Source organism: Diaphorina citri, unplaced genomic scaffold, assembly GCF_000475195.1.
Source record: "Diaphorina citri unplaced genomic scaffold, Diaci psyllid genome assembly version 1.1 scaffold887, whole genome shotgun sequence".
NCBI lineage: Eukaryota > Metazoa > Arthropoda > Insecta > Hemiptera > Psyllidae > Diaphorina > Diaphorina citri.
The window spans coordinates 14755-79098 of record NW_007378319.1 but is presented as its reverse complement, the minus strand read 5'-3'; the positions used below and the strand labels follow the sequence as shown (position 1 = coordinate 79098).

At 36.4% G+C, this 64344-nt stretch overlaps 1 protein-coding gene and 1 long non-coding RNA gene across 2 annotated transcripts; both read left to right on the top strand.

The window, feature by feature from the left end:
* Positions 1–8448: 8448 nt before the first annotated feature.
* On the top strand, positions 8449–42385 carry LOC103512813 (cAMP-specific 3',5'-cyclic phosphodiesterase). The gene is made up of 10 exons (XM_026826193.1): positions 8449–8487; positions 19743–19855; positions 29857–29950; positions 32767–33002; positions 33568–33750; positions 37144–37243; positions 37871–37957; positions 38113–38486; positions 39194–39308; positions 41001–42385. Exons 2-10 carry the CDS (start codon positions 19775–19777, stop codon positions 41177–41179), a joined length of 1449 nt encoding a protein of 482 aa, XP_026681994.1. The 5' UTR covers positions 8449–8487; positions 19743–19774; the 3' UTR covers positions 41180–42385.
* Positions 42386–46056: 3671 nt separating this feature from the next.
* On the top strand, positions 46057–55087 carry LOC113468906. The gene is made up of 2 exons (XR_003392492.1): positions 46057–47299; positions 54757–55087. It is a non-coding gene; the product is annotated as an uncharacterized LOC113468906 (long non-coding RNA).
* The last annotated feature ends 9257 nt before the right edge of the window (positions 55088–64344 follow it).

Here is a 64344-nt window from a genome sequence, read left to right as displayed (position 1 = left end):
ATAATTTACCTATTTACGGAACTTTCAAACTCCATTATAATGTCTCTCCTCTACAATTGTTTGGATAAAAACCCTTCATTTCACTCAAAAAGTCCCTGCCTGGTTCCATCAAACTAGTGGTAAAAAATATTGGGGTTTAGTTGGTGAAAATTTTTGACAGAATCTCATACAAGCGAAATTTTAAATTCCTCAGGCCAAATGTAAAATTATTGTTCCAAAAATTTTAACCTCCAAAAGTCCAAAATAAACGATTTGGAATTTTCAGATAGTTTGCGGCGTTATTTACAGGCCCAATAGAAAATTTATTAGGTACATACCCAACAGTACCGAGAACATAATTTATAAACCATCCCCAACAGCAGAAAATACTCGTAATTTATCCTTCACAGAGTAATGTGACTTATGGACATGACTCTCTTAAACAACACCTAAACTTTTAGGAGGAGACGTCAACAAATTCATGGGTAGGTATTATATCCAGGACAAAGTCTACATAAGTACCCAAAGAAACAAGAAGGAGGAGAAAAACGACTTGTACGTACAAACGTACATATTGTTTAAACGTTGCTTCATAGTATGGTTACATGTTAGCTTCCAGATAATTTGTTCACAGGTACAGGGTACACAGGTATGCTCATTGCTCATGTACCAATTGATGAGCAAACTTGTATACGTGACATGTAGAACACGAAAAACTTTTGTTTCCAAACAAAATCTATCGGGAAAGTAAACAGCTTTGAAGTCCAATCAATCATTTTTGTGGAAAAATCCCCCCATAGTAGAACGAGATTGGAAGCGTTTTACACTACATTGTAGCACTACTTGCTGATAATATTTTCAACCCCTAGTCTTGCAACATTTGATCACTTAACATCACACTGACTTAATTAAAATCTATCAGCACATGCAATAATTCCCATATTATCATCATGTGAATAGGATCTAGGATGTCATTATTAATATTGTGAGTAACATGTCAGTGATTATTATTATTATCCACTTGATCTTTGTATTGGTGTGGATGTTAGTGTTTATAACTTCTAGCACTTACATCATTGTCCACATTTTATCAAAATAATGAACAGAATGAACACTGAACAGATGTACACATCTCCCTGTCTTGATATCACAGTCACTTATCCTAGTGTTCACTCTCCAAGTCGCCACACAAATCACACAATACTAAAATTATTACATGGGCTCATGGGCAAACTGCTTGTTGAATCCAAGGAATTTTTCATAATATCGAGTTCTCTCATCTTTAAAATGATCAAAGTTATCAAGAATTTTGTTGTCCAAATTCTCTTCAATATTATGGTTATTTTTATGGCAGTTAATAACATTGTTGTTGTTTTCGGAATATTTCCGAGTTTATCATCGTTATAGCTATCATAGTTGTTTTGTACGCGTATATCGTACATTCTTGAAACGTCTCATTGTATCATTTGTACAAAAGAACTCTTTGTGAGAATTCCTCGGATGTAAGGTTTCATTAATAATGGAGGTGTTTCAAATATTTCATTTGTATTTGTTGTGACGTGATTTTTCACTAACCGTTTTGTGCTTTAGACCTATAAAAATCTCACTAGAAATAGATGGTAATCTTTTTTTTATTTTTTTCATCTTACTTATCTTTGAAAGAATATTGCTTCATGTTCTGGGAACTTTTCATTATTCTCATATTATCCTTCGTACAAGAGGGAGTTTGCTTTTTGACTTACCTTGTTTAGAAGGGAGATGTTCTTATTTAGGATCTCGAAGGATAGGGTTCCTTTAATTGAATTTTCTTTCTATCCTCTACCATTTTGTCAAACATAAAGCACACCTTTTCCCTTTACTTCTAGCCTTTACCCTTTCATCAATCCCTTTTACCTTCATTGTGCACAATGTTCTTCAAAGTTTATTCGTATACGAAATTTCCTTTTGTCCCCTTTCCCTTTTGTTCAGTAAATAATATAGAAATACCCATAAAATAATCCTCTTATACATTTTGGCCCAAGATTGTTTTTCAACAATCTGTACAATTTGTTCCTTTTGTTTTTCTCAATTCCGCACACCTACACATCGCTTACCACCAGTGTAGTAGATGATGTTGTCAATAATTATTATTTCCCTGAGTTTCATAGGTACCGTCCTTCCTCCCCAACTCCCTCATCCCATTTGCACGTCAGTGAACAATGGAAAGAAATTTATTGAACAAAATCAATTCTGTTTTTTTCTTCCTCTTACCCGCCCGTAATTTAGAAAGCAATATTTTCTCCCCGTTCCATTCAAGGGATTTGTCTGTGTGATAAATTGGAGGTAAATTTCAAAACGATGTACTGATGCGTTCTTCCTCCAGCATTTTGTTCGAAACTCCATTTTGTACTTTGAAAATATCCATTAAACTTTTTTTTTTTCATCCCCATTTTTTTAATGTTGGGAGTTTTAAAATGGACTCGTTGAGTAGGTAGGTAGGTATTTGTTTATCTAGGGTTCTGGTTTGGAATATAAGGGTACATTCTAATATGTTGTGTTGGTGATACTTGAGAGAGGAGGGGAGTTGTCTGTTATAGTTTTCTCATATTGACGGTTTTGTAATTTGCGGGTTTTCCTAGCAAACATGTTCATTCAAAAAGTAAAAAGGGATGTTCCATTTATTCAAGCAAAATGTACATTTTATATGGTTGTTTTCTGCCTGTGGCATTTTCTTTGACGCTTGGTATCCGATGCTATGGGGTGAGGTTGTGGATCATACTTCCCTGAAACATTGATGTTAAATTTCAAGGAATCGAGGGCTCTGGTATCATCTCCTTTATTTTTCCTATCTTTTTGTCTCGTCTCACATGCATTCAAAGAATATCTTGTATATTAGCATTATCTCCTTTGTAGCAGTTGCTTTTTTAAATGCATTTAAAATAACCCGACTGAAAACGTTTCTAATGGGGTTTCTGTTCTTTTGTTCAAGCCAACCCCACGCCCTTGATTATAAAATAAATGCTAAAAGAACCTCTTCTCGCGCGTGCAATAACGGCAAAATGGTATTTGTTCAGAAAATTGCTCAGTCTATCCTGAGCTTTATTAGCTTTTCGAGTCTTTGAAGTTGGAGCGCTGTATTCAAATTTTCCACGGCATATCGAAAGCTCTGTCTAAATCTTCATGTTCCATTCATTGTTCCCTATAATTCCCTTTATTCCTCTTTTGTGAATCGTGCTTCGTGTTGGCTGTACTGGTACAGCTGACCGCCTGGTATGCATACCACGTGTTACTGACATATTGTGCTTAGGCTCGTGAGGACAAAGGGCAGTGTTGGGACATCTCTGATTATTGATAACGACTTGTGACAGGTGAAAATGACATGAAATAGTAGGATGCAAGGCAAGGTGCAAGGCTTGGTACGCCAATGTGGACGCCTATTAAGGCTCACATTAGACAACTCTGAGGAAATTAGGGATAGGCCATGTTTCTACTAGTACAGGTACAGCTGGTACACCTTGCCAATTTTCGCCTTGTACCGCGATAATGAGGGCCTTACTCCCGCATTCTTAGCGTGCCGAATTGGAGATAGATTTTCTGCCTCAAGGCGTCAAGGCCAAGCTTCGAACAACGAGCACATACGTCAGTAGTTAGTTCGAGCAAAGCCGGGTTCACACGAGTCTAGTGAGAACTCAACAGAGAAGTGAAGAAAGGTGTGTAGATGTCTTATTTTTGCTTTATAGCGAACTCCTCAGGAGTAGTACGAGTATCTCGGTCTACTGAGGACCTACCTGTGGAGCTGTGGACGCACCTTAAAGTATACTCTCTTGAGCTGTGTCCAAACATAGTCGACGCCGTCGATCGACGTTGACTGAAACCGACAACACAGATTCACCTCGTTGATCGACCATCGATGGACGGTTTCAACTATGTGTGGACAGTTGGACACAGCTTTAGGATAAGAGTAGGTGGAAAGGAAATAGTAGAATCGAAGTACATACGTATAGCTTGTATAGTAAGTAATAAGTACTTATATAAAAATAATTATTCTGTGCCAAATTTCCCGTTTTGGGCTTCAGTATAAGCATTAGTCGTTTCTACAGTTTTCAGCAGAGTAATACATTTGATACAGTTTGGATCTAACCTATAGTAAAGCAACTGTGTAAGAAAGACACTCCACATTCTACCAACTCTACATCCGTGTAAATCCGGCTTGCGAATACATAATTAGATACGTAAGACAAAATGCTAATAGCAAAAACAATAGGTCACTAATAAAACAATATAACGCTGCCCGTTCGTACCTAACTCGTACATAAATGGTAGGTAATTGATAAATAATGACATTAGCTGTTAACTAAGGGGAGAGAGGAGGAGGAGGAGGAGGAAACTTGGCATTAGAGGAGGTGCCAAAAATTTGCACTATGTGAGGAAGTTGGAAACGAGAACACAGAGGAAGAGGGAGGGAGAGAGTGGGAGAGGGAGAGTGGGAAAGAGCGAGAGAGAAAGAGAGGAAGATATAGATAAAGAGAGAGACGAAGGGAGGGATAGAGATATATAAAGAGAGAAAAAGGGAGATAGAGAGGGAGAGAGAATGGGATTTCCACATTTTCTGCTTAGGCAAACCAGGGGTTCACAACCTGGGGGCAAAAACCACGTTAATGTCAATTCCAACGTTTTTATTGATTCCCACCAGTGTCACTACTGAGTATTGAAAATTTTCCTACCTGGATTTCGAGCAAATTTCATTGAATAAGAATCTCCAAGTTCTTGTATAACTTAAACAATGTCTTTCTGATGTTCCTATATAAGTACACCTATATACGTATAAAACTAAAAATTCAGGTTTCCAATGTAATTGATTGATTGATACCCACTTGACAGACCTCGTAAGATCCTAACGTACCTACAACGCAACGTTTCGGTAGTAAATTGTTTCCCCCTCTAGTTCTTCCCATATTTACCGACGTTCATGATAATAAATGAGAGTGGCTTTCCACACTCATTATCACGGCGCGGTGGGGAACCGTCTGGTACTGAAATACTGACGCTAGCCCAACATAACAAAACACCACCATTGTTGAACACGAAGAAAATTAATGAAAAGAAAAGTGATTGCCGAGGAAGAACGAGATGAAACTTTCTGTAATAAAATTTCTACCTGGGAAAAATTCACATTACTCTCGTATATTTCGAGCAGTACATAACTATAAATCTAACCTACTTTCCTCCGTGTTCATTTTTAATGTCGAAAATGACGAACGTAGTTTACCTCGCTTGCTGAACATTACATGATGTTTAAGTGCTTAAGAAAAGTGATTGCCGAGGAAGAACGAGATGAAACTTTCTGTAATAAAATTTCTACCTGGGAAAAATTCACATTACTCTCGTATATTACAAGCAGTACATAACTATAAATCTAACCTACTTTTCTCCGTGTTCATTTTTAATGTCGAAAATGACGAACGTAGTTTACCTCGCTTGCTGAACATTACAAACATGATGTTTAAGTGCTTTGAAAATTTTACACACGACCAAATGATGATTGTGCAGGGCCGTATTTAAGGGGGGGCGAGGGGGCCCGGGCCCTCCTCCTCCTCGAGCTTAATTTTTCTCCTTTACTGCAGGCTAGACTCCGAAAATTTGGAGCATTCACCCCCCTCGACAAAATCCTAGATACAGCCCTGCAAATGTGAGAACTACAGGAGAAGATAGGTAGTTCATTTCATTCTGCCACTAAAGTTTCAGTCATCCACATCTTAAACTCTATTGAGTCTATTGTTAACACTCAGTACGTTCATGCACGCAATTCGTCCAATATTCCAGTGTTCTCACACGCTGATTTTCTGCAAAAGAAATTATTCCAGTGTTCCCACAAGCTGATTTTCTGAAATTAGACACGCGAACAGAATTGGTTGTGCTTCATTAGCTGAGTTCCAAATAGTTATCTATATGAAGAACGTATTCCAATGATAAGATAGGGTGGAGGGAGAAAATTTGCATACAAATGACTTTCTTGCTGGCGTTCATTAACTTTTTGGAAAAAAAGAAAATTATGGAAAACACCGAGGAAAATCTCTTGGTATTTATAAATGGGTATTTGGGGCAGGTATAGGAGGGGTGAATGGACCTTTTATACTATCAAATTTTTGAATGCAATATAGAGTGAGAGAGAGAGGGGGGGGGAGAGAGAGGGGGAGAGGGAGAGAGGGAGAGAGAGAGAGGGAGAGAGGGAGAGAGAGAGGGGGAGAGGAAGGGAGGAAGGGAGAGAGCGAGAGAGCTTACATTTTTAGTGGATGTGCCAAAAGTACCAATATCATTAGATATAGCTAATTAGTTACTACTACAGTATGCCTGGTTTTATATTGAATACTCGTATACAAAATGTTGACTATCTCTACGAGACACATCCCTCTTATAATTTTGTGTGCTTCAACAGGAAGACACTATTAATATGGCATGTGCCCGGCTTGAAACAGGCTTGTAGTCTATGTATTGAAAACGGTGAAAATGACATCTCCACTAATTTTGTCACGAGTGAATAAGAAGACATCATTCTGATGGCACTTTTACTTTTCGTATTTATTATTTTGCTATTTCTCAAAGCAACCTTCGTTTGTTTTCTTCCCCTCTAACTCAATCACCTTCATTAAAGTGTTGTATTCATATCGTATTAGACTGCTTTTAATTATCTACCTGTATGACGTATACGAAACTGTTTTTAAATAAAGGGATTGCTTCTGTGTCTTGACGAACTAAATAAAGCATAGTAGGTACTCTATTCAGGGCTCGAGATTCATTCACATACTCTCAGTTCAGCAACACAACTGTTCGTATTACAACTCATTTCACCTTCATTAAAGTGTTGTATTCATATAGTATTAGACTGCTTTTAATTACCTACCTGGTATGACGTATACGAAACTGTTTTTAAATAAAGGGATTGCTTCTGTGTCTTGACGAACTAAATAAAGCACAGTAGGTACTCTATATTCAGGGCTCGAGACTATTCAGGGCTCGAGATTCATTCACATACTCTCAGTTCAGCAACACAACTGTTTGTATTACAACTCATTTAGTACGTAGATGACTCGTACGGAGATACAAAAAGTTGTTAACAAGGAAAATGAATACAACTCATTTACTACGTAGATGACTCGTACGGAGATACAAAAAGTTGTTAACAAGGAAAATGAATTGTCAACAAGAGCCCTGCTCGTATATTTGTTTTTGAATTGAATTACTGAAAATGAATTGTCAACAAGAGCCCTGTTCGTATATTTGTTTTTGAATTGAATTACATCTCAGCATTGAGCCGCTGCAAAGTTTTCTCATGGAAAGAAAAGAAAACAACTCCCATTATTTACATGTAGAGTACTAACAAATACAACAATGCCACATTATCTGCATGGAAATTTTACAGGCGTATATTCCGTGTTAGTAGAAGCGTATAGGTATTCTGTACTTTTTCCTGACAAAACTTGGCTTGTTGTGTAGATACTCTTGTACCTATGTGTTCAAACTTGTGTCTTGTAGCAGTTATACTCGCCAACCCCCATCAGATCCATAGGAAGAAAATTTTGTACCTTATGAGGTAGAAAAAATGTACCTCAGCTCCGGCTCTATATTGGGTCGTTCGCGCCGTTCTTTGAGCTTTGAACTCCTAATTAGGGAACTGTTTTGAGAATTACCTTTTCTGAAGTGTTGCGCCATTTATTTTCCTCAGTTATCTCTTTTCCAGAGGTGGTTTCTTTCTCTTTTTCAAAGATTTTTTTTTCTGATCTGAAGTTCTCAGGTCTTTATTTGTTTCTTTATTTCTCAATTCAACAACCATTTCTTTACTTCTCAATGCATTAACTGTTTCTTTATTTCTCAGTTTATTAACTGTTTTGTTATTTTTCAGTCTATGAACTGTTTCTTTATTCTTTATTTCTCAGTTTATTTTTATTGACAATTTTTTTATTTCTCAGTCCATTAAAAGAATTTCTTTTCTGATCTGACGTTCTCAGGTCTTTATTTGTTTCTTTATTTCTCAATTCAACAACCATTTCTTTACTTCTCAATGCATTAACCGTTTCTTTATTTCTCAGTTTATTAACTGTTTTGTTATTTCTCAGTCTATGAACCGTTTCTTTATTTCTCAGTTTATTAACTGTTTTGTTATTTCTCAGTCTATGAACTGTTTCTTTATTTCTCAGTTTATTGACAATTTATTTACATCTGTTTCTTTATTTCTCAGTTCACTAACAATGTCTTTATTTCCGTGTCTTTATTCCTCAGTTCATTAACTGTTTCTTTATTTGTTTTTAGGTCGCGAAGATCTTCCGGAGCTGCTGGTAGTGGAACCCCACAGAACCGCAACCTAACTCCAGGAGGTAAGTTCCCTCCTTGTCTCTTTTTATTAGCTAAATCCCCTTTGGGGATGATCATTTAATCATTCCTAAACGAAAATCGCAACTTTGGGTCCGGGTTTCTTCTCTCTCTCTCCTGCTGGTAGTGGAACCCCACAGAACCGCAACCTAACTCCAGGAGGTAAGTTCCCTCCTTGTCTCTTTTTATTAGCTAAATCCCCTTTAGGGATGATCATTTAATCATTCCTAAACGAAAATCGCAACTTTGGGTCGGGGTTTCTTCTCTCTCTCTTATCTGCATGGAAATTTTACAGGCGTATATTCCGTGTTAGTAGAAGCGTATAGGTATTCTGTACTTTTTCCTGACAAAACTTGGCTTGTGTGCTCTTGTACCTATGTGTTCAAACTTGTGTCTTGTAGCAGTTGTAGCTTCGAATAGAAATACAATTCAATTTTCATTTTCAATGAAGTTTGGCAATACAAAGCTCTTTGGCAGAGGCAACACCAACCTCTTATTTCTGCGTTCCTCCGAATTTTATAAAAGAAACTTTAGGGTTTTCCTTTTTCTTCTTTTTATTTTCGTGACATGAAAGTGTTCCTCTCTTCTCCTCCTCCTCTTTCTGCTTTCTCCTCCTCTCTCCTCTAACCTGTCTCGATAGATTACATAGTCCTAGACAGAATCTTCTCTTTCTCTTTCCCTCTCCTCCTCTTTCTACTCTCTCCTTCGTCGTTTTCTCCTAATCTGTCTCGATAGATTACCTAGAGAGAATCCTTAATACTCGCCAAAGTCTAAACAGTTTGACATAGAATTTATATATTTTTACAATTTACGATTTGCGGAAATGAAAAATAATAAGATGAGAACTCGATTGGAGACTTTTATTGTGTAGGTGTTATAACCCTGACCTTACTCTTACCTCAGTAGATAATGTACTTTACTATCGTACCTTGGTATTTATTACCTTACTCGTAATACCTATAGATTAGGTATGTACCTACCTAATGATTTATTAGATGTCTATTGTCTGTTATGAAAATAATGTTTCCAAGTAAACCTAACTCGGTTGTAATCGGGTTTTACTTTTACAAATTTCCTAGGAATCCATAAAGTTCCCCAAGGATCCTACACAAGCAGATATTAGTTACCTTGTGTTCTCTAGCCTCCATCTTCCCACAAGACTTTGAAAAGATTTTCTCAAAGTTGCTTTACCGACTTGAAGTCTCTAAAAGCAAGAGCTCTTATCCGTTTGCAATGTGGTTGTGAAAATCCCCGATACCAAAAGAAGATTAAATATCACAAGATATCTTTTTAGAAAGCTTAAAAAGTTGAAGGAAAAATATGATTTGAAAAAAGCTTTGAACAGAAAGTTATAAAAGAAATGTGATAGGTTTTCCCTGAACATCTTTTTAGCTTAAGGTAGGTAGGTACCTAACGTCAGAATAAAAAGACGGAGGAGGGGGTCCAGAAAATGTTAATTTCTAACAAGATTTATAGATTTTTTTTTTCCTTAATGAAAAAAAGAAGGAAAGTTCAATATCCGTTTGCAATGTGGTTGTGAAAATCCCCGATACTAAGAGAAGATTAAATATCACAAGATATCTTTTTAGAAAGCTTAAAAAGTTAAAGGAAAAATATGATTTGAAAAAAGCTTTGAACAGAAAGTTATAAAAGCAATGTGATCTAGGTTTTCCCTGAACATCTTTTTAGTTTAAGGTAGGTAGGTAGGTACCTAACGTCAGAATAAAAGACGGAGGAGCGGGTCCAGAAAATACTAATTTCTAACAAGATTATTTATAGATTTTTTTCCCCTTAATGAAAAAAAGAAGGAAAGTTCATCGTTGTGGAAAATTAAACGTGACTTTGTTTTGTATTCTAACCTTCTTGTTTTCTCTTACGAGGCGAACAGATATTCAAATTTAAAACAATGTTTGTTTAAAATGTAGGCAGTTTGCCAATCAAACAAAAATGAGATGAGATAAGAGAATGAAATAAAGTTACAATGGGATTATTCTGTATCTTATGCTGCTGGGAGGCTTAACATAAACTTATCTACAGCTCTAGGTGTGAGGTAAAACATGTATTGCAGTCTCTTGGGCCAAGTTTTAGATGCTGTTATAGTCGAGTTAGGTCTGATTAATCCAATTACCAATTACATCCCCCAAAGGCAAAACCATAAGACTGTGGCTTCCCTAGTAACATTAAAGTGATTAAAATTAAAACAGTTATAGCTTGGTGAGCATATTACGTATTGCTCCTTTTCTCTTTCTTCTACTTCTCCTGTCCCTCCATTTTCTTCTCTTTCTCATCTCTCTCACCTTCCTTCTTCTTCTTCCTCCCCTTTTCTCTCCTCCTTCGCGTCCTTGTCTCTTCATTTCTAGCCCTTCATTTCATTTCCTTCTTTCCCTTCTCTCCATTTCCTCCTATTCTTCCTCCTTTTCCTCGTCCTCCTCCTCCTCTATTCTCTTCCTCCTCTTCCTCCTCCTCCTCCTCTTCCTCCTTGTCATCCGGTGTGATTTGAGTTCACTGGAGCGGCAATTCCAAGTTCACCATCAAATTTGTAGGTATAATGCTCATCGTACACCACTCAAGTGTAAAGATTTACCGTATTGTTTCACTGACAACGAGAAGAGAAACCCCTTCTTTCTCTGAATTATCTGACAGGAAGAAGAAACTGTTTTTTTCCTCTTAATTTTTTTCGGCATTTTCTGTTCCCCGTGTATTTCTTATGGGGGGATTAAAAAATGTCAATATCTCGGGAACGGTTTGGAATTTCGGGATTTTCCGATTTTTCCCAGTACCTACAAAAAATAAGGGATCCAATGGTGAAAACCGCATCTTCCTAGCACGTCTAGAAGTGGGTTAGAATTAGTATGAGTGAGTCAGTTACACAAGGGGCTGTATATATTTAGGATTATGCTAACCCATGTTATGTTGCTGAAAGAGACGGAAATCTTTGTATTGACTTCACACTGAGACCATCATCCATCCTGCCACTTTTGTCCTGTCCACCGTTGCGTTGAGTTTCAAACTAGCCAGATAGTTTTGGATTTCGGAATCACTAATCATGATTCGAAAAGTAACGAGCAGAGTACCTGCCAAAAATCTTGTAACCCAATTTATCAGTGACAGTCGTCTTACCATCAACAATATGGTCCATATTGAAGACTACTTATGGCAAAGTATTCTTGTGTTTTCCATGGTGACATTTATGTTATTGTGTCAATTGGTTTGATAGATATTCATTGAACCTCGTCATGAAATATGTATGACATGCCTCATTAGGAGAACGCAAGCTCCTTTCAGATAGTTTGCGGCGTTATTTACAGGCCCAATAGAAAATTTATTAGGTACATACCCAACAGTACCGAGAACATAATTTATAAACTATCCCCAACAGCAGAAAATACTCGTAATTTTATCCTTCACAGAGTGATGTGACTTATGGACATGACTCTCTAAAACAACACCTAAACTTTTAGGAGGAGACGTCAACAAATTCATGGGTAGGTATTATATCCAGCACAAAGTCTACATAAGTACCCAAAGAAACAAGAAGGAGGAGAAAAACGACTTGTACGTACAAACGTACATATTGTTTAAACGTTGCTTCATAGTATGGTTACATGTTAGCTTCCAGATAATATGTTCACAGAGGAGGAGAAAAACGACTTGTACGTACAAACGTACATATTGTTTAAACGTTGCTTCATAGTATGGTTACATGTTAGCTTCCAGATAATTTGTTCACAGGTACAGGGTACACAGGTATGCTCATTGCTCATGTACCAATTGATGAGCAAACTTGTATACGTGACATGTAGAACACGAAAAACTTTTGTTTCCAAACAAAATCTATCGGGAAAGTAAACAGCTTTGAAGTCCAATCAATCATTTTTGTGGAAAAATCCCCCCATAGTAGAACGAGATTGGACTACGAGTAAATAATATAGTGCCAAATGAAATAGACAAATGCATATAAAATATTGTTTAAAGCTTACATACAAAATTTCATTTAGAAAAAAATTGAACTTAAAAAGTTATTAACTTACTAAGTCAAAAAGAACGTCACTCACTTAGAAAAAAAAAATTCAAAATTTAAAACCAATATTGGCGTAGTTCACTGTAACTACAGGAGAAGATAGGTAGTTCATTTCATTCTGCCACTAAAGTTTCAGTCGTCCACATCTTAAACTCTATTGAGTCTATTGTTAATACTCACTACGTTCATGCACGCAATTCGTACAATATTCTCATACGCTGATTTTCTGCAAAAGAAATTATTCCAGTGTTCCCATAAACTGATTTCCATTCTGCCACTAAAGTTTCAGTCGTCCACATCTTAAACTCTATTGAGTCTATTGTTAACACTCACTACGTTCATGCACGCAATTCGTACAATATTCCAGTGTTCTCACACGCTGATTTTCTGCAAAAGAAATTATTCCAGTGTTCCCATAAACTGATTTCCTGAAATTAGACACGCGAACAGAATTGGTTGTGCTTCATTAGCTGAGTTCCAAATAGTTATCTATATGAAGAACGTATTCCAATGATAAGATAGGGTGGAGGGAGAAAATTTGCATACAAATGACGTTCTTGCTGGCGTTCATTAACTTTTTTGGAAAAAAAGAAAATTATGGAAAACACCGAGGAAAATCTCTTGGTATTTATAAATGGGTATTTGGGGCAGGTTATAAGGTATAGGAGGGGTGAACAAGGGACTTTTTTATACTATCAAATTTTTGAATGCAATATAGAGTGAGAGAGAGAGAGGGGGAGAGAGAGAGAGAGGGAGAGAGAGAGGAAGGGAGGGAGCGAGGGAGGGAGCGAGAGAGCTTACATTTTTAGTGGATGTGCCAAAAGTACCAATATCATTAGATATAGCTAATTAGTTACTGCTACAGTATGCCTGATTTTATATTGAATACTCGTATACAGAATGTTGACTATCTCTACGAGACACATCCCTCTTATAATTTTGTATCCTTCAACAGGAACACACTATTAATATGGCATGTGCCCGGCTTGAAACAGGCTTGTAGTCTATGTATTGAAAACGGTGAAAATGACATCTCCACTAATTTTGTCATGAGTGAATAAGAAGACATCATTCTGATGGCACTTTTACTTTTCGTATTTATTATTTTTTTTTTATTATTTTTCTATTTCTCAAAGCAACCTTCGTTTGTTTTCTTCCCCTCTAACTCAATCACCTTCATTAAAGTGTTGTATTCATATATAGTATTAGACTGCTTTTAATTACCTACCTGTATGACGTATACGAAACTGTTTTAAAATAAAGGGATTGCTTCTGTGTCTTGACGAACTAAATAAAGCATAGTAGGTACTCTATATTCAGGGCTCGTGAGTTCCAGTCTAGCCAGATAGTTTCGGAATCACCAACCATGATTTGAAAAGTAACGAGCAGAGTACCTACCATAAATCTTGTAACCAATTTATCAGTGACAGTCTTACCATCAACAATGATATAACCAGCTTTTTCCATCCCTTTAACATGGTCCATACCGAAGACTACCTACTTATGGCAAAGTATTCTTGTGTTTTCAATGGTGACATTTATGGTATTGTGTCAATTGGTTTGATAAATATTCATTGAACCTCGCCATGAAATATTTATGACATGCCTCATTAGGAGAACTCAAGCTCTGTCTCATTACACATTTCCCCCAATTTTCCTGTTCCCCAATTGAAGATAAGTAGAAAGTTGGAAAGTCATCCAGATAATTATGCTAACCCATGTTATGTTGCTGAAAGAGACTGAAAGCTTAGACTTCACACTGACACCATCATCCGTCCTGCCACTTTTGTTCTGTCCACCGTTGCGTTGAGTTCCAGTCTAGCCAGATAGTTTCGGAATCACTAATCATGATTCGAAAAGTAACGAGCAGAGTACCTGCCATAAATCTTGTAACCCAATTTATCAGTGACAGTCTTACCATCAACAATGATATAACCAGCTCTTTCCATCCCTTTAACATGGTCCATATTGAAGACTACTTATGGCAAAGTATTCTTGTGTTTTCTATGTGTGACATTTATGTAGGGATTGTGTCAATTGGTTTGATAGATATTCATTGAACTTCGTCATGAAATATGTATGACATGCCTCATTAGAAGAACGCAAGCTCTGTCTCATTATACATTTTCCCCAATTTTCCTATTCTCCAATTGAAGATAAGTAGAAAAAGTCATCTTTCCTGTGATATATTACTATGGCATCATTAGTAGGGTGTGTACCTTCAGTGTCTTAATCAGTAGTCATATCAATGATCGGAAACATGATCTACTGACGCGACGTTTTTCCACGTTTTTAAAGTTGGCCCGCTCCCGAACACGCTTAAATGAACGAGTCTACAGTTCAGTTCCTCAGGCCGGGCACTCACTATCAGGCAGACCTGAGAGGTGAACTTGTTCAGGCGTATCTGTCTGGTCTACCTGATAGTGAGTGGCCGGCCTTAAGGATTCACTACACATACCTAACTTTTTCCCTTAAGGTAAGACTGAGTATGTAAAAGGCCCTGTGCGATTTTCTACTACAAAATGAAGTGTCCACAGTTGTAATAATTGAATTGATTTTTTTGATCTACTGACGCGACGTTTTTCCACGTTTTTAAAGTTGGCCCGCTCCCGAACACGCTTAAATGAACGAGTCTACAGTTCAGTTCCTTAGGCCGGGCACTCACTATCAGGCAGACCTGAGAGGTGAACCTGTTCAGGCGTATCTGTCTGGTCTACCTGATAGTGAGTGGCCAGCCTTAAGGATTCACTACACATACCTAACTTTTTCCCTTAAGGTAAGACTGAGTATGTAAAAGGCCCTGTGCAATTTTCTACTCCAAAATGAAGTGTCTACAGTTGTAATAATTGAATTGATTTTATTTCTGTTTCAGTCATGGAGAAGATCTCATTGTCACACCTTTCGCCCAAATTCTGGCTAGTTTGCGTAGTGTCCGCAACAACTTCCTTAGTCTTACCAATGTCCCCACCGCAAAGTAAGTAAATTATAGCATATAACCTTATAATAACCAGAAGAAGAAAATGAAAATACTATACATCATAAATCATAATATACGTATAACCATACAATTTCAAATACGAGTACAGATTGCCAATTTGCGTAGTGTCCGCAACAACTTCCTTAGTCTTACCAATGTCCCCACCGCAAAGTAAGTAAATTATAGCATAGAACCTTATAATAACCAGAAGAAGAAAATGAAAATACTATACATCATAAATCATAATACACGTATAACCATACAATTTCAAATACAGATTGCTAAACTCAATAATAAACTGATGGGGTTTATAAAAATCATTTTTTACCAAGCATTAGACTTTGCGTAGTGTCCGCAACAACTTCCTTAGTCTTACCAATGTCCCCACCGCAAAGTAAGTAAATTATAGCATAGAACCTTATAATAACTAGAAGAAGAAAATAAAAATACTATTAAGTCTATAAATCACAATATACCGTATAACCATACAATTTCAAATACAGATTGTTAACTCAATAATAAACTGATGGGGTTTAAAAATCATTTTTTACCAAGCTGATTGTATTATCCAATTTACGAGTAAAACGTTCACAAAATTAGTTCCTTCCTTTGTCTTTTTCATTCCCTAGTCAATATGAATGTTTTTAAAAGTTTTCCCATAATTTAATCGAGGGACTTGGAGCCTGGACGTAGCTTTAACGAAACAGCTTCACGATGGAAAAGTTCCCATTTGCTCCAGATTTTTTTTTTTTTTTTTTTTTTTTTTTTTTTTTTTTTTTTTTTTACCAAGCATTAGACGCTGATTGTATTATCCAATTTACGAGTAAAACGTTCACAAAATTACTTCCTTCCTTTGTCTTTTTCATTCCCCAGTCAACATGAATGTTTTTAAAAGTTTTCCCATAATTTAATCGAGGGACTTGGAGCCTGAACGTATAGCTTTAACGAAACAGCTTCACGATGGAAAAGTCCAGAATGTACTCCCCCACGATTTACCCCCCTCTACAAGTCAGCAGAATCCCCTTTCCTTTGTCTTTTTCATTCCCTAGTCAATATGAATGTTTTTAAAAGTTTTCCCATAATTTAATCGAGGGACTTGGAGCCTGGACGTATAGCTTTAACGAAACAGCTTCACGATGGAAAAGTTCCCATTTGCTCCAGAATGTACTCCCCCACGATTTATCCCCCTCTACAAGTCAGCATAATCCCCCAAAACGTTCACAAAATTAGTTCCTTCCTTTGTCTTTTTCATTCCCTAGTCAATATGAATGTTTTTAAAAGTTTTCCCATAATTTAATCAAGGGACTTGGAGCCTGGACGTAGCTTTAACGAAACAGCTTCACGATGGAAAAGTTCCCATTGCTCCAGAATGTACTCCCCCACGATTTACCCCCCTCTACAAGTCAGCATAATCCCCTCTTATTTCATTTGATTAAATTCAGAGGAAATATTATTTTTCGATCCTTTTTAGAGGAAATGAAGGGAAAATATTATTTTTCTTTCTATTGGAAATTAAGTGGAAATTTTCCATGAAGTCATTTACAAAGATGGTGGTCAGGAAATTGGCCTGCAATTTGAAATTCTTATGTAGGTACTCTAGGTAGTAGGTATTTTTGAGCTTTTTTTCCCCATTAGGCGCTTTAACCCTTTTACAAAGATGGTGGTCAGGAAATTGGCCTGCAATTTGAAATTCTTATGTAGGTACTCTAGGTAGTAGGTATTTTTGAGCTTTTTTTTCCCCCATTAGGCGCTTTAACCGCTTTGAACTCCTAATTAGGGAACTGTTTTGAGAATTACCTTTTCTGAAGTGTTGCGCCATTTATTTTCCTCAGATATCTCTTTTCCAAAGAATTTCTAGGTGTGAGGTAAAACATGTATTGCAGTCTCTTGGGCCAAGTTTTAGATGCTGTTATAGTCGAGTTAGGTCTGATTAATCCAATTACTAATTACATCTCCCAAAGGCAAAATCATAAGACTGTGGCTTCCCTAGTAACATTAAAGTGATTAAAATTAAAACAGTTATAGCTTGGTGAACATATTACATGTAGGTATGTATTTACATAATAATTATGCTAACCCATGTTATGTTGCTGAAAGAGACTGAAAGCTTAGACTTCACACTGACACCATCATCCGTCCTGCCACTTTTGTCCTGTCCACCGTTGCGTTGAGTTCCAGTCTAGCCAGATAGTTTCGGAATCACCAACCATGATTTGAAAAGTAACGAGCAGAGTACCTACCATAAATCTTGTAACCCAATTTATCAGTGACAATCTTACCATCAACAATGATATAACCAGCTTTTTCCATCCCTTTAACATGGTCCATATTGAAGAATACTTATGGCAAAGTATTCTCGTGTTTTCTATGTGTGACATTTATGTAGGGATTGTGTCAATTGGTTTGATAGTATTGCTCCTTTTCTCTTTCTTCTACTTCTCCTGTCCCTCCATTTTCTTCTCTTTCTCATCTCTCTCACCTTCCTTCTTCTTCTTCCCCTTTTCTCTCCTCCTTCTTCGCGTCTTGTCTCTTCATTCCTAGCCCTTCATTTCATTTCCTTCTTTCCCTTCTCTCCATTTCCTCCTATTCTTCCTCCTCTTCGTCCTCTTCCTCCTTCTTAATTCTCTTCCTCCTCTTCCTCCTCCTCCTCCTCTTCCTCCTTGTCATCCGGTGTGATTTGAGTTCACTGGAGCGGCAATTCCAAGTTCACCATCAAATTTGTAGGTATAATGCTCATCGTACACCACTCAAGTGTAAAGATTTACCGTATTATTTCACTGACAACAAGAAGAAACCCCTTCGTTCTCTGAATTATCTGACAGGAAGAAGAAACTGTTTTTTCCTCTTTTTTTTTCGGCATTTTCTTTGATTTAAGGATTTTTTTCGTCTCAAATTTGATATATCCTATACGTTTTCTGAAAATATACACCTGGATAGGTACTCGTAGGTATTTTCTGAAATTTGTTAGAAATAATTAGGATTAGGTTAGTACAATGAAAATTAGGTTATAAATAATAATTGTAATGAAAAATGAAAGTTAAGGTTATTTCATTTCTAACTAAATAATACCCACTTTTGTGTTCAATAAAACCGAGGTATTTTTTTCCTCTTTTTTTTTTTTTTTTTTTTTTTTTTTGGCATTTTCTTTGATTTAAGGATTTTTTCGTCTCAAATTTGATATATCCTATACGTTTTCTGAAAATATACACTTGGATAGGTACTCGTAGGTATTTTCTGAAATTTGTTAGAAATAATTAGGATTAGGTTAGTAGGTACAATGAAAATTAGGTTATAAATAATAATTGTAATGAAGAATGAAAGTTAAGGTTATTTCATTTCTAACTAAATAATACCCACTTTTGTGTTCAATAAAACCGAAGTCCCTTTTCACTTACTTTCACAACAAAAGCACTCCCTCTCCAAAATTCAATAAATAGAACTTGTGTAGATACCTGCGTATTAGAATGTGGAGTGTTGATTTAATTAAAAAATCTGCGGGGAAAAAAACTGAAAATGAAGGAAAAAACGATTGCAAAATTTAAATTTTTGTAAGTAGAGGGTGCTTGGAGAGCTTAAAAAATGAATTAAAAAAAATAGGTAGGTACGTACCTACCTACTGGGAAAAATAAGTAGGTTAGGTACTTCCATCGGAAGCTTATTTCTTTATCTCGTACGAATTTAATTTATTCTGGATTTTGCTTGGATGGGGTGACGTGTGAGGAAAATTGCATGAAAGGATGTAGGTAAGGTATAGGTATGTAATAATTGTGAGGGAGGATGAGTTTGTGTGTCCCGCGGGTGATAGGTAAATACATAGCTAGGTACTTCTTAGCTTAGATACTTGCATATATCTCGTACGAATTTAATTTATTCTGGATTTTGCTTGGATGGGGTGACGTGTGAGGAAAATTGCATGAAAGGATGTAGGTAAGGTATAGTATGTAATAATTGTGAGGGAGGATGAGTTTGTGTGTCCCGCGATACTTGCATATAAGTTGTATTTCCATTTTATGCGAAAGAGCTTTTTTTCCACCTCAAAAAGAAGTAAAATTAATCCCATAATTTAATGCTATGGAACGGAAGCTTGTTGTAGACACAAAGTTTTTTTTTCTATTTTAAATGATAATAAAAAAAAAATTGTGTTTAACAGCCTACAATGAGGGCATTTACCCTCAGCCTCTCTGTAAATTATTAAACATTAACCCTGTCTGATGGTCTGCTGCCTCAAAAAGAAGTAAAATTAATCCCATAATTTAATGCTATGGAACGGAAGCTTGTTGTAGACACAAAGTTTTTTTTTTTATTTTAAATGATAATAAAAACAAAGAATATTGTGTTTAACGGCCTACAATGAGGGCATTTACCCTCAGCCTCTCTGTAAATTATTAAACATTAACCCTGTCTGGTCTGCTGTTCCAGATGATGCGTACCTGAAACTATCAATAGAAACTATGGAGGAGTTGGACTGGTGCTTGGATCAGCTGGAAACGATCCAGACTCATCGCTCTGTGTCCGACATGGCCTCACTAAAGGTAAGTCAGCATAATCAGCACTCTCACTAAAGATCAGCTGGAAACGATCCAGACTCATCGCTCTGTGTCCGACATGGCCTCACTAAAGGTAAGTCAGCATAATCAGCACTCTCACTAAAGGGAAGTCAGCATAACTAGCACGCTCACTGAGAAAAAGCAGGGTATCGGAAGCTTAATCCAGTGACTGACTGGTGTTCGAAACTCTGAAATACAAGGCAATTCAGCAAAATCAGAACTCTCACTGAGAAATAAACAGGGGATCGGAACCTTAATAGAATGACTGGGTTCCGAACTCTACTATATGAGAGGAAGCTTGACACTTTAATATAGCGTTCCAACATCTTAAATCAGGGAAATTAGGTGTATTGTGGGGGGTTCTCTTCTTATATCATTTATAAACAAGGTACCTACGTATTGGGTTCTAGAATTCTAGATACTTTTAGAATGACTGGGTTCCGAACTCTACTATATGAGAGGAAGCTTGACACTTTAATATAGCGTTCCAACATCTTAAATCAGGGAAATTAGTTATATTGTGGGGGGTTCTCTTTTTATATCATTTATAAACAAGGTACCTAGGTATTGGGTTCTAGAATTCTAGATACTTTCTTTCTATTGTTTGTTTCGAGAAGTCCTCCCCCCTTTTCTGCAATGACGAAAAAACCTCCTTATTTTACAAAGTGAGTGTAAAATTTAGAGAACAAATACATAGAACATGTAGGTCGTAGGTAGCTATACATACCATTCTACTCGAAGTTTTGCTTTAAATTAGCAAAATACTAGCACGCTCACTGAGAAAAAGCAGGGTATCGGAAGCTTAATCCAGTGACTGACTGGGGTTCGAAACTCTGAAATACAAGGCAATTTCAGCAAAATCAGAACTCTCACTGAGAAATAAACAGGGGATCGGAACCCTATTCCAGTGCTGACTGGGGTTCGAACTCTACTATATGAGAGGAAGCTTGACACTTTAATATAGCGTTCCAACATCTTACATCAGGGAAATTAGTTATATTGTGGGGGGTTCTCTTCTTATATCATTTATAAACAAGGTACCTAGGTATTGGGTTCTAGAATTCTAGATATTTTCTTTCTATTGTTTGTTTCGAGAAGCCCTCCCTCCTTTTCTGCAATGACGAAAAAACCTCCTTATTTTACAAAGTGAGTGTAAAATTTAAAGAACAAATACATCGAACATGTAGATCGTAGGTAGCTATACATACCATTCTACTCGAAGTTTTGCTTTAAATTAGCAAAACTTCTACGGTAACCAAACAAACCTCCTTACTTACTGTGTAGGTACTGTATACCCACTGTGTACCTTAAGTATTGAAATATTATGTTGATGTTGGTAAACTATGGCTTTGAACTTTTGAAGTGTTTCCTCTGCCTCGATATAAAACGCTTTCGTGGTTTTTGAGAAGCTTATAACACCCCTAATTCAGAAAGTTCGAAGCAGGAACAAGGTTTTGAATTGAAATCTATGTATGTACTATGTAGTGAAATAAAAGGTAGGCGGGTAGGTAGGTACCAGAAAGTTCGAAGCAGGAACAAGGTTTTGAATTGAAATCTATGTATGTACTATGTAGTGAAATAAAAGGTAGGCGGGTAGGTAGGTACTTATAATAGTTTTTTCTAAAAAATCTGAAGAGCGCATTTAGAGACTGTGCCGTTGAGCAGCTAGAATCTAAAAACGAATTATAGGTACCTACCTACTTGAAAATGAAAATAATCTCACATAATTCTAAAGCTCGTTTTTCTGTCTTGTCAGTCAGGGATATTCGCGTAATAGCTACGCGACAGTCAAAGATTGAGTCCTTGTAGAATGTGCAGAGAAAAGAGAAACATTGTGTTATGGGGAATAGAGCTAAGCTGAAAATGTCAAAGCACAAGTTAATTAATTAAGGAGGAAGCTACTCGATTCAATTGCTCTTAATGGACACAATAACAACAACATTTAGCAGAACATGTTAGCTTCTGATAGTCTGTGTAGTCTGAGATCCTATTTAAGTCTATTAACTCCAGCCAGATCAAGCTTGTGCTGCTGACAAAAGACTGATCGCTTTGTCAATGTGTAACCAAAATAACCCACTCATCCAAATATAGGTAATTGAGAACCATTAAAAGAAGAAATAAAATCCCGAGCCCAACAAGTTAGCTCAAAATAATCCAGGGTCCTAACTGCAGGGAAAGGGGAGGGGGAGATACGAGTAGAGCCCGAAAATAAACTCTGCCTTTACCGGCAAAGGGAGAGTTACAGTAACAGTTATAATATACTTGCTAGTAACAGTTATGGTTGCTCTTCCGGCATACACAGTTATAATATTTCCTTCTAGGACAAATTAGTTCCCTCCCAAATTATAATAATTTCCAGTGTCTCATTATAACGGATTTGGCTTCAAGCGACGGATTTTCCCTTGGTTTCAAAGTTGTGGTAAGAGTTTTGACAGAAAACAGCCTTGTCATGAGAAGAGGGAAATGGGAGGTAGACACTGGCTACTAATATACTGTAGGTATTTCTTCAACTAAAATAGCGGGCCCCCCCTTAGGCATAATCCTGGTTACGCCCATGGAAAACAGCCTTGTCATGAGAAGAGGGAAATGGGAGGGAGATGGAGGAGGGGAGGTCCATGAAATATGATCTTGTTTTCTACTGACTTTGTAAAGCTTCCTTCCTTCTTCTCTTCCTCCTTTTCTCTTCATATTTACATCCTCCCCTCATCTTCGCCTTCTCTTCCCCTTCTCCCTCCTCCTTACTTGTCTCTTTCGCTTTGGATGATAAACTACAAAGTGTGGGTGTAAATGGGAGGGAGATGGAGGAGGGGAGGTCCATGAAATATGATCTTGTTTTCTACTGACTTTGTAAAGCTTCCTTCCTTCTTCTCTTCCTCCTTTTCTCTTCATATTTACATCCTCCCCTCATCTTCGCCTTCTCTTCCCCTTCTCCCTCCTCCTACTTACTTGTCTCTTTCGCTTTGGATGATAAACTACAAAGTGTGGGTGTTTTTTTCCCCAAGTTACTTGTTTTGCTTTTGTGATCCATCTATCTTCTCCTATTACCGGTATTAAAATTCTGGTAATATCGATGTTATCTTTTTTTTTGTAGGTGACATGATGTTGTTAATTTTGTAGACAAGTATTGATGACAATCTTTTTATTCTTTCTAGTTTATATGAAGGCTTCCAAGTGTGTGGGAAACTCTTTGAATTGAATTGAAATTAACTTTATTTAAACACAGAACAAGTTACTTGTTTTGCTTTTGTGATCCATCTATCTTCTCCTATTACCGGTATTAAAATTCTGGTAATATCGATGTTATCTTTTTTTTGTAGGTGACATGATGTTGTTAATTTTGTAGACAAGTATTGATGACAATCTTTTTATTCTTTCTAGTATATATGAAGACTTCCAAGTGTGTGGGAAACTCTTTGAATTGAATTAAAATGAACTTTATTTAAACACAGAATAATGGGTTACAATCATTTTTATACACTTTTTTTCCTTTGGATTCAGATGTGGAAAATGTCTTTTATCCCAGCAATAAGGGACTTTAGCAGTGTCACCTGATTTTAGACCTCAATAAATTTTAGATTTTCCGGAATATGGATTTAGGGAACAGGTCAACGGGCCCATTCTCATCAATTTCCTCTATCACAATTTTCTCCAAACAGTACCTACAACACAGACAAACGAGCAAACTGACCTATTAAATCCACATTACCCTTCTAGAGAGGGAGAGAGAGGGAGAGGGAGAGAGAGGAAGAGGGAGAGAGAGGGAGAGGGGGAGAGAGAGGGAGAGGGGGGGAGGGAGAGAGAGAGAAGGAGAGAGAATTTAAGTTCAAAGGAAAGGAATAAAGAGGGGGAAGAGAAAAAGAAGAAGACAATATTAAAAGAATAAATATAAATGGGTAGGTAAGAAAAGGAGAAATAAATGGTAAAAAAAAAAAAAAAAAAAAAAAAGAGGACCCTTAAAAAGGGAAAAATTAAAAAAAAAAAAATGAAAAGGCGATAATTGGACACCCTGTATACATTTTAATGAGCTATTGTGCACTCGACTCATTTAATAAAACAAAAAAATAATAAGTAATAAAAAAGTAACAATAAAAAAACATGAAATACTTTTTTACCTAATCACTTTTATATCGACGCACCACCGTGCTTATTATCAAACCAAAATCAGTCGTGTGTCGTACTTGGAAGCTAGGGGGAACATAGTTTTCCTTTCCCTCTTCTGTTCCTTCCTAACAATCTTTTTTTTTTTTTTTTAAGAGGTTTGACAGAGGGAACTGTAACTGCTATGGTCTTATCGTCCCGAAATCGAAGAGAGAAGGAAGACAGGATAGGAGAAAGCCAGCTTTTCCGAGAACGAACATTATCCCATCAGGATAAAATCCGCCCCGGGTGGGAATCGAACCCACGGCCTAGCGCTTACAAGGCAGACGCACTATCAACTAAGCTAACTAGGCTGGCAGACTTTCTGTTTGTATCCCTGAGAGGCCAATATTTTTTCCGTTTGTGAAATCAACTAGAATCGAACTAGACGTCTACGTTTCTATTGAAAAAGTACAAAATCCCTGTGCAGCTGAATGAAAAGTCTCCCTCTTCATCTTTGTCCTGAAGGAGAAAATGTTTCCCGCCTAGCGCTTACAAGGCAGACGCACTACCAACTAAGCTAACTAGGCTGGCAGACTTTCTGTTTGTATCCCTGAGAGGCCAATATTTTTTCCGTTTGTAAAATCTACTAAAATCGAACTAGACGTCTACGTTTCTATTGAAAAAGTACAAAATCCCTGTGCAGCTGAATGAAAAGTCTCCGTCTTCATCTTTGTCCTGAAGGAGAAAATGTTTCCCTTTTTTTCGTTCACGTTTTCCTTCCCACACATCTTTAAAGTGTCGAGCAGAAAATGTTTCCCTTTTTTTCGTTCACGTTTTCCTTCCCACACATCTTTAAGTGTCGAGCAGAGCATTAAGTGTCAAAGCAATGTTTTCTGAATAGAAAAAGGTCTTGGAAAGTTGCAGACTCTTTTCACTGATAAAAAGTAGTCTAGAGGTATTTTGAGATGAAGCTACAAATTCAAAAGCTATGTACAAAATGGCTTTTTTCAATCCATATACATTAGGTACACAAATATGTAGGTATATGTATAGCTAATCCAAGGGTTTGTGTAGGTACTTTCAATCCATGTACATAGGTACACAAATATGTAGGCATATGTATAGCTAATCCAAGTGTTTGTGTAGGTACTTTTTCACTGATAAAAAGTAGTCTAGAGGTATTTTGAGATGAAGCTACAAATTCAAAAGCTATGTACAAAATGGCTTTTTTCAATCCATGTACATAGGTACACAAATATGTAGGCATATGTATAGCTAATCCAAGTGTTTGTGTAGGTACTAATAAATAAATAAATAAATACATAAAGAAATGAACTAAAATGAGAAAAATACACCTGATTTTTTGCTCAACAGTGTAGTAAAGAATAAATACAAAGACCCCTTTCTCTGAAACAAAGGGATTATGTCAGGGATTGTAAATTTTATTGAAAGACATCTCTAAAAGTTTAGTTTATATTTCGCATTTTTCCAGAAGAATTTCGTTCTTCTTCTCTCTACCTTCACTCCCCCAAGCTCTATTTCGTTTCCATTTCTCTTCTTTTTATTTTGCCTGATGTCTATTTTGAGATGAAGCTACAAATTCAAAAGCGATGTACAAAATGGCTTTTTTCAATCCATATACATTAGGTACACAAATATGTAGGTATATATGTATAGCTAATCCAAGTGTTTGTGTAGGTACTAATAAATACACAAAGAAATGAAATAAAATGAGAAAAATACACCTGATTTTTTGCTCAACAGTGTAGTAAAGAATACAAAGACCCCTTTCTCAGAAACAAAGGGATTATGTCAGGGATTGTAAATTTTATTGAAAGACATCTCTAAAAGTTTAGTTTATATTTCGCGTTTTTCCAGAAGAATTTCGTTCTTCATCTCTCCCTTCACTCCGCCAAGCTCTATTTCGTTTCCATTTCTCTTCTTTTTATTTTGCCTGATGTCTAACTCGTTCCTCCGCTTTGGCAGGCCTGGCTGTCATGGATCAATTCCTACGAACCTAAATATCAGAAAACGTCAGTCTAAGCTTGTAGGTGTAGGAATGATTTACAGGGGAATTTGTTTACCTATTTTACTCGTATAAGAGCTAGTTTGAACTCAAACGTATTAGAGGTATGTTTATGAGTAAATTTTTCAGTATTGGATACATAAAGAAATGAACTAAAATGAGAAAAATACACCTGATTTTTTGCTCAACAGTGTAGTAAAGAATAAATACAAAGACCCCTTTCTCAGAAACAAAGGGATTATGTCAGGGATTGTAAATTTTATTGAAAGACATCTCTAAAAGTTTAGTTTATATTTCGCATTTTTCCAGAAGAATTTCGTTCTTCTTCTCTCTACCTTCACTCCGCCAAGCTCTATTTCGTTTCCATTTCTCTTCTTTTTATTTTGCCTGATGTCTAACTCGTTCCTTCGCTTTGGCAGGCCTGGCTGTCATGGATCAATTCCTACGAACCTAAATATCAGAAAACGTCAGTCTAAGCTTGTAGGTGTAGGAATGATTTACACGGGAATTTTTTCACCTATTTTACTCGCATAAGAGCTAGTTTGAACTCAAACGTATTAGAGGTATGTTTATATGAGTAAATTTAACAGTATTGGATATTGGATTTATATAGGCACAACCTTCGCTTTGGCAGGCCTGGCTGTCATGGATCAATTCCTACGAACCTAAATATCAGAAAACGTCAGTCTAAGCTTGTAGGTGTAGGAGTGATTTACACGGGAATTTTTTTACCTATTTTACTCGTATAAGAGCTAGTTTGAACTCAAACGTATTAGAGGTATGTTTATATGAGTAAATTTAACAGTATTGGATTTATATAGGTACAATTTACATGCTCATATACGTAGGAAGTTGACCAAAATTCTTCAAAGTAGATATTTCTGTGAAAAACAGAGAAAGAAAGGCTCAGCAAACGTTTCGTCTCGATTTAATTATTTGATTACCTATTTGCTAATGGAAAGGTTTTATTTGACCTTTCCTTGAGGGAATTCCACGTAAAAGCATAGAAGGTAAATAGATGGGTGGGTACATATATAGAAGGAAAATAGACAGGTACCTACTTTTCCTGCTAAATGTTTCCAGTAAAAAAAAAAAAAATTGAAAGCCCGGGTTTTACGAGTTGCAAGCCTGAGCCTGTGACGTTTTTCAAATCCTGCGCCTCTGTGCCCCTTCGTGCTGAAATAATTTCGTCACAAGCTTGTATTTTTCATTTGAAAAATACAAAATCTCCTCCTTCTTGTTATATTAAAACAAGACGAGATTTTTTTCTCACCCCCTCCCCTTGATTCCCCCTAACACCTAACACCTCCTAAACATTTCGATCTATTCTGCACACTAACTTTCCCTTCTAGGTAGGTAGGTACATATAGGTAGCTAGGTGCCTGTTTTACTTATTTTTTCCTTCCTTGAAACACGATATTCTAATCTCTCTTTCTCTTCTCTCGTCCCTCTGTCTGCCATATTCTCTCATCCCTTTTCTCTTCCTCACTCACTCTCGCTCCTTTCTTTTCTTCTCTCTCCTCTCTTCTCTTCTTCTTTCCCTCACTCCCGTAACATTTCGATCTATTCTGCACACTAACATTCCCGTCTAGATAGGTAGGTAGGTAGGTACATATAGGTAGCTAGGTGCCTGTTTTACTTATTTTTTCTTTCCTTGAAACACGATATTCTAATCTCTCTTTATCTTCTCTCGTCCCTCTGTCTGCCTTATTCTCTCATCCCTTTTCTCTTCCTCACTCACTCTCGCTCCTCGCTCCTTTCTTTTCTTCTCTACCTTTCTCACTATTCTTCTTCCTTCCTCTCTCCTCTTCTTCTTCTTTCCCACACTCTCGTATAATACCTACCTAGTTCACCCTTTCGTTCAGTCTCTGGAAAATCTGGAAAATCCTTAAAACGAAATGCAGGGTGCAAAGATTCGGACCATCCCTACTCTCTTTCCTAATGCTGTCCTTTGCTTGCTTTGCTTTATTTCTTTAGTTAAGTACTTCTCGGAATATTCAATACCTATACTTCCCGATAACTAGGTATCAGGTATCAGGATAAGGTATTGGGATTATAGGAATATGAAAAGTAGGAGGATTTAGAAGTAGTATACAGATATGGGGGAGGATTCTTGGAAAACCATAGAGTAGCTCTACCTAGATATATCTCTCATTAACCCAAGCTGTGTCCACACATAGTCGACCCCGTCGATCGACGAGGTGAAGAGATGAATCTATGGGTCCACTATGTGTGGACACAGCTTTAGAGTCACTAGAGCTCCACCACTGTCATTGCACTAGTGGGGACAGAATTTATTCAATATATTTTTCGTATTCTCCAAGTCCGGACTTACAGCAAGGATTTATCTTCACACTTTCCGTTTTAATTTTCGCCATTGCTGGAGAAGAGAGAGGAGAGGGGTAGAGGGATATAGAGTTGAAATGAGAAGAGGGGATAAACGAGGGGAAATGAAAATTGTAGAGAAGAGGAGTGAAAAGAGAAATAAGAGAGGTAGGGAACATTATGGAATGAGATAGAGGGGAGATGGGTAGGTGAGAGGGATGGAGAAATGACGAAATAGAGAGAGAGAGAGAGAGAGAACGGGGCGATAAAGGTAGAAGAGAGGTAAGGGAAGAGAGAGTCATAATGTAATGTATAGGTGTGTAGGTATACAGAATACAGGTTGTAATAATAGGGACTGTTTTTCAAATGAATAATTATTGCTTATTTTCCTTGAAATCCCTTGGTAATTTTCCTGGAAATTCCCAATTTATCAATGCATATTGCAGAAAAACTGGGCACATCCTAGATTGGAAATTCTGCATTGATTTTTCCCCCTACATTCAAATTCCCTATCCATCGCAAATCTAAATTATAGTTATAAATAAATCATAGATGAAAAATTGATACTATTTAAAAAATAATGAGAGTACAAAATTGTGCAGCGTTTCCTCAATACCACCATTTTTATTTCTCTCGGCACTAGTTTTTTCAACGGATTATAAGGATAAAAAAAAGCTCATTAAAGTGCGAGTTAGACTAGCAACAAGAAGCAAGAATAAAGATTTTTTTTTATGAGATAGGTAAATATTTATAAAGACGTTGGCGAAACGCAATCATAGAGAACGAGAATAGAAGGAGAGAGAGAGAAAGAGTAGTAGCTGTAGGTAGGTAGTGCGCGAGAGTGAGAAAAAGGAAAGAGGGAGAGGAAAAGGGAGTGAGTGAGAGGAAAACGTACTAGCAACAAGAAGCAAGAATAAAGATTTTTTTTTATGAGATAGGTAAATATTTATAAAGACGTTGGCGAAACGCAATCATAGAGAAAAAACAACTGAGAATAGAAGAGAAAGAGTAGTAGCTGTAGGTAGGTAGCGCGCGAGAGTGAGAAAAAAGAAAGAGGGAGTGAGTGAGAGGAAAACGGAGAAATATAGAAAAGGAGACAGAGTGGAAGAAAGGGAGAGAGAGGAAGAGAAAAAGGGGGAGAGAAAGAGAGGAGAAAGGGAAGATAGAGAGAAAGAAGGAGATGGAAAAGGAGAGAAACTGACAGGGAAGGAGGGGAACAGAGAGAGGGAGAGACGAGAATTCCCCCCCTCCATTTATCTCGCGGTTTCTATAAGACAAGATGAGAAATTTAGCTCATCACTCAGAAAAGCTGTTTTCTTTAGATCAGGTTTATATTCGTTTAGTCCTATTGAATGAAACAATGCTGTCTTCTCAACTTCACTTTTCATCTCCTTTAGGCCAGCCTCTCACTCAGGTAGACCTGACAGGTACACCTTATCAGGTCCGCCTGTCAGGTTTACCTGATAGTGAGTGGCTGGCTTTAGATTTGACAAAATTCACATGTGACCCAATTCTAATAGGTAGGTACTAATGTTTTGTTTTCTTTCTGTTTCAGTTCAAACGGATGCTGAACAAAGAACTGAGTCACTTTTCTGAGTCAAGTAAATCTGGGAATCAAATCTCTGAATATATCTGTTCTACTTTCCTCGGTAAGTTAGACACCCCCACAGCCCACGTACCTGACCCTCTCAATGTTATAAAATTGTACCAGGAAATAATTGAGTCAAGTAAATCTGGGAATCAAATCTCTGAATATATCTGTTCTACTTTCCTCGGTAAGTTAGACACCCCCACAGCCCACGTACCTAACCCTCTCAACGTTATAAAATTGTACCAGGAAGTGAAAATCTATTAGGAGAGTCCAAATTGTAATCAATTGTCCGACAAAATCACAAAACAAACTAAAAGCAGGGAATGTCTGCAGTGTCATTCCCCACAGCCTTATATACGTATTGTATATCCTATAGGTGTCTGCAAAAGGTTATTTCGTGATTGTTGTACCTCTGCCTTCTGTTTGAAATTTTGACATTCAATATGAATATTAATAGCCCTATTCCAGCTGTTCACTATATCCAGGTTGTGAACGGTTTCCAAATAAGACTGAATAGCGTGCTCGGATGAAGTAAAAGTCGAAATTCATACAGCCTTTTCCATCGTGATTTATCAACAGCTCTCTGTGGCGACGAACTAAGGAGTCCTTATTTACAAACTTATAAGGAGTCACATCACGTCAGTAGAAGTCATGGGGAGTCGAAAAGATGTAGTTCAAAGTTTTCCCACATAATATTGTAGGTAATCTCGTTCATGATTCACGTGACGTGAAAGTAGTGTGACTGTCCTGAACGAAATTGGTGATTCTCATGATTTTTTTTTATTATCTCAGAAAAAACTATGAAAATTAAAAAAAATATTGAGACTATAACGAAGAAAATGCGTTCACTAGATCGTGAGATACAGCTCTCGGAACATGAGAGTCTCAAGCCCGCCGATATCATACCTAGCGACAACACTGTACTCCTGTGATGACGTCATCTACCAATATCGTACGACGCGCTGTGGGCTTATTACCATAGGGATTTGGGTTAGGGGCTCAAATAGATCGAATAGGTACCTATCTACGCATTTTGTTATCACTATTTTTCAATATCAGCTTAGGTACTTATACCTATTTTCAAATTTAGATATTTTCATTCCATTTTTTTTTATCATGCACTTATTCAAGTAGTTACTTTTTCGTACATGTACATTTTTTTTAAGGGGTTTGACAGAGTGAACTGTAACTGCTATGGTCTTATCGTCCCGAATTCGAAGAGAGAAGGAAGACAGGATAGGAGAAAGCCAGCCGTTTCCGAGAACGAACATTATCCCATCAGGATAAAATCCGCCCTGGGCGGGAATCGAACCCGCGGCCTAGCGCTTACAAGGCAGACGCACTACCAACTAAGCTAAGTAGGCTGGCACATTTATTTCGATCGAGAAGAATAATATGAATAGTATGATCTCCACATACCAAACATCCCTGCTCAAAGTTCCGCTTTATGTAAACACTACCTACGTAGGTACCTACCTATATGATAATAATAGTGCTTATTTTTACTGCTCGCATAGGACTGATAAGTCCCTTTACTCCAGCAGTAGGCTACTACTATTATTGTGGTCAAATTCTCAAATTATATTGAGGATAAAATTCCATACCTCGGCTGGGATTGAACCCACGCCCTCCTGTTTACCATCAGGCGAGCGTCTTGACCACTACACCACCGAGGCAGGTATTATTGATATTTTTGCTGATAAAGTTTAAAACTTATTCCACAAGACCGCATACCTATACATACCCTGTGAGTAAAAAATGAAAAACAATTATCAGTTTTAATAATTGTTTTTCATTTTTCTTTTTTTACTCACAGGGTATGAAGATATGCGGTCTTGTGGAATAAGTTTTAAACTTTACAGCAAAAAAATATCAATAATGGTTTTACCGAAAAAATTTGAGCACTGAACAGGAGTTTGAGGAAAACCAAAGAAATAAGGTCAAGAGAGGAAAAAATCCCATCAAAAGTCATTCAAGCCTTTTTGACTCCTTTGTAATACTTTTTTGAAGAACTTTCAGAATATTAAGAGAGAAAAATGAATGAAAGTGGGAAAAAAGGGAATTGAAATATATTGGCAAATTTATTATTATGAAGAACAACCTCATTTGACATTTGAACAGCTTTGCTCGACTTCCGAAGTCTTCTTTCGCAGTTTATATTTCGCATTTTTCCAGAAGAATTTCGTTCTTCTTCTCTCTACCTTCACTCCGCCAAGCTCTATTTCGTTTCCATTTCTCTTCTTTTTATTTTGCCTGATGTCTAACTCGTTCCTTCGCTTTGGCAGGCCTGGCTGTCATGGATCAATTCCTACGAACCTAAATATCAGAAAACGTCAGTCTAAGCTTGTAGGTGTAGGAATGATTTACACGGGAATTTTTTCACCTATTTTACTCGTATAAGAGCTAGTTTGAACTCAAACGTATTAGAGGTATGTTTATGAGTAAATTTAACAGTATTGGATTTATATAGGTATAATTTACATGCTCATATACGTAGGAAGTTGACCAAAATTCTTCAAAGTAGATATTTCTGTGAAAAACAGAGAAAGAAAGGCTCAGCAAACGTTTCGTCTCGATTTAATTATTTGATTACCTCTTTGCTAATGGAAAGGTTTTATTTGACCTTTCCTTGAGGGAATTCCAGGTAAAAGCATAGAAGGTAAATAGATGGGTGGGTACATATTAGAAGGAAAATAGACAGGTACCTACTTTTCCTGCTAAATGTTTCCAGTAAAAAAAATTTGCCCGACAGTGTATTAGGAATACCTAACATTAAGGTCCTTTTGCTCAAAAATCCATTCCTTTTATGATTTGGATGCCTACCTTCGTTTTCATCCTACTAATTCCCACTTTACATTTGTGTCCCGTTCACAGACAAGCAGCAGGAGCTGGACCTCCCCGCGCTGAGGATTGAGGACTCGCAGGGTTCGGATCCCAGGAGCGGTGGGGCCAGTTCCAAGAAGAAAGACCGGGGAGGACCCCCGGGGCGCACAGTTCCTATGTCACATATCTCGGGCGTGAAGCGGCCCCTGACGCACACCAACAGTTTCACCGGAGAGAAACTGCCCAAGCACGGCGTTGAGACTGCTTCGGAGGAAGAGCTTGGAAATGTAAGCTGATAGATAAGTTCATAGGTCAAACCCGTGCAATATTTCTGAGCGACAGTCTAGCTTATTCATTACTAGTGCTGATACCCTAGGTTAAATTCGTTTTTCATCAGAATTTGTTGATGTAAACGTGAAATAGTGTGGGAAGAGAGATAATAAGGGATCAGGTAAATTTTACATTCTGCGGGACAGAGATAACGTAGGAGGGAAAAGTAGATATATAATTATTTGGAAAACTTCAGGTCTGACATTATAGGAATTAAACATTCTGGATCAGGTAAATTTTACATTCTGCGGGACAGAGATAACGTAGGAGGGAAAAGTAGATATATAATTATTTGGAAAACTTCAGGTCTGATATTATAGGAATTAAACATTCTGGTAATGCAAATGGAATGCTCTGTCTTATTCTGACAGTCTTTATCCTTTAGGAACATATTCTCCACGTCAAATCTATATCACAGCAAGAGGCTTTTCTACCTTTACCTTTTCCCCCCGACCCTCAATGTTCTTTGGCCATGAATCTCCTCCATATGCCTTATAATACGCCTAACATACAACTTTGACCGTTTCACCCCTGTTTCAGAATCGAGACTTGTTGAAAACATTTTTGATTCCTGCCAAAACATTTATCAACTTCATGATGACCCTCGAAGATCACTATGTCAAGGACAACCCGTTTCACAACAGCACGCATGCGGCTGATGTGACTCAGTCCACCAATGTCCTTCTCAACTCTCCTGCTCTCGAGGTAAGTACTGTCAGGGGATTGTAATGCCGACCACTTACGCTCAGACTGGACTTGAGTGGTTTGCCTAAGGGGACAGACTGAGTGGTCTTCCTAAGGATGGATATTGGCAATTAGAACGGCTTCTCTTTGTCCTATGAACGTTGAAAGACCCGAAAAATGAGAATAATTTTAGACAATTTTTTTTCTCCCCCCCCCCCTTGATTCCCCCTAACACCTCCTAAACATTTCGATCTATTCTGCACACTAACATTCCCTTCTAGATAGATAGGTAGGTAGGTATGTAGGTAGCTAGGTGCGCCTGTTTTACTTATTTTTTCTTTCCTTGAAACACGATATTCTAATCTCTCTTTATCTTTTCTCGTCCCTCTGTCTGCCTTATTCTCTCATCCCTTTTCTCTTCCTCACTCACTCTCGCTCCTTTCTTTTCTTCTCTCTCCTCTCTTCTCTACCTTTCTCACTATTCTTCTTCCTTCCTCTCTTCTCTTCTTCTTTCCCACACTCCCGTATAATACCTACCTAGTTCACCCTTTCGTTCAGTCTCTGCAAAATCCTTAGAATTTAAAACGAAATGCAGGGTGCAAAGATTTGGACCTTCCCTACTCTCTTTCCTAATGCTATCCTTTGCTTGCTTTGCTTTATTTCTTTAGTTAAGTACTTCTCGGAATATTCAATACCTATACTTCCCGATAACTTAGGTATTGGGATGATTCCTTGGGAACTGCTTCATTCAACATTCTATCACCGCTGACAAAGGAAACGTCTGTTCTAGCTCTTTTAACTTCATGGCTCATAATAAGCATAGCAAAACCGAAATGACATCGGGGAAAATCGCAAAGCAAAAGAAGAAGGAGAACTATGTAGGTATTGGGATTAGAATATGAAAAGTAGGAGGATTTAGAAGTAGTATACAGATATGGGGGAGGATTCTTGGAAAACCATAGAGTAGCTCTACCTAGATATATCTCTCATTAACCCAAGCTGTGTCCACACATAGTCGACCCCGTCGATCGACGAGGTGAAGAGATGAATCTATGGGTCCACTATGTGTGGACACAGCTTTAGAGTGACTAGAGCTACACCACTGTCATTGCACTAGTGGGGACAGAATTTATTCAATATATTTTTCGTATTCTCCAAGTCCGGACTTACAGCAAGGATTTATCTTCACACTTTCCGTTTTAATTTTCGCCATTGCTGGAGAAGAGAGAGGAGAGGGGTAGAGGGATATAGAGTTGAAATGAGAAGAGGGGATAAACGAGGGGAAATGAAAATTGTAGAGAAGAGGAGTGAAAAGAGAAATAAGAGAGGTAGGGAACATTATGGAATGAGATAGAGGGGAGATGGGTAGGTGAGAGGGATGGAGAAATGACGAAATAGAGAGAGAGAGAGAGAACGGGACGATAAAGGTAGAAGAGAGGTAAGGGAAGAGAGAGTCATAATGTAATGTATAGGTGTGTAGGTATACAGAATACAGGTTGTAATAATAGGGACTGTTTTTCAAATTAATAATTATTGCTTATTTTCCTTGAAATCCCTTGTTAATTTTCCTGGAAATTCCCAATTTATCAATGCATAGGAGGTAAGGGAAGAGAGAGTCATAATGTAATGTATAGGTGTGTAGGTATACAGAATACAGGTTGTAATAATAGGGACTGTTTTTCAAATGAATAATTATTGCTTATTTTCCTTGAAATCCCTTGGTAATTTTCCTGGAAATTCCCAATTTATCAATGCATATTGCAGAAAAACTGGGCACATCCTAGATTGGAAATTCTGCATTGATTTTTCCCCCTACATTCAAATTCCCTATCCATCGCAAATCTAAATTATAGTTATAAATAAATCATAGATGAAAATTTGATACTACTTAAAAAATAATGAGAGTGCAAAATTGTGCAGCGTTTCCTCAATACCACCATTTTTATTTCTCTCGACACTAGTTTTTTTTCAACGGATTATAAGGATGCCTTTAGCTCTTCAGTAGATTGTTTAGCTTAATGCAGGATGATAAAGAAAGATACCTATACGATATAAAGATACGCCTAAAGATAAAGTAAGATATCTTTAGGCGATGGCCTTTCATTTAAAGCTCTAAAGCTCTACTATGAAATAACTATATGATGACTTAAATGCCTAGGCTCGTAATTCCCCCTTTCTGCATTATCCCCTATAAATCCCTTGGGAATACTGGCACTTTGAACTTATATGACTTACTGGGGAGTGAACGGAGAGAAAGAGAGGGAGTTAGAAAGCGAGGGGAAGGAGGAGAGAGAAAGAAAAACGGAAGAGAGTGAGAAAAACTCTACTATGGAATAACTATATGATGACTTAAATGCCTAGGCTCGTAATTCCCCCTTTCTGCATTATCCCTTATAAATCCCTTGGGAATACTGGCACTTTGAACTTATATGACTTACTGAGGAGTGAACGGAGAGAAAGAGAGGGAGTTAGAAAGCGAGGGGAAGGAGGAGAGAGAAAGAAAAAGGGAAGAGAGTGAGAAAAATGGAGAGAGTGATAGAGACCATTATCACTCCCAGCACGTTTGTCCTTCACTCTTACCATATCAATCATCACAATTGCCCTCCCTCCGCTCTCTCTCTCCCTCCCCCTCCCTCCTGAGCTCTCTTTCTTTCTCTCCGTTTTCTCGACATTTTCCCTTTCCTCGACTCCATCATTCTTCTTATTTATTTATTTTCAAGGAAAATGGAACGTGAAAAGGTAATATTTACCCGGAGCTCCGAACTTAGACGTTTGCCTCATATTTTCGAAGTCAGATCTTTCTCTCTCCCTCTCTCTCTCTTTGCTCCAGGAGAGAGAAAACTCTTTGTATCTCTCCTTCTTTGCGTAGGAGACGTTAAATACAAATTTGTCCCTAGATGCCCTAAGCTGAAAGGATGAAGGTCTACACGTGTTAGGATAAAAGTAAACAGTGTTGTTAGCCAGGATTTCATTGAGGAGGGCCCAAGAGTCCAAACAGTGATATACGGGGGAATCTAACCTCAGATTCCATTTCCATTTCCAATGGATCCAACAGTGTTGCCAGCTATGAGGTTTTCAACAGTGTTGCCAGATATGACGATTAGGTTATTTAGACTTACTTTATCATGGACATTCGTTGCTATCTTGACAGCCCAGATGAGGTTAGGTAGTAGAACAGCCGCGGAAGAGACACTATTAAGTCAATATCAGTAAAGGATTTCGTTTCTACGAGGCAGAATACCCACCTAATAATGAACTTTCATGCTTTCTGTACACAGGATGTCCAGCCCAGATGAGGTTAGGTAGTAGAACAGCCGCGGAAGAGACACTATTAAGTCAATATCAGTAAAGGATTTCGTTTCTATGAGGCAGAATACCCACCTAATAATGAACTTTCATGCTTTCTGTTCACAGGATGTATTCACACCTTTAGAAATAATGGCAGCCTTGTTTGCAGCCACAATCCATGACGTGGATCATCCCGGTCTGACGAACCAATTTCTAATCAACTCTAGTAAGTATCCTTAGATGTCAGATTTAGCAAGAGATTCTATTCTTTCACTTTCTGTACTTTTATTAGAATAGAAATATATATCAAGCTTGCCGACAGACCCGCCAACGTCAAGAGTTCGAAGCGCCGCTGCCGCCCGTCTGTCCTACGCTGCTTATTACGTTCAAATATAAATAGGATATCAGATATTGAATCTATCATCTGATTGTACTTAAGCTGTTTATAAAGAATAAATAAATAATGCGAAACAAATGGTAGGGGCTGACATTTTGCCAAAATAGAAGTGAATGACGCTGAACTGGAATCCACATTACGCACTTGTGCCAATATTTTGTGCTGTAGGGGCTGACATTTTGCCAAAATAGAAGTGAATGACGCTGAACTGGAATCCACATTACGCACTTGTGCCAATATTTTGTGCTCCCCCTTTACCCGAGTGTATTAGACTTGCACTCCGTTTTTGCCTTGGTTTGTATCCCTCTTTGATCCCACTTTCCATGATCGGATTTCCACATAAATTCTGGAAATGAGATGAGGTAAATCTTTTATTTTTATTCTTTGAAGGGATTCTTACGAGCTAAGGTTTTTAATTTTAGATTTTCCTAATCGTTTCTTTCTCTCTTGACGCAGGTTCGGAGCTGGCTCTCATGTATAACGACGAATCAGTATTAGAAAATCATCACCTGGCAGTGGCGTTCAAGTTACTGCAGAACGAAGGCTGCGATATTCTCTGCAATCTGAACAAGAAGCAGAAGCAAACATTGCGGAAGATGGTGATTGATATGGTCCTGTCCACGGATATGTCCAAACATATGAGTCTCCTAGCCGATCTCAAAACCTGGCAGTGGCGTTCAAGTTACTGCAGAACGAAGGCTGCGATATTCTCTGCAATCTGAACAAGAAGCAGAAGCAAACATTGCGGAAAATGGTGATTGATATGGTCCTGTCCACGGATATGTCCAAACATATGAGTCTCCTAGCCGATCTCAAGACGATGGTAGAAACCAAGAAAGTGGCAGGCTCCGGGGTGCTTCTTCTCGACAACTACACGGATCGGATCCAGGTGCTTGAGAATCTGGTGCATTGTGCCGACCTGTCCAACCCCACCAAACCGCTACCCTTGTACAGGAAGTGGGTGGATCTTCTTATGGAGGAGTTCTTCCAGCAGGGAGACAAGGAGAGAGAACTGAACTTGGACATCAGTCCTATGTGTGATCGGCTGTCCGCTACTATAGAGAAATCTCAGGTGAGTACATAACGCGGTATCTCAGGATTCTCTGGTGAGTTCATAATGCAGTTACAACTCTGGAGTGGAAGGCACCTATAAAGAGAACTGAACTTGGACATCAGTCCTATGTGTGATCGGCTGTCCGCTACTATAGAGAAATCTCAGGTGAGTACATAATGCAGTATCTCAGGATTCTCAGGTGAGTTCATAATGCAGTTACAACTCTGGAGTGGAAGGCACCTATAGAGAGAACTGAACTTGGACATCAGTCCTATGTGTGATCGGCTGTCCGCTACTATAGAGAAATCTCAGGTGAGTACATAATGCAGTATCTTAGAATTCTCAGGTGAGTTCATAATGCAGTTACAACTCTGGAGTAGAAGGCACCTATAATCAAAATTCTCAAAGAAACAAAAAAGTCGCAAGTCTTGTTTACTCAGGATTCTCAGGTGAGTACATAATGCAGTATCTCAGGATTCTCAGGTGAGTACATAATGCAGTATCTCAGGATTCTCAGGTGAGTTCATAATGCAGTTACAACTCTGGAGTGGAAGGCACCTATAATCAAAATTCTCAAAGAAACAAAAAAGTCGCAAGTCTTGTTTGGAAACATGCCTACGAGTCCTACTACGCGACGTATCCAAAATACAACTTACTTATTCATATGTAGGGTATTTCTTCATATGATTTAGCAGGCTAATATAAGAATTTCCTCTGTTTCACAGGTTGGCTTCATAGACTACATTGTACATCCCCTGTGGGAGACTTGGGCAGACCTGGTGCATCCCGATGCGCAAGAAATTCTAGATATGTTAGAAGAGAACAGAGACTGGTATCAAAGTAAGTATTCCATGTGTTTTATCCATTACATGCGTCAATAATGGACTTTTCAGTTTTGCAGAATTATTCACTGGTCTTGATTTTACCAGTGGCAAAAAAGCTTATATTCGTTGCCAACAGTTTACGTCTTGTTTGGAAACATGCCTACGAGTCCTACTACGCGACGTATCGAAAATACAACTTACTTATTCATATGTAGGGTATTTCTTCATATGATTTAGCAGGCTAATATAAGAATTTCCTCTGTTTCACAGGTTGGCTTCATAGACTACATTGTACATCCCCTGTGGGAGACTTGGGCAGACCTGGTGCATCCCGATGCGCAAGAAATTCTAGATATGTTAGAAGAGAACAGAGACTGGTATCAAAGTAAGTATTCCATGTGTTTTATCCATTACATGCGTCAATAATGGACTTTTCAGTTTTGCAGAATTATTCACTGGTCTTGATTTTACCAGTGGCAAAAAAGCTTATATTCGTTGCCAACAGTTTACTGAAATAGGCGAAGTTTAAGAACCGATAGTCTAGAACTTATCCTTCAATATGGCTAGGAGCTTAGAAACAAGCCTAGATATATTTAGATTATAATATCCATTAAATGTCATCGGTGTAATAATGGACTTTTCAGTTTTGCAGAATTATTCACTGGTCTTGATTTTACCAGTGGCAAAAAAGCTTATATTCGTTGCCAACAGTTTAAATGGACTTTTCAGTTTTGCAGAATTATTCACTGGTCTTGATTTTACCAGTGGCAAAAAAGCTTATATTCGTTGCCAACAGTTTACTGATATAGGCGAAGTTTAAGAACCGATAGTCTAGAACTTATCCTTCAATATGGCTAGGAGCTTAGAAACAAGCCTAGATATATTTAGATCATAATATCCATTAAATGTCATCGGTGTTGTTTATCTACAAATTACGACCAACACAAACATAATAACCTTTTGTGTACACACTTTAGGTCGACTCCCTCCGACTTTCCTCGTAAATTTCCCCGAAGAATCAGAAACCTAAGCTGCTGGCGGCCAATTCTTCTGAAACTGATGATGGTAATAGTTTCCATTGCATGGCTTCCAAGTACAGTTTCATGTACTTGAGACAGCTCTGCCAGTGTTTGTTTCAACGCATGTCCCTTGTGCTCTCAGCTCAGAGTGAAAAAGTTTGAGTTCCCCATAACGATATAGTACCTCGTGTTTTTGGTTGGGCAGTGTGTGCTTTTAACTCAAATAGATGTCATGTCCGTTATCGAAGCGTATTATTCCCTTTCTGGACACAGGGCAAGCCTATGACTCATTAGATTTGGCCAAACTTGTTTGATTCATGAGATCAAGTGGTTTCAGTTGATCAGACAATTATAACGGTATCCAAACGAGTGAATGGTTTCGTGTACTTAGTTTCTAAACTTGGACCTTATTAATACATCAAGTTGTCACATTCTAGTGCAGGATAATGAAGAAGAGGAATGTAGTCTGGTCAGTGTACAGACTGACCTGGTAGCTAGTACTCATATTGTGTATTGTACCTACTCGAGAGAATAAAACATATTATACTGACGTGAGTCTGAATTCTGTATTACAACTTACAACCGATTGTGATGTGGCTCTTTTACTGCGATGGAGGTTTCGAGTTAAATTCTACTGACATCTTTTGTCACTTTAAACTAAATTGTTTCATTTCTCATGTTCCCAACAGGCATGATCCCTCCTAGTCCTCCCCCAACGGATTTGGGTGATGCTACTAAACAAGAACAGGGACAAGAGGAAGAGGATGAAGGTCGTGAAGGTGAAGAACAACAACAAGGTAATGATGGGAGCATTCGGTTTCAAGTGACGCTTGAAGAAGGGGATGAAGAATCCATAGGTGGAATCTGACGGAGACTGGTAGGACTTTGTCGTAAGCTTTCGGAGAAGGTTCAGTTCTTGTGGAAAATCAAATAGCGTTTCAGATCTGTTAAGTTTAAACCTATTTAATACCTTCGGACTTATCAAATAAGTTTAAATTTTTTAAAAGGTTCCGATCTATCATGTAAGTTTGAACCTACTTATGAACATGTTCAGACTAACCAAATAGGTAAGTTTGTACCTTGGTATTACAAAGCTTCAGACTTATCAAATTAGATTGAACCTAGGTATTAAACAGGTTTGAACTTTTCAAAAAAAGTTGGACTTATCAAATAGGTGCAACTTTTTTGACTTTTTATCTTTCACAAGAGCTGAGCTTTTTCCCTATTTCGTTATTTCTTCTTGGTGTCTCGAATCTAAACGTTTCCATTTTTTCGTCAATGTATTTTTCTGTCTACGTTGGTTGTATGGATTATCACAATTTTGTATGCAGATAATCACCTGATATGAAGTTGCCAGTCCTTTAACAAAACAATATTAGTGTGAAGCAAAAGATACATTGACCAAAAATAAGAACGTCTTGAAATAATCCTTACTTTTGATACCTACAAATAAATGCATAAAATACCTAAATCTTTCTCTAAGAAATGCCAAATGATTTTCAAAGGAAATTTCAATGTACTTTGTCCCTCTAATCTAAATGTTCTTGCTAGTTCTTTTATAATAAAATTAACTATTGATGTAATTTATTTTATTATTTAGAATCTTGCCCTATCAAAATATAACATGTAATAAAATACATTATCTTTGTCGTTATTAATACCTAGTTTAAATAAATAATTTATTCTTAGTTATTTTGATAGTTCAGTGGATGTAATGTATAGTGATGTTCCTATCGTAGAATTTTACGTAATGATAGATCAGCCCTCTTACTATACTGAAGCTCGCCGGTTATACCTAATGTATCTTCTGATTTTATCAAGAGTTAGGTATGTATTACATCACCGTCAACTTTTTATAACTTATTATTTTAAACAAATAAAATTTGACTTTTTGAAATGGGAACAATTTTGTCTTTAGGCACTAGGTGGTTTTGTTTTAGGTATGGATCTGTTCAGTCACTAATGTTTAGAGCTTATAATAAAAAGAGAGAGAAATTATTTGCAGGACAAACAGTAGGAGATGCTTTTGAGGAAACCTACAACAACAGTACCTACCTTCCTTTTCCTAATGCATAATTATAGGTATGTATGTGCGTATCTCTTGAAAAATATTTACGTCCCGCATATTGCTACTTATTTTTCAAATCTCTCACAAGTTCAAAAAGTTGAATTTTATTAAACCTGGTAAAACTGTCTTCTTCTTCTTCTCCGCATATTGCTACTTATTTTTCAAATCTCTCACAAGTTCAAAAAGTTGAATTTTATTAAACCTGGTAAAACTGTCTTCTTCTTCTTCCGTAGTCTGTTTTATGAAAAAGAAAGTAATGTTTATTTTAGCTTCACCCTCTTGTTAAATAATACCTTGTCTTTGATTTCTGTCTAGGGTCAGGTTCTATGTAATTTATTATTTTTTTAATTTAAACAACGAATCTTTATAATTGATAAAAATTAAATTCAGTAGCGTTAGATAACGGAAATTTATTCTTCATGAGCTGTTGAATGTTTATGCCTAATTTATCTAACAAATAATATTGCCTACAAGTATGCTAGGTATTTAACCACAAATTCACTTGTGGAGACTAAAAACTATAAAAATCAATATTTTGTACCTATATTTAATTAAAAATCCCCATTTGAGAAGAGTTGAAACATAATTTCCAGCGGGATATTGGCAATTAGAACGGCTTCTCTTTGTCCTATGAACGTTGAAAGACCCGAAAAATGAGAATAATTTTAGACAATATTAGGTTAATTAGACTTACTTTATCATGGACATTCGTTGCTATCTTGACAGCCCAGAAGTGGAGACTAAAAACTATAAATCAATATTTTGTACCTATATTTAATTAAAAATCCCCATTTGAGAAGAGTTGAAACATAATTTCCAGCAGTTTTGTTTCTGTTAAACAAGTTCGTCAGATTTTCTAAGTTAGCAGATTTTTATATTTGGATGGATATTGGCAATTAGAACGGCTTCTCTTTGTCCTATGAACGTTGAAAGACCCGAAAAATGAGAATAATTTTAGACAATATTAGCGTTATATTGCGTTATGTTATATTATACGTCAGGGAAAATAAGAAGATGGTACTTTTATACATTTAACACTTGAACACTTTATTGGCATTTTACATTTAACATTTATCACAATTATAATAATTTTAAGACACGAGTTACACGAGACATTTCAGCAATCTAACCTCAGATTCCATTTCCATTTCCAATGGATCCAACAGTGTTGCCAGCTATGAGGTTTTTTTTATATTTTTGAAGAATAGACTCATTTTGCTTTACCGTTAGCTAACGTAACTTTTGTCAAAGGATATGGAGTTACCAAGAACCGTTCTGTGAATTTGCTTTGTAACTTTTTTTATGTTCGTTTTTACTTTCGGTTATTCTATTTTAATTTTACTTCTTAAAAAGCAATGTGAATATTCGTTTAGCATCAGAATAGGTACCTACTGATCTTTCGATTTACAGTTAAAGGAGTTGCAGGTATATGGAACATTTAAAATCAATAGAGATACTGTAAATTCATAATGTATTCCTTTCGGAGAAGGTTCAGTTCTTGTGGAAAATCAAATAGCGTTTCAGATCTGTTAAGTTTAAACCTATTTAATACCTTCGGACTTATCAAATAAGTTTAAATTTTTTAAAAGGTTCCGATCTATCATGTAAGTTTGAATAACGATATAGTACCTCGTGTTTTTGGTTGGGCAGTGTGTGCTTTTAACTCAAATAGATGTCATGTCCGTTATCGAAGCGTATTATTCCATCCTCTTCCTCTTGTCCCTGTTCTTGTTTAGTAGCATCACCCAAATCCGTTGGGGGAGGACTAGGAGGGATCATGCCTGTTGGGAATATGAGAAATGGAACAATTTAGTTTTAAGTGACAAAAGATGTCAGTAGAATTGTAACGATATAGTACCTCGTGTTTTTGGTTGGGCAGTGTGTGCTTTTAACTCAAATAGATGTCATGTCCGTTATCGAAGCGTATTATTCCCTTTCTGGACACAGGGCAAGCCTATGACTCATTAGATTTGGCCAAACTTGTTTGATTCATGAGATCAAGTGGTTTCAGTTGATCAGACAATTATAACGGTATCCAAACGAGTGAATGGTTTCGTGTACTTAGTTTCTAAACATACAGAATTCAGACTCACGTCAGTATAATATGTTTTATTCTCTCGAGTAGGTACAATACACAATATGAGTACTAGCTACCAGGTCAGTCTGTACACTGACCAGACTACATTCCTCTTCTTCATTATCCTGCACTAGAATGTGACAACTTGATGTATTAATAAGGTCCAAATTTAGAAACTAAGTACACGAAACCATTCACTCGTTTGGATACCGTTATAATTCTCTGATCAACTGAAACCACTTGATCTCATGAATCAAACATAGCTAGTACTCATATTGTGTATTGTACCTACTCGAGAGAATAAAACATATTATACTGACGTGAGTCTGAATTCTGTATTACAACTTAAGTGTACAGACTGACCTGGTAGCTAGTACTCATATTGTGTATTGTACCTACTCGAGAGAATAAAACATATTATACTGACGTGAGTCTGTATTACAACTTACAACCGATTGTGATGTGGCTCTTTTACTGCGATGGAGGTTTCGAGTTAAATTCTACTGACATCTTTTGTCACTTTAAACTAAATTGTTTCATTTCTCATGTTCCCAACAGGCATGATCCCTCCTAGTCCTCCCCCAACGGATTTGGGTGATGCTACTAAACAAGAACAGGGACAAGAGGAAGAGGATGAAGGTCGTGAAGGTGAAGAACAACAACAAGGTAATGATGGGAGCATTCGGTTTCAAGTGACGCTTGAAGAAGGGGATGAAGAATCCATAGGTGGAATCTGACGGAGACTGGTAGGACTTTGTCGTAAGCTTTCGGAGAAGGTTCAGTTCTTGTGGAAAATCAAATAGCGTTTCAGATCTGTTAAGTTTAAACCTATTTAATACCTTCGGACTTATCGAATAAGTTTAAATTTTTTAAGAGGTTCCGATCTATCATGTAAGTTTGAGCCTACTTATGAACATGTTCAGACTAACCAAATAGGTAAGTTTGTACCTTGGTATTACAAAGCTTCAGACTTATCAAATTAGATTGAACCTAGGTATTAAACAGGTTTGAACTTTTCAAAAAAAAGTTGGACTTATCAAATAGGTGCAACTTGTTTGACTTTTTATCTTTCACAAGAGCTGAGCTTTTTCCCTATTTCGTTATTTCTTCTTGGTGTCTCGAATCTAAACGTTTCCCTTTTTTCGTCAATGTATTTTTCTGTCTACGTATTCAGACTTATCAAATTAGATTGAACCTAGGTATTAAACAGGTTTGAACTTTTCAAAAAAAGTTGGACTTATCAAATAGGTGCAACTTTTTTGACTTTTTATCTTTCACAAGAGCTGAGCTTTTTCCCTATTTCGTTATTTCTTCTTGGTGTCTCGAATCTAAACGTTTCCATTTTTTCGTCAATGTATTTTTCTGTCTACGTTGGTTGTATGGATTATCACAATTTTGTATGCAGATAATCACCTGATATGAAGTTGCCAGTCCTTTAACAAAACAATATTAGTGTTAAGCAAAAGATACATTGACCAAAAATAAGTCCGATCTTTTATCTAACAAATAATATTGCCTACAAGTATGCTAGGTATTTAACCACAAATTCACTTGTGGAGACTATAATTTATTTTATTATTTAGAATCTTGCCCTATCAAAATATAACATGTAATAAAATACATTATCTTTGTCGTTATTAATACCTAGTTTAAATAAATAATTTATTCTTAGTTATTTTGATAGTTCAGTGGATGTAATGTATAGTGATGTTCCTATCGTAGAATTTTACGTAATGATAGATCAGCCCTCTTACTATACTGAAGCTCGCCGGTTATACCTAATGTATCTTCTGATTTTATCAAGAGTTAGGTATGTATTACATCACCGTCAACTTTTTATAACTTATTATTTTAAACAAATAAAATTTGACTTTTTGAAATGGGAACAATTTTGTCTTTAGGCACTAGGTGGTTTTGTTTTAGGTATGGATCTGTTCAGTCACTAATGTTTAGAGCTTATAATAAAAAGAGAGAGAAATTATTTGCAGGACAAACAGTAGGAGATGCTTTTGAGGAAACCTACAACAACAGTACCTACCTTCCTTTTCCTAATGCATAATTATAGGTATGTATGTGCGTATCTCTTGAAAAATATTTACGTCCCGCATATTGCTACTTATTTTTCAAATCTCTCACAAGTTCAAAAAGTTGAATTTTATTAAACCTGGTAAAACTGTCTTCTTCTTCTTCCGTAGTCTGTTTTATGAAAAAGAAAGTAATGTTTATTTTAGCTTCACCCTCTTGTTAAATAATACCTTGTCTTTGATTTCTGTCTAGGGTCAGGTTCTATGTAATTTATTATTTTTTTAATTTAAACAACGAATCTTTATAATTGATAAAAATTAAATTCAGTAGCGTTAGATAACGGAAATTTATTCTTCATGAGCTGTTGAATGTTTATGCCTAATTTATCTAACAAATAATATTGCCTACAAGTATGCTAGGTATTTAACCACAAATTCACTTGTGGAGACTAAAAACTATAAAAATCAATATTTTGTACCTATATTTAATTAAAAATCCCCATTTGAGAAGAGTTGAAACATAATTTCCAGCGGTTTTGTTTCTGTTGAACAAGTTCGTCAGATTTTCTAAGTTAGCAGATTTTTATATTTTTGAAGAATAGACTCATTTTGCTTTACCGTTAGCTAACGTAACTTTTGTCAAAGGATATGGAGTTACCAAGAACCGTTATGTGAATTTGCTTTGTAACTTTTTTTATGTTCGTTTTTACTTTCGGTTATTCTATTTTATTTTTACTTCTTAAAAAGCAATGTGAATATTCGTTTAGCATCAGAATAGGTACCTACTGATCTTTCGATTTACAGTTAAAGGAGTTGCAGGTATATGGAACATTTAAAATCAATAGAAATACTGTAAATTCATAATGTATTTAAAAATCATGATGTCAGATGCAGATGGTATTATCAGGAGACTCCCTCCAGATTAGGAACTGCCAAAATAATGGCCAGAGATACATACCTAGACCTACATAAATAAAATGAATGAAATATACTGTTCTTCCATCTAGCCAAGTCTAATCTATTGCCTACTGCACTTGCAAAGCGCCATTTTTGGCGTGCCATCCACACCATTTGGTTTATTGGAACGATCGTCAATGGTCCAGGTGTCCATCTGTAGAACTACTAGATCATTGTAAACCCCAGACATTGGCCACAGATACATACCTAGACCTACATAAATAAAATGAATGAAATATACTGTTCTTCCATCTAGCCAAGTCTAGTCTATTGCCTACTGCACTTGCGGAGCGCCATTTTTGGCGTGCCATCCACTCTATTTGGATTATTGGAACGATCGTCAATGGTCCAGGTGTCCATCTGTAGAACTACTAGATCATTGTAAATCCCAGACAAAAGCTCACCTACACCTACCTGTTAATGGGTACATATTTACCTACTTGTATATAAGCTCAGTAGGTAAGTATTTTTGTGATGCGGGGATTTCATTAGTAGTCAAGCCCATAAAAAAGAGTTATCAGGCCAGTCCAGGTCTCAGTACATGCAGTAACGTCATTTCGTGCTATATTGCAGGTATCCTTTGTATACCTATGTAGGTACTCTACAAAGATAAGGAAAGTAAGAAGGTACCTTATACCTACTTAACTAAGTTCCTCGAAATCTCATCGGAAATTACGTTCAACCTTAATCCATTTCTTAGTAAAGGGACATGACTGCTATGTTTTGTGTATAATAGGTTCCTTCTCTTCTGCTTTCTCCAAAATCTACTGAAAGCCCTACTGATTGGTTTTTGTTAATTACTGCCTCACTCTCCTATTGTTACACAACTCTCAGCACCATGACTTATTTGGTTCTTCAGTTCGTGAGGGGCATACATAACTTTCTGTCAATATGCTATTGTTACACAACTCTCAGCACCATGACTTATTTGGTTCTTCAGTTCGTGAGGGGCATACATAACTTTCTGTCAATATGTTAGTTCCATTCCTTCATTAGTTGTACTACGTCAATCTGCAGCTAACAGCGGAGGTTCTATTCCTTCATTAGTTGTAGGTACTACGTCAATCTGCAGCTAACAGCGGAACGACTTGGGTACTTGGATGTAGATACTAAGTTACACCTATCTATACCTACTTAAACCTAAATCCAAGACTTATGTCTAGTTACTACTGAGTGAACAGCGGAACGACTTGGGTACTTGGATGTAGATACTAAGTTATACCTATCTATACCTACTTAAACCTAAATCCAAGACTTATGTCTAGTTACTACTGAGTACTGAGCTATTCATTCCTATACCTTGTTCCTCGTATGTATTGGCTGTATTCTTCATACTCTGTGGAGTACAGGACAGGATGGTTGAGTTCTGTATACATGTCCTATACCTTGTTCCTCGTATGTATTGGCTGTATTCTTCATACTCTGTGGAGTACAGGACAGGATGGTTGAGTACTGTATACATGTAGAACTATTGGTATTATTTAATGTATGTGTCTATATTGCACTCATCAAGACTGTCCAAGTATGGTTTCCGTCATATAGGATGACTTTCTAGTTCATCCTCTTCATGAGAATACTCATGGTTCTCTAATGTCAAATAGATTCTACTGCAGCTACTGAGAGCAGAGTGTCTTACCTTTGCTATGAGAGTCAATGGACAAATTGGACGGATTTTACTGTAGTAGGTAGGTACCTAAATACCTATTCTAAGGTATGTACCACTATGTACCAGTGTATCTAGGTAGTTAAAGGTACTAAGATACCTGTCTCATCTTGTGCAACTTTCAAACTGTTCAGAATAAAACTATTTAAGGTCCCAGGTCCTCGTTGATGACGGATTTTACTGTAGTAGGTACCTAAATACCTATTCTAAGGTATGTACCACTATGTACCAGTGTACCTAGGTAGTTAAAGGTACTAAGTACGGATTTTACTGTAGTAGGTACCTAAATACCTATTCTAAGGTATGTACCACTATGTACCAGTGTACCTAGGTAGTTAAAGGTACTAATACTAAGATACCTGTCTTATCTTGTGCAACTTTCAAACTGTTCAGAATAGAACTATTTAAGGTCCCAGGTCCTCGTTGATTAAGCAATTCACATTCATCAGACATGTCTTTATGATCAAAATTTGACAGAGCTTTTATTGTTTCCTTGGCCACACAAGTTCATTTCCATTGAGCAATCTCTCTTGAATCCATTGTGTTATCACTTTATCCTCTGTTTCATCAAGAAGTGTTTTTGTACGCTAGACACGTTCTCACTCTCGAACTAGTTCTCCAGGTTTGAAATTTATTCGATTCGAGTAAAGAAACAATCTCACATTAATACTTATGGCGAAATTGCTTTGACATTATTTCAGTTGACATCAAAATTTGACAGAGCTTTTATTGTTTCCTTGGCCACACAAGTTCATTTCCATTGAGCAATCTCTCTTGAATCCATTGTGTTATCACTAATATCACTTTATCCTCTGTTTCATCAAGAAGTGTTTTTGTACGCTAGACACGTTCTCACTCTCGAACTAGTTCTCCAGGTTTGAAATTTATTCGATTCGAGTAAAGAAACAATCTCACATTAATATGGCGAAATTGCTTTGACATTATTTCAGTTGACACCCGTCCTGAGAGAAGTTTCCTGAGCTGAAGGTTGGACAGGAAATTACAAGAAAAAGGTGAAGTGAAATGCTGGATTCTAACTGAACTATGATTTCATTCTGGTCGTGACAGTGTGGGAGGGAAAGCTGGAATAGAAGGAAACAACCTCACAAGTGTAGTTGTTGGACTTCGGCTCTAGAGGTTGGTGGTTCAAGTTCAATTGGGTACCTATATAAAAATTGGCACAGGAATGACCATCGTGAACCACAAACAGAACTTTTCATCCCAATTCTAACCCATATCTCCTTCAACCTCTATTATGGAGAGCGTAGACACTAGGCACTACACAAGTATCAAGACACAAGACACCCAAGTAGAGGTTGGTGGTTCAAGTTCAATTGGGTACCTATATAAAAATTGGCACAGGAATGACCATCGTGAACCACAAACAGAACTTTTCATTCCAATTCTAACCCATATCTCCTTCAACCTCTATTATGGAGAGCGTAGACACTAGGCACTACACAAGTATCAATACACCCAAAGAAGAGGTTTCCTACTAAGCAGATTCACCAATCAGACCGACCAAGAAAATTTCCTAATGGAATTTTTTTGTTATATTTCTACCATTTCCGTGTAGACAATATACTCGGGAGAAAAATCCGGAAGAAAGAGAGAAATCACAAAGATAGTGTGAATGGAAAGGTGACTAGTAAATCTACTCTCGGGTGTTTGTTTTCGTGACATGCTGATTTGCAACATGATCCGAGTCGAATGTCTTGCGAGCAACTTTGAGGTGCGCCCTACTCGGTACTTGTGTCAATTAGAACAGGTATTGTTACCATATAGGTAAATGCTAATGCCTTACATACATATGCAATAAGATAACATTTTAGGTGTATTGTTAATTTAGGCATAAGAACTTGGAGCACTTGCAACATTAGACATGGGCTAGACCGAATTACAAGATCGCACTATATTGACTATAATACCTATCAACTTAGTGTAGAAATACTAAACTTGTCAGGAATTGAGCTCCATAATAATATATACCTCAAATGAATAAGATTCAATGGGCAATTAGACGGCAACAACTGACAGTTCGACCGTAGGTATGGGCCAATATCAACCAGATGCTCCAGATAGCTATTGCTAAAGTTTAAATTGATTAGGGCTTAACTTGTTCGAGTTTTGAGCAACTTTGAGGTGCGCCCTACTCGGTACTTGTGTCAATTAGAACAGGTATTGTTACCATATAGGTAAATGCTAATGCCTTACATATGCAATAAGATAACATTTTAGGTGTATTGTTCATTTAGGCATAAGAACTTGGAGCACTTGCAACATTAGACATGGACTAGACCGAATTACAACATCGCACTATATTGACTATAATATCAACTTAGTGTAGAAATACTTGTCAGGAATTGAGCTCCATAATAATATATATCTCAAATGAATAAGATTCAATAAGCAATTAGACGGCAACAACTGACAGTTCGACCGTATGGGCCAATATCGAAAGAATGGGTATCTTAGAATTCTCTAAGGCAACACATATATTTTTTTCGGCAAAAAAGAAAAAATCATGCACTTAAGGGTTAATGATCTTGATCACTTAGATCTAATAGGAGGATGTCGATTCTGCATTTGGCGCCAGAAAATTGACATTGCCACATTAGGTACACCGGACGTTAATGGATTGATTGGTTTGCTGTTTCTGCATGGTGGACTCCGATGATCGCTCATGTCCAGGATAATGACTGTCCTCCGTCCTGAGGCCAATATCGTGACTGGCAAAAATGGCTGAAAGTGGCTACATACCTAATAATGATGGCATTATAAGAACTTGGAGTCTATTGCATAGTGCAAGCAATTGATCATTTGACTTATGACTTTATGACACCTGATTCAATATTAAAGGCAATGAATAGGTAATACTTAGGTACCTATTAAGTTAGCTAACGGATTACGAGTATGTAGAAATCCAATTAATTTACATGTACCTAATATTTACATAAGAGTACATGTGTGATAAAAAGTTGCATTTTCAAAAGCTTACATGAAGATAGTGTTTGAGATTCTATGTACATAATGTCAATTGATCATTTGACTTATGACTTTATGACACCTGATTCAATATTAAAGGCAATGAATAGGTAATACTTAGGTATTAAGTTAGCTAATGGATTACGAGTATGTAGAAATCCAATTAATTTACACGTAACATTTACATAAGAGTACATGTGTGATAAACTTACAGCATTTTCAAAAGCTTACATGAAGATAGTGTTTGAGATTCTATGTGCATAATGCATTAATACCTAATTATGTCTATGTATAAAACTCAACTTGTCAGGGCTACGCAACTAATCCCTAATTTTAGAATATCGTTATTTTTCTATTGTTTGTTTCGAATAAATAGGTGCGTCGTGTTTCGACAGTTTCACTGTAGGTATTTCACGCTGTGTGTTGTTCGAGTATTGTTCATCAAAATAATTAGCTTTATTTTTTTCATTTTAGAATAAAAGGAAAATTTAATATTTAAGAAATTTTAGTGAAATGACATAAAGATTAAAATGGATGTTTAGTTAGTTACATATTTATTTAGTTTATCCCCCATTTTATTTACACACTTTCCTTTCTTCCATTAGCATTGAAAGAGAATAAAAATAGAAAATCAGCATTCAAAGAGAATTAAATACATTACTTTCCTTCCTATAGGATAAGGAAAGTAAAAAGGTAGTTAAGGCACAAAATCTAATAGGTTGTCATCAAACAAAACCCCTATTTTGTTTATTTCTTTATTTGCATAAGACGCAAACATTTTCTTCCTGGGAACACAATCATGTTATGAGGTACCTACCTACATTTCTTACTCTCTTTAAATACCCTCTTTATCTATCTCTTTAATCATTTAGGTATTAGATAGCAAGGAGCTACCTCGGACAAAACCCCAAGTGCTTAGCAATAAAACTTTCAAACATAAAAAGTTGTTTTATGTAGGTACCTCGGTACTTAATTTCTAAATTGCTAATACTGTCGATAAAATAATACCTACCTACCTACCCAACTCTACTTGGGGACCTTTTTGAAACGCCAAAAATCTTTGTACCTACCTAGGTACTTAGTATTTTTGTCTGAACAGAGAGAAAAAAATTCTAATGTGATGTACCTACTTACTCTATCAAACTCTCTCCCTACATGTGAGCCTGCAATATGGACTCAAATTTCATTATCTTCATAAAATTATCATAAAGGTAAGATACTCGTAACTCGATTAAACTGTCTAGTTAAAACACATTGAGACAGATGCTCTTCATTTTGCCTCTTCCAAAAATGACCTACTTCTAAATGTCATCTTCGTAAGATAACTAGGTAGGTATAGCTGGAATGAAATGTTTTAGGTAGATTTTTTTTTGTCCAAATTCCTAATGAACAATACTTATCTTATTAATCTAATTATCATTATTTTTTTTTTCATTCTATCTCAGATTCTCATACCAAAGCTTTCTTGGATAGTTGAATACCCTTTCTCTGTTCAACATTCTAACAAAAATAAATAAATAAAATAAAAACAATAATCGTGCTTACAATAAATAATCGTGCTTTATAACCTGCTTTCAATTAATCATAAAATCAACGCAATTCGCTCAGAAATCGGATTATCGTCTTGGAAGCTGCCATCAGTATCGTGCTTTATAACCTGCTTTCAATTAATCATAAAATCAACGCAATTCGCTCAGAAATCGGATTATCGTCTTGGAAGCTGCCATCAGTATCAAGAATGCCATGTTGTTGTGTTGTCACAGATTTCTCAAGAATCTACTGTCAACAAGAACATCTCGCAGTGTCTCATTGAAGGATAACATAATCCAAAACAGGTAAGAAAATCATGATCATAAAATCTAATTGAAGCTATCACTCACGATCGCATAATGAGAATAACATTTTTATTTTCCTTTCTTACCTATCTAGAATCCAGATACATATAACATTGTTAATTTTAAATATCGGTCCGGGTCATAAATGTGTTAGTACCTACCTAATTTATTTTGTTAAGTAGGTACCTATCTACTATCTATAAATTATACCAAGCAAATAGTCTGCAAAAAAGTGAGAGTGTTATTGCTTTTTTGCTGGTCTGTGATTTTCATGGTTTCTTATTGTAGTGCAGTAAAAAAAACCTTTTTACATGTGAGCCTGCAATATGGACTCAAATTTCATTATCTTCATAAAATTATCATAAAGGTAAGATACTCTTAACTCGATTAAACTGTCTAGTTAAAACACATTGAGACAGATGCTCTTCATTTTGCCTCTTCCAAAAATGGTTGAAAATGTTGAAATTGTTGAAAGCTTCAGACAAATCAATAGGTATAAAATAGGTTCAATATATCGACGGAATTTTCGATTGGTTTAGGGTTCAAAGTCAGTCTTGGCAACATGCCGTGTACAATAAGACACACGCCCTTTTGTCCAATTGAAAGTCTTGTTTACACGGACTTAGTAGGCTAACCATATGCAAATGAGCTTGGATTAATATGGAGTGTATGATTCGTCACTGAAGATAGCACTGGCTGGTTGCTGGTTTGAAACTTTCACTCTTATACGAACCAGAATAATGATATCCTGACTTCTTAAAAAGCAATGTGAATATTCGTTTAGCATCAGAATAGGTACCTACTGATCTTTCGATTTACAGTTAAAGGAGTTGCAGGTAGGAACATTTAAAATCAATAGAAATACTGTAAATTCATAATGTATTTGAATTTTCGGCATTATTTCTACCTAAAGTTTAGGCCTTGTATAAAATTAGGTATTCAATATTCTACCTATTCTAAAGTAGGTACCTAAGCATTATTATATTTTGTGTTATTGAGAACTCCATAACTAACTTTATTCACTCAGTCCTAAAGAACATGATATCACAGTTTTTTCACGTGAATATGAATATTGATCTAAGTCAATAATTTAGATTTTAGCAACAATTTCAACATCGGAGCAAAATACTCGCACCATATAGGTACAGTGTGTTCAGAAAGTCCCAATTGTATACGGGTCTATATGTATGTTTCTAAAGTAGGTACCTAAGCATTATTATATTTTGTGTTATTGAGAACTCCATAACTAACTTTATTCACTCAGTCCTGAAGAACATGATATCACAGTTTTTTCACGTGAATATGAATATTGATCAAAGTCAATAATTTAGATTTTAGCAACAATTTCAACATCGGAGCAAAATACTCGCACCATATAAGTACAGTGTGTTCAGAAAGTCCCAATTGTATACGGGTCTATATGTATGTTATATCAGCCAGTACCTATACAAAATTTCAAGTTACTAAGTTCTCTCCTTCAAAGATCAAGCTGCGGGGACTTTATGAACACTCTGTATATTATACTGTTTCATATGTACGTGTTATATGTATGTTATATCAGCCAGGATACAAAATTTCAAGTTACTAAATTCTCTCCTTCAAAGATCAAGCTGCGGGGACTTTATGAACACACTGTATATTATACTGTTTCATATGTACGTGTCATTTTGTAGAGGTGCGTTCTATGTCAGGCATATTGCGTCCATTTTGTGGTGTACATTTCATTATCTAGTCATCTGAATTCACTCGTAAAACGAACACAGAGTTCACATTCGACTCGACATAAAATTCAGCTCTCTGGAACTCTACTGGAATATTTAGGAGTCAGTGGCGTGGAGTGAGATTTTGAAAAGGGGACGCTATTAGAGAGTTTTTGTAATCAAAATTAGCGTCCCGTTAATCAAACTCTTTAACGTTATTTGACGAAAACTCGTTTCTGCACATGGACAAACCTTAGAGCGTTTCAGTTAACGCTAATTTTGGTTGCAAAAACTCTCTATTACTCATATGTATAATGTATACAGTATGACGACCTGCTGGTGGCCTTAGAATCCAGGTTTATTAATAAGCACTTCCTATTTTCGGCAAGTGGTAATTAAGGGGGAAAACCCCTAAAGAGAGGGAAGCGGTGTAATGTTGGTTGCAAAAACTCTCTATTACTCATATGTATACAGTATGACGATCTGCTGGTGGCCTTAGAATCCAGGTTTATTAATAAGGCACTTCCTATTTTCGGCAAGTGGTAATTAAGGGGGGAAACCCCTAAAGAGAGGGAAGCGGTTCTCCCCTATCTTTCATTTAGATCACGCCACTGGTAATAATCAAGGAAATCAGAAACGTAATCAGATACGTAGGTTTATTGTAAAGAGTGTCAAGACACAAGGAATAGCTACATACCTATTTGTGCAAAGAAAATCAAAGTTCATAACAATGAACCTTTAATAAACCTTTTGAAGGAGTTAGTCACTTTCGCACATGTCCAAAAGAGTTCAAGAAGCTGATGTATCTTTGTTTTATTTATTTAAATTTTTTTCATAGCTTTATTTTTATTATTATTATTTTTTTTTCGTTTCATTTTGTAGCTAAGTAGGTTGTTTACATTTTATTTACTAACCTAAGTCTTAGAACATGTCTGAATAAGATCATTTTCAGCTTTAAAGTACTTTTATAAGTGATGTATTTAATAAGCTTGTAAGCCAAAGATTGAATGGACAAGGTTATGTTGGATAAATTGAGACGTTCTCTTAGATCTGTTATTATTCATTCAAAAGATAAAATTTCAATTTATCCTTTAGGATTTTACCTTTATGTTATTGATACCTTCATAGGTAATATGGGTGAGCACATTCAAAATTTTACCCACTCTTCCCACCCCCACCTGTCTCCTGGTCCAGCTTTAAAGTACTTTTATAAATGATGTATTTAATAAGCTTGTAAGCCAAAGATTGAATGGAAAAGGTTATGTTGGATAAATTGAGATGTTCTCTTAGATCTGTTATTATTCATTCAAAAGATAAAATTTCAATTTGTACCTACTTACCTCTAGGATTTTACCTTTATGTTATTGATACCTTCATAGGTAATATAGGTGAGCACATTCAAAATTTTATAAGTATATCTATTTGCTCAACATTCTTCTAGTAATGGCTGGAATTGAAACAAATCCTGGACCTACCTGGCACTGTTCAGTGTGTTATCAACAAAATTTTATAATTTCATCAGATCTACCTCTGTGGTCTGGAGATGCATTTGCTCAATGGTAGGCCGGTTTGGTTGAAAAGGGCAAAAGTGGCGCAGTCTCACACTTCCTTCTTCAGATAAGAAGAATCCATTTCTTAGTAGAGGGACATGACTGCTATGCTTTGTGTATAATAGGTTCCTTCTCTTCTGCTTTCTCCAAAATCTACTGAAAGGCTGAAAGCCCTACTGATTGGTTTTTGTTAATTACTGCCTCACTCTCCTATTGTTACACAACTCAGCACCATGACTTATTTGGTTCTTCAGTTCGTGAGGGGCATACATAACTTTCTGTCAATATAGCACCTATGTCTGTATGTCATATGGATTTTCTATCATATACTACCTCAAATATATGTATGTATAACCTATGTACATAGGTATCACAATACATATTCACAGGAATATACGCTTAAAAATTCTATGGCCGCCTGAAATACATAGGTGTAATGCACCTATGTCTGTATGTCATATGGATTTTCTATCATATACTACCTCAAATATATGTATGTATAACCTATGTACAATATGTACAGTACATAGGTATCACAATACATATTCACAGGAATATACGCTTAAAAATTCTATGGCCGCCTGAAATTCATGTAATATATGCAATGTGCAATACATTTTTTAATATTGCTGAAAGCACTGTATAATATGTATTTGTATTGAACGAAAAGGAGAACCAGTAGACAAAAGAACAATAAAGCCTTTTGAAGAGTTAAATAAAATGTAAACTAGAGAGAGTTTTTCGAATAAATAATATAATTTTAAGTGTTGAAATGATAACAATTTATTTAAGAGACAAAGTCATAATTTAACGTTACTGATAGCTTTTAGATTTTGCTTTCAGAAGGCACTTGGCTTAGGGGTTTCTTTTTGCTTTCTTTTATTTTTGGTCATGTCTTTCAATAGAATCCAGCTTGTGAAAAAATGAAAAGATGAGAGGTTTCTCTGAAGTACAGACTAGTTTCATCCGGTTATTTAGAACCCAAAAAAGGGATAACTTGAAGGAACTTCTCACGGTTTGAAGACTTAGCACAGCATCCAAATCAATAGCATTCAAAGTACCTACGTAGAAGTAGCAGATTAGCACCAATCAAAGCTGAAAAAAAGCAGAAAACACAAATCTGAGTACTATTGATAATCCACAAAAGGTATGACGTAATATTACAGAGGAAAACATAGCTTGACCATTATAGGACTTGAAGTGACGTCCTTTAGACGTGGAAATTTTTGCGAAATGAGGAATGTCAAGCCGAAATGCAGAATGCAAAGTAGGGTGAGTGTAGCACCTATGGTCAGGTTAAGGATTTTTTGCATGTTCAAAAAATCGTAGTGATTTAAATAAGATACGTACGAGTATATCTAGGTAGGTCTTCATAGTATGAAGACCGATAAAATAGATAGTATCATCTAAATTATGCTGATGACCCAGACCCTACAATATGCCACACCACTGCACCATACAATACAATGTGTATTGGTCTCATCCTAATAATTTCTCACCCAATAATATGGTTCTAGGTCAGCGGGCGTACTGATGGTACTCCTTACACCTCGATATGGTACCTGGTATCTAACTAGCAAATATACAGGGATTGCTTAACTTGTAGATACGTACGAGATATCTAGGTCTTCATAATATGAAGACCGATATATATAATAGATGAAAATTATCATACGCATGAAATCAAAGTTAACAAAGGAAACGATGTAACTTGCTTCCCTAACATAACAGATATTTGGAAAGCTTTTGATATTCTTGTATTGAAAATGGCAGTTCTCACTTTTCACTCCCAAGAGCGACTTCTGCTAGACAAAGTTCGTCATCTGTGATCTCTATGGAGTTTCATCACATGGAAGTCTCAGAAGAGCCCCCCTATGCTGTCAGCCACTATACCTGCTAGGTATTATTTAGATTTTTACTCTGTAGATCATTTTCACTTCTTCTCTTACGAAATTTATTTCCCCATTCTTTTTCTTTCACTATTTCCTGTATAACGTATTGTGGACATACTATAGAAGTACAGAATTTTTAGATTTTTACTCTGTAGATCATTTTCACTTCTTCTCTTACGAAATTTATTTCCCCATTCTTTTTCTTTCACTATTTCCTGTATAATGTATTGTGGACATACTCTGGAAGTACAGAATCAGACGTACATCTCAGTTGCAGTTACGGCAATGCAAAGATTATAAAACAAAAAGTCGACATGTTCTTCGTGTTTACCTTAATCTCTTATCTGTATTTTAATTTCTTCTGATATTTTTACCCCTGGTGCTTCTACCTTGAAGTTTTCTACTATATAGCATGGTATAATATCTATTTCTATTAGTCATTGGTACTTTTTTCCGTTTAATGAATTTGGTATTTCGCTACCAACTTTACCCAACGAGACCTAGGTGGTTCCTAGGTAGCTAAAGGAAGAAAAGATATTCACTGTCGGATTGATCTAGTGGTAAGCACCTAGGTATTCGTGGGTAATTAGCTACTTGGTTTTAATAATCTTGCGGTTTTCATTGAAGTAATTTTTGTTCTTTTCATATTTTTTGTGAACGGACAGTGTCAATATTGGTTGGGTCTAAATACTTAGTCAGATTCGGAAGTATGATTGGGTAGGTATTTAGCAAGGAGGAGTACCTACTAATTTGACGTAGAAATGACAACCACTTCTTTCAGACCTTCAATTTTTAAGATAATTTACTGAAGTAGGTATACTTCAAAACCTAACCCATTTGTTAAACAAATAATAAAGTTATACTTTTAGAATCACTTATTGAAGAAATATTACATTGAATTCGATAGGTACCTACTTTGTTTATTGTTATTTTAGTTTTATTTAATTTATTTTCATGTTTGTTTAGTTTAATTTTATTTGATTCTCTCAGTTTTACTTTATTTATATTTTGTTTTATTTATGTTTTTTTCTTATTTTATTAGTTTTTAGAGTTACAGAGCGCTTGGTTTTAATAATCTTGCGGTTTTCATTGAAGTAATTTTTGTTCTTTTCATATTTTTTGTGAACGGACAGTGTCAATATTGGTTGGGTATAAATACTTAGTCAGATTCGGGGAGATAAGAACTGTAAGCACGACTGGAGTTCATCAACTATGGTTAACCTATAACCTTCTTTGTACAAATAGGTGAAGTCAAGTTCCAGTCACTGAGTAGAGGTCAATTTGTCTAGTTCGACTATCTCTATGCACAGATACTGAACTGATAACTGACTTTATAAGTTACACCTTTGGTCCGTCAGAAAGCTATCCTTATTCATTGAAGTAATTTTTGTTCTTTTCATATTTTTTGTGAACGGACAGTGTCAATATTGGTTGGGTCTAAATACTTAGTCAGATTCGGGGGTATGATTGGGTAGGTATTTAGCAAGGAGGAGTACCTACTCATTTGACGTAGAAATGACAACCACTTCTTTCAGACCTTCAATTTACTGAAGTATGACCATAGGCCATAGGTACAATTAAATCTAACCTCGTGGTTAGGTGGTATTGATAAACAGGTATCTAACCTACGTACGTAATAATCATAATAGACCTACTAAGATTTTCAGTCGATATATGACCATAGGCCATAGGTACAATTAAATCTAACCTCGTGGTTAGGTGGTATTGATAAACAGGTATCTAACCTACGTACGTAATAATCGTAATAGACCTACTTAGATTTTGAGCCGATATAAAAAAATAGGTAATGATCTAGTGGTTTATATATTTATGCAAGGTATGTATAATAAGTGGGTAGGTTTATTTAATACAAACATGGAGTTGTGAATGTGGGTCATTCACCCAGCTATACCACTTCTAGATACCAGATGTATCAGCTATCTCCAAGTGGGCAAGTGCACTTGAAGATATTATGCTAAACTATTGCGATTTAATACAAACATGGAGTTGTGAATGTGGGTCATTCACCCAGCTATACCACTTCTAGATACCAGATGTATCAGCTATCTCCAAGTGCACTTGAAGATATTATGCTAAACTATTGCATCATGTTTAATAATCGTTGTAGACCTGTATGCCAACATTTTAATCACTTTATTTAGATCAAGAGTCTTGGTGTGGCTTGGTTTATCGGTTTGCCACTTGTCCAGAAGATTCCAATAGGTTTCAAGTTGGTTTCAGATGAACTTTTACTTGACCAAATAGGTACCTAGCACAATTCTTGACCAATTTACCTACCAGATGCTCCAGATAGCTATTGCTAAAGTTTAAATTGATTAGGGCTTAACTTGTTCGAGTTTTGAGCAACTTTGAGGTGCGCCCTAATCGGTACTTGTGTCAATTAGAACAGGTATTGTTACCATATAGGTAAATGCCTTACATATGCAATAAGATAATATTTTAGGTGTATTGTTCATTTAGGCATAAGAACTTGGAGCACTTGCAACATTAGACATGGGCTAGACCGAATTACAACATCGCACTATATTGACTATAATATCAACTTAGTGTAGAAATACTAAACTTGTCAGGAATTGAGCTCCATAATAATATATATCTCGAATGAATAAGATTCAATAGGCAATTAGACGGCAACAACTTTACTGACAGTTCGACCGTATGGGCCAATATCGTGACTGGCAAAAATGGCTGAAAGTGGCCACATAATAATGATGGCATTATAAGAACTTCAAGTCTATTGCATAGTGCAAGCAATTGATCATTTGACTTTTGACTTTATGACACCTGATTCAATATTAAAGGCAATGAATAGGTAATAACTAGGTATTAAGTTAGCTAACGGATTACGAGTATGTAGAAATCCAATTAATTTACACGTAACATACATAAGAGTACATGTGTGATAAACTTACAGCATTTTCAAAAGCTTACATGAAGATAGTGTTTGAGATTCTATGTACATAATGCATTAATACCTAATTATGTCTATGTATAAAACTCAACTTGTCAGGGCTACGCAACTAATCCTCCATTTTATTTACACACTTTCCTTTCTTCCATTAGCATTGAAAGAGAATAAAAATAGAAAATCAGCATTCAAAGAGAATTAAAAAAGGTAGTTAAGGCACAAAATCTAATTGAAAATGGCAGTTCTCACTTTTCACTCCCAAGAGCGACTTCTGCTAGACAAAGTTCGTCATCTGTGATCTCTATGGAGTTTCATCAGATGGACGTCTCAGAAGAGCCTCCCTATGCTGTCAGCCACTATACCTGCTAGGTATTATAGTAAGGTACAAGAGTATTATGGAATCTAAACATTGAAGAGAATGGTATGGAAGAAGTGAAGGCAACTTCTTGCTTCTTGTGATACCTAGGCCAGTTCTCATCGAGCTTTCCTCGTATCAACATCCTCTGGTTCGAATACCACGTACAGTATTTTAATTTTCAATTAAATAGTTTAGTAACGTGAATAATTTTAGACAAAATCTAATAGGTTGTCATCAAACAAAACCCTAAGTGCTTAGCAATAAAACTTTCAAACATAAAAAGTTGTTTTATGTAGGTACCTACCTCGGTACTTAATTTCTAAATTGCTAATACTGTCGATAAAATAATACCTACCCAACTCTACTTGGGGACCTTTTTGAAACGTCAAAAATCTTTGTACCTACCTACTTAGTATTTTTGTCTGAACAGAAAGAAAAAAATTCTAATGTGATGTAGGTACCTACTTACCTACTTCTAAATGCCATCATCGTAAGATAACTAGGTATAGCTGAAATGAAATGTTTTAGTAATTTTAGAATATCGTTATTTTTCTATTGTTTGTTTCGAATAAATAGGTGCGTCGTGTTTCGACAGTTTCACTGTAGGTATTTCACGTTGTGTGTTGTTCGAGTATTGATCATCGAAATAATTAGCTTTATTTTTTTTATTTTATTTTTTTCATTTTAGAATAAAAGGAAAATTTAATAGTTAAGAATTTTTAGTGAAATGACATAAAGATTAAAATGGATGTTTAGTTAGTTACATATTTATTTAGTTTATTTCTTTATTTGTATAAGACGCAAACATTTTCTTCCTGGGAACACAATCTTGTTATGAGGTACCTACCTACATTTCTCACTCTCTTTAAATACCCTCTTTATCCATCTCTTTAATCATTTAGGTATTAGATAGCAAGGAGCTACCTAGGGTAGGTAGTAGGTACTTATAAGTACGGTTAGGGATGTTATTATCATAAATTACAAGTGTATCTTCGAATGATTTTCCCCAATCTATCAAACTCTCTCCCTACATGTGAACCGTCCTGAGAGAAGTTTCCTGAGCTGAAGGTTGGACAGGAAATTACAAGAAAAAGGTGAAGTGAAATGCTGGATTCTAACTGAACTACAATTTCATTCTGGTCGTGACAGTGTGGGAGAGAAAAGTATACATGTAGGACTATTGGTATTATTTAATGTATGTGTCTATATTGTACTCATCAAGACTGTCCAAGTATGGTTTCCGTCATATAGACTTTCTAGTTCATCCTCTTCATGAGAATACTCATGGTTCTCTAATGTCAAATAGATTCTACTGCAGCCACTGAGAGCAGAGTGTCTTACCTTTGCTATGAGAGTAAATGGACAAATTGGACGGATTTTACATTTGTTTTAATATTATGATGGATGAAGAATGCCTTACGTAGTGATTCTGATTTCTCTTCCTTTTCAATCGATCATATTCAGTAGTACTTTGATGTTTTCCTGTAAAAAAATCTCCTTGATACAACGTACAGTATCCTCAATCTGAGATCTGACTGACATGTAAATTATCTGGCAAAGCAATGTACGAGCAATTATCTGGCAAAGCAATGTACTATGTCTGTTTTGGTGTTTATTTATCATCCCATTTCAATAGTTCGTGTTTCATGCGTCTTGTAGTATACAGGACCAAGTACTTCGAAGATTTCAAAGGAACTATCATTTCTTAAAGCAGTTTCATTTGAGGTAGAAATAGGTTAACAGTTGTGTTTACAATCTATTGTGGGTAACGGTTAGCGGTACCGGAGTACTCTATTGTAACCTGGTCCACAAGTCCGCATTACTCTTTCTAGTAATCATCAGCATCATTACGTTCATTTCCTACATATTCACTTACAGAGTCCTTTTCCTTATCTAATTGGTTGGTTATCCTTGTTCCTTGCTTTTTTTTTTTTTTTTTTTTTTTAAAAAAAAAACCCCATCCCCCCATAAAATAAAAACCACCCCACAAAAAAA

Bases quoted from the DNA above. Each gene is read 5' to 3' on its own strand.
- LOC103512813 (XM_026826193.1), top strand. From the start codon at position 19,775: ATGGAGGAGTTGGACTGGTGCTTGGATCAGCTGGAAACGATCCAGACT. The intron at 33,003-33,567 runs GTAAGCTGATAG...ACAACTTTGACC, and splicing joins CGGAGGAAGAGCTTGGAAAT to GTTTCACCCCTGTTTCAGAA. The intron at 33,751-37,143 runs GTAAGTACTGTC...TTCTGTTCACAG, and splicing joins TCAACTCTCCTGCTCTCGAG to GATGTATTCACACCTTTAGA.